General features: G+C 41.9%; 1 protein-coding gene and 1 pseudogene across 3 annotated transcripts; one reads left to right on the top strand and one right to left on the bottom strand.

Annotated features, from left to right (window-relative positions):
- Nucleotides 1-18,613: 18,613 nt before the first annotated feature.
- LOC103724105 (1-acyl-sn-glycerol-3-phosphate acyltransferase PLS1-like) lies at nucleotides 18,614-38,706 on the bottom strand. 3 transcript variants are annotated; one of them, XM_008815261.5, is made up of 11 exons: nucleotides 38,376-38,706; nucleotides 37,771-37,893; nucleotides 37,367-37,406; nucleotides 37,163-37,236; nucleotides 36,920-36,979; nucleotides 26,773-26,850; nucleotides 26,503-26,661; nucleotides 25,220-25,345; nucleotides 19,907-19,999; nucleotides 19,626-19,709; nucleotides 18,614-19,130 (listed from the first exon to the last, which is right to left on the bottom strand). In XM_008815261.5, the coding sequence occupies exons 1-11, from the start codon at nucleotides 38,454-38,456 to the stop codon at nucleotides 18,924-18,926; spliced, it is 1,125 nt and encodes a 374-aa protein (XP_008813483.1). In that variant the 5' UTR covers nucleotides 38,457-38,706; the 3' UTR covers nucleotides 18,614-18,923. The 3 variants fall into 3 exon arrangements, with proteins under 3 accessions (XP_008813483.1, XP_008813484.1, XP_088567522.1); XM_008815262.5 differs by having other exon boundaries at nucleotides 18,614-19,086; XM_088711396.1 differs by lacking the exon at nucleotides 38,376-38,706 and adding an exon at nucleotides 38,258-38,372.
- A 3,901-nt stretch (nucleotides 38,707-42,607) lies between these two features.
- LOC103724109 (uncharacterized) lies at nucleotides 42,608-46,556 on the top strand (annotated as a pseudogene).
- Nucleotides 46,557-72,089: the final 25,533 nt, after the last annotated feature.

Raw genomic sequence — 72,089 nt, 5'->3', positions numbered from 1 at the left:
GGACATGGGGAGAGGACCACTGAAATACTTACCCTAATACATACAGATGTATGTGGCCCATTCGATGTGCTAACCAGGGGACGTTATTCTTACTTCATTACCTTTACCGATGATTATTCATGGTATGGGTATGTGTATCTTATGAGACACAAGTCTGAATCCTTTGAAAAGTTCAAAGAGTTCAAGAATGAAGTAGAAAAACAAACTGGAAAACCTCTTAAGGCTCTTCGATCAGATCGAGGAGGAGAATACCTTAGTGGGGAATTCCGGGACTATCTCAAAGAAAACGGCATAGTCTCACAATGGAAACCTCCGGGTACACCTCAACTCAACGGGGTGTCAGAGAGGAGGAATCGGACCCTATTGGATATGGTCAGGTCCATGATGAGCTTCACTGATTTACCTATGTTCCTTTGGGGAGATGCCTTACTCACAGCAATTTATTTATTGAATAGAGTTCCCTCTAAATCCGTTCCTACCACACCGTATGAGATATGGCATGGTAAGAAACCAAGTCTGGGTCATCTCAGGATTTGGGGATGTCCGGCCCACGTCAAGCGATTACAGGCGGACAAGTTAGAGGCTAGGACCATAAGTGCTCGTTTTATAGGATATCCTAAAGAGTCATTAGGATACAATTTCTACATCTCAGAGGATCACAATGTGTTTGTGAGCCGTCATGCCATCTTCTTGGAAAATCAGTTTATCCTTGATAGAGGCAGTGGGAGGAAAATTGAGCTTGAAGAGAAAGTCTCTGAAAAGCAACGAGTCATGGATCCTATAGAACCCATTTATAAAGAGCCAGTACACGATGTCCCTCAACCACCTCGTAGATCTAGTAGGGTCTCCCATCCTCCCGATAGATACTTAGGTATACCAGAAGAGGATACCGAGGAAATGTTCCTAGTGGGAGATAGGGATCACATACAGGATCCCAAAACCTACAACGAGGCGATATCTGATATCGATTCCGAGAAATGGCTGGAAGCTATGAAGTCAGAGTTAGACTCCATGCATTCCAACCAAGTCTGGACCTTAGTAGATCCACCAGAAGGTATTGTACCTATTGGATGCAAATGGATCTACAAAAGGAAGATAGGTTCGGATGGAGAGGTAGAGACCTATAAGGCAAGGCTTGTGGCGAAAGGGTATAGTCAACGCGAAGGCATTGACTATCAGGAGACCTTTTCACCTGTAGCCATGCTAAAATCCATCCGAACATTGCTTGCCATTGCAGCATTTCATGATTATGAAATCTGGCAGATGGATGTGAAAATTGCTTTTCTGAATGGATATCTTGATGAAGATATCTATATGGAACAGCCTTTGGGTTTTACTTCCAGTGATGGAGATCACAAGGTCTGCAAGCTGCAAAGGTCCATCTATGGACTAAAGCAAGCATCTCGGAGTTGGAACACTCGTTTCGATGATGCAATCAAAACGTTTGATTTCATCAAAAACGAAGAGGAACTGTGTGTTTACAAAAAGGTTAGTGGGAGTGCTGTCGTTTTTCTCGTACTGTACGTAGATGACATTCTCCTGATTGGGAATGATATTCCCATGCTAACCTCGGTCAAGGTCTGGTTCTCAAAAGAATTCTCCATGAAAGACCTTGGGGAAGCATCCTATATTTTGGAAATAAAGGTCTATAGAGATAGATCTAAAAGGATGCTTGGCCTTTCACAGAAGATGTACATAGAGGAGGTGCTGAAGAGGTTCAGCATGGAAAACTCCAAGAGGGGTCTCTTACCCTAAGGCATGGAATTCATCTCTCCAAGAAGATGTGCCCCAACACATCTGAAGAGATTCAACGCATGAGCAAGATTCCTTATGCATCGGCAATAGGAAGCCTCATGTATGCCATGCTATGTACACGACCTGATATAGCTCTTGCTGGATATCAGTCGAACCCAGGTGAAGAACACTGGACAGCTGTGAAGAATATTCTTAAGTACTTGAGAAGAACTAAAGATTTATTCTTGATTTTTGGAGGATCATCAGAGTTAAAGGTAGAAGGGTACACAGATTCAGACTTCATGACTGATGTCGATGACAGGAAGTCAACATCTGGATATGTGTTCTTGTGCAATAGTGGTACGGTAAATTGGAAGAGTTCTAAACAACCGATCATTATAGATTCTACCTTAGAAGCTGAATGTTAAGCCGTATCTAAGGGTGCAGTGGAAACCTTCTGATTAAAAGTTAATTGCAGAGTTAGGTGTAATGTCATTAGATGCCATAACACTTTACTGCGATAACATTGGCACCATAGCACTAGCTATGGAGCCATGGTCTCATCAGAAGTCCAAGCACATAGAGCGGCGCTTCCATTTCATACGCGACTATGATGTAGAGGTGCAGAGAGTAGACTCCGCGGATAACGTGGCGGACCCGTTCACTAAGCAGCTGAGTCAGCAAAAGACTGAAGCCCACCTTGAGAAGATGGGCCTAAGATATATGACCAATTGGCTTTAGTGCAAGTGGGAGATTGTTAGATGTATGCCCTAGAAGCCAATTTGGCTGACACATTGTTGATTCTAGGGACATAATTTTGTACTTGACTATTTATTATTGAATAAATAAAAGGCATCTTTTCATTCATATTGTTTATGTGTCTATGAATCGTCCAAAAAATTAATAAGATGATGATACATATTCTCAAGAGTTGAGAATTTGAGCCATGTATCATTGGTGATTAATTTCTAAATGCTCCTGATCAATGGATCATCACGAGGACGGTGATCGATCCGATCAGTGCACAGATCACTTTTCTTCTGGATGGACGAGACTTGAGTCCACAGTGTAGGGACACTGAAGTGATAGTGCAGGTGCTTGTTAGAGAACAAGGGTACTGAGCGTGACCAAGACAAGAAGTCACTTGGATGTCTATCCACTCGTCAGTGACTTGCTTGATGTTGCAGTAGTGTGACTGGTCCTTTGACCTGCGGTGCTTCGGCTACTCACAGTGAGGTTATTGTAGTTTGACTGCACACATACATGGTCTCTAGCCATATGGGTCCATGCAGTGTAGATTGGCTGCAGTAGGTTCACTGTAGGAGTAGGGTATGCACCTATAAGGAATCTATCGACCTTGATAGAAGAGGAGTGATCCTATGTGATTTGTTAGACTGAGTTCTAAGACCTTGGCCAGGGCAGTAATATAAAGTGGAAAAAGAGTTTTCCACTATCGAACTCAAGTCGAATAAATCTTGACATATGACAGACGATGGGGTTTGACGAGTTGTCCATGACCTCCGTCCTGTAGGGATCCACGATAGTAGGACTGTATCACATGTTAACTGCACCTAGAGGTTCATCATTCCATTCTGCTGGGTAGCCACTACATGCTGCTAGGTGTCACTGGTGGATGGTGGGACTCACAGAGATTATCTCGATGATCGATAAACCCTAATGAGTTGAGTTGGAATCGTTCCAACCCATTGAAAGGAGTTTTCAATGATATTGAGATAGAGATCACAATATATCTCACTACCAGTCAGAATAGAACCTATGGGGTCACACACACTAGAAGTATTGACCGATCCGATGGTTGAAATCGTGATTAGGAATCACAAGAAATCAATTTGATTGATAAGAAGTTGAAGAAGGAACAAAGGGAATTAATTAATTGGACTTAAACACAAATCCTACTTCGGGTAGGATTCCTAGAGTCCTAATTGGATTAGGACTAGGAATCCTAGTTGGAGTAGGACTGGGATTCCTATTTGGAATAGGATTCCTACAATCCTAATGAGATTAGGAATTTTGAATTGGATTCCTACTTGGAGTAGGATTCCTAGAAATCCTAATTGGATTAGGACTTCGGATTCAAATGGAGTCCTAATTGGATTAGGACTAAAATTAAACAAATCCTAATTGGATTAGGATTCCTTAAGTCTAAATTAATTAATAATCTAATGAATCAACATGACTCCTAATTGGATTAGGATTGAAGAGTTCAATTGAGTCATGGTTCATTCAAGTCCTAATTGGATTAGGACTAGCGTAGATTGAACCCAATATGGTCAATCCTAATTAGATTAGGACTTAACCATAAGAGAGGCACCCAATCCTCTTTGGAAGAGGATTAGGGCAACACAAGAAGGAGGGATCACGCCCCTCCTCCTCTCCTTGTGTGCGGCATGAAGAGAGGGGCCGGCGCCCCCCTTCCCTCTTTGGAAGATTGTCTTGGAGCTCCTAATTGTTAGGAGCTCCACTCCTTATAAAAGGAGGACTAGGGCCGGCCCCAAGGTAGAAGAGCCCTCTTCCTCCAAGCCGTGGCCACCCTCTCCCTCTCCACCCTTGGTTCAGCCACCATCAGCAAAGGAAAAGAAGAGGAGGCGTCTCCCTCCTCTTGGTCTTCTTCCTTGGCTTCAGCGCGTGTGAAGAGAAGAAGGCTGCGAAGGGATTTGATCTTCTTCTTCTTCTTCAAGATCCTTCTTCTTCCTCTTCTCTAGTGCAATCAAGAGTTGATTGAAAGAGAGGACATCAGCCATCAAAGCTATCTCTGCAAGGGAGCTGGCACCCCGGTGAGATAGAAAGCTTGGATCGGATCCTGCTTCGTGTGGATACCCGTAGAGGCCGGACGTTTGAACGGCTTCAAGCGAACCCTCTTCCAAAACCACGAATTCAGATTTGCGGTGATCATCTACCCGCACAAGGTGAAGATTTGATCATCCTAATAGTTTTAAAAGTTTTAATTCTTACCTAATTACGAAAGGTCTCGAAACAACGTTCATGCGATGAACGTCGAACCCGTGCATGCCGATTCCGCTGCCATCTGAAAAATTTTTGAAATATCAGCGGCATGGGCGGGTTCCCAACACAACTAATGATGATTTTCCAAACCAATGTTCGATGGTATGCTAATATAGTCAACTACCTCGTTACTGGACAAATGCCCAGATCTTGGACCAAGCAGGAGCAATTCATTTTCTAGGTCGTGTGAAGTGGTATTTTTGGGATGAACCATACTTATTTAAATACTGTCCTGATCAGATCATCCGACGGTGTATCCTTGAATACGAACAAAGGAAAGTCCTTTCCTTTTGTCATGACCATGCTTGTGGTGGTCATTTCAGTGGTAAAAAGACGGCTGCAAAGATTTTGCAGTGCGGATTCTATTGGCTCACACTATTCCATGACTCACACGAGTATTGTAAAGCATGTGACCAATGTAAAAGACTAGGAAAAATTTCAAGGAGAATTGTTATGCCCCGAACCCAATCTTAATGGTAGAAATCTTTGATGTTTGGGGTATTAATTTTATAGGTCCTTTTTCTATGTCGTTTGGGCACTAGTACATACTCTTTGCTGTTGACATGTGTCCAAGTGGATTGAGGCTGTCGTATGTAAGACCAATGATCACAAAGTGGTGATCAAGTTTCTTAAGGAGTCTGTCTTCGCTCGCTTTGGCACCCCACGTGCTATCATTAGTGATGGGGGGAAACACTTTTGCAATAGAATTTTTAAAGCCCTTGCTAGGAAGTAAAACATCACCCACAAGGTCATACACCGTATCATCCACAAACGAGTGGACAAGTTGAGATTTCCAATAGAAAAATCAAGACCATCCTTGAGAAAACTGTCAATCCATCTCGAAAGAATTGGTCCCTTAGGTTAACAGATGCATTGTAGGCATATTGTACGGCCTATAAAACACCAATTGGAATGTCTCCATACAGGATTGTCTATGGTAAGACTTGTCATTTACCTGTTGAGTTAGAGCACAAGGCCTATTGGGCAATCAAACGCCTAAATTTTGATCTCGACAAGGCAGAAGAGCATAAAAAGCTTCAGCTCGGTAAGCTTGAAGAAATTAGGAACAATGCTTACAAGTGTGTTAAGAAGTACAAGGATCGCATGAAGGTCATACATGATAAAATGATCACTCATAAGGAGTTTCACGAAGGACAAAAACTCCTTTTATATGATTCTTGATTACATCTATTCTCTGAAAAACTTAAATCTCGCTGGACTGGCCCATACACGATAGAGAAAGTGCATCCGCATGGTGCGGTAGTAATATGCAATACAAAGGATGATAGGTCATTTTAAGTCAATGGACATCGTTTAAAACCATACCTTGAGTATATAAGTCCAGACGTCGAGGAGATACTTCTGACCGACCCTGTCTATCATGAATGAATTAGAATTGTCCGGCTGAAGACATAAAACTTAGCGCTCTTGGGAGGCAACCCAACATGTAAAAATTAAAATTATTATTATTAAGTTACTAACATACAGGTTTGGAGGTAATTTTTTCCAATCTTTAATTTATCCAGCCATATCAATGTCCAAAAATCAGGTAATGTCTCCTCTGCCCTATTACTGCTTTAATTTTCTCAACATTGAGGACAATGCTGAATTTAGGTATGGAAGTGAGAATATTTTTGATTTTTCTACCTAAAAAAGATCTTAAAAAAAAGGAATTTCAAATTTTTAACTCTAATTCTAATCTTTTTTGGCTGTATAAACTAGAAATTGCTTTGACAATAGCTTTGAGTTAAGAAATATGATAGCAGTTCTAGCTTGAGTCTTCGTCTCACCTGTCTCCTGCTAATATGATAGAAGATGATTTAGCACCTACACGTAAGCACATGAATAGTGAGGTATGTAAACTTGCAACTAATATGAATACTTTTAATTTTCTGGATAATTTAAAGTTGTGTGAGTGATGAACACCTAAAAAAAAAGAAGAAGAAGAAAAATAGAGAGAGTTTATTTTAAGTCTTCTTACTGAGTAACCGGGCCTCTTGCCTAGCAAGCAGCGAGTGTCCGCGTAAAAAGGTGAGGATGACTGGGATTAAACTCCGAGTGACTAGTTCGGCCTTGGAGCCTAGTTGACTTGAGTTATTAAGCATGTTAGGGTGTCTCTACACCTAGTGCCCTAAGCCATCCGGATCGGGAGTCATTGGCCTAACACTCGTGATGCTAAAGTAAAATTGCTCTCCCAAGTGTAGGAGAATCGCACAAGTAATATAACTCGGAAATCCGAGGTCGATTCCTCAGGGAACGATCTATAGATTATTAGCGTAATTTTTAGATGTAATTTTCAGTTGATTTTCAAAATTTAAAAGCAGAGGATTAATAGATAATTAAACAAAGTTCAAGAATATAAAGAAGGCTAGGGATTCGGAATCCTCCTTAACAATATTACTTTCAACAAATAAACTCGGTGATTCTTGATTAAAGATTAATAAGATAGAGTAGTTCAAATCATGGAGTATACAATCTGAAAACATGAATTCAACATCTAAGTATTTATCGTGCCGGTTACGTCTACGACAAATCAAAAATCGAAACAATCCATGCATCAATACCTATATAAACCATAAAAGATCTATCAAATAAATAAATATTCAAGAATTCAAAACATACCAATAGATATAAAACAATTAGAATAAAAGATTAGAGTATACTTGATGAAAGCAATATGACAAGGATTCATCCATCACCCTTTGCCTAAGAAATTAGCAACCATTACAAAAATCAGCATCTCTCCCTTTTTTACTCTTCTTTTTTTTATCTCTTTTTTTTTTCTTTTCAGAAACAGGGGATGCCCTGTTTCTTCTTTTCAATGACAGGGCTCGGCTCCCCTCGTCTTCCTTCCACTCTTTTCCTTCAACCCCAGCTGGCCGCTCTGCTCCTCTCTTCCTCCCGTCTTCTTCTTCAAATCGGAGCTCCCGCCGCCCCCTCCTCTGTTCTTTTCCCCTTTTTATACACTCAAAACCCCTCAAATAACCTTCCAAGCAAATCAAAACGGACACTGGAATCTGGGATGCGGAAATGCTCGCTAACGGCTGGGAGGAACTGATGCTTGCTCACGGCTGGGATATTGCGGAGAAATGAAGCCGCGGACGCTTGGGACGCTTCACGGCTGGCTGGGACCATTCACGGGATGCTGTGGAGAAGGCGGACGGATCTTTGGACGCTGATTGCGGATGCCATGGTTCACGCTTGGGATGAGCGGATGGCTGGGATGCGGATCCGGAAGCAAGGGAGCCAATCGCGGTTGAGGACGACGCGCGGACGCTGCTGGGAGGCGGACGGACGCTGGCGGATGACTGGGCGTTGATCACAGACGGCTTGGGATGTTTCACGGCTACCTGGGACGGATCGCAATCGCGGTAGCTGGAGCTGGAGCGTGTGAGGCACAGGGTGAGCGGACGCGGTGGAGACGGGGTGCTGGGATACGGGGTCGCAAACGGAAGGAGGAAGCTGGGAAGTGCCTTAAACGGGCGGAAGATGAGGGCCTTGATCGCGGGATCTGGATGAGGGGTTGCGGGAGATCAAATCACAGATCCGTTGCGGGCTTTTGGATCCTCCCGGATGATGGAATTAGACCCTTAGTGGATCCATCTTGTGCTGCCTCCGGATGGCTGCCATGTGTCCCTCGGGTGCAAGTGTGCTTGACCAGGTTCAATTCTATTCCAGTGTAATCAGGCTTGAAGTCAACCAAATGCACATTTAAACTCTGATTTACGATAATCTGTGCCAAATAAAATATAAAATTAATGCAGCCTTTTTATCATTATTTGTTAGCAATAAAATTAATTTAAGCAACGTGTATAACGCACTTTTGTGCTCTCATCAACTCGCTACATGGATCAGCTAGAAAGCTTAATAAGGCTAGATATTGCCCAAGTCATTCTTCTTAGCATTCAATCTGATTAAAAGTTAAATCTTGGATGTTCATTACCATTTAACTCTAAAAAGTCTTGGAAATTAGAGTGATCATGTTGGAAGTAAGTGAAAACCACTCATTTATATGATACTACCTTGCACCTCACTACATTCTTGACTTGTTAGCAGATAGATGGGGTGTAATGAAACTCGAGTTAGAGTCTGCTTAAATATGATAGCAATAAGTCTCTATTGTCCTTGCAATTCTAGGTTCATACAGTAATACTTATTCAAATTTCGAGTTAAACATTGAAAATACCTGACTGATAAAGTTTGTGGGTAACTTCACTATAAACCCTCACGAGACAACACTCGTTCACTAGGGTAACCTAGGGGTTTAAAGGCCTCTTGCACGTGCTAAGTGAAATCGTGATTCCCTACGAAAATGGGTATGTATCTCAGTTTTGTGTACTTAGCTTCAATAAAAAGTCATAAGTTAGACTACATCTTTTGTACTCTCATTTTATCGTTTGCTTGTTGATTGCTAGAGACTAGCAATAAGCTAGTTGGGGGGTGTCATGAGAGCACAAAAGTGTGATCTACATATCACTTAAATTAGTGTTATTACTGACTGATAATGATAAATTCACTGATTTAATATTATATTTTTTGTTTGGCACAGGTTATTATAAATTAAAGTTTAAATGCGCATTTGGTACAGATTAGATTTAGAGAGATGCATCATGGCCTCAAACTGCGCGGGCCCAATCCTGCCGTGATCTGATCGAGCACATTTGCAACCAAACGTCCGAGCCTACGTGCGATCTTCCAGCGATCCTCGCGTTCCATCCTTTCCGGATTGGCACCCGCACTCTTCCAGAATAGAGATCCAATTCTCCACGCCCGTCCGCCTCTTCCGCGTCAAAGGGAGGACCAATGATCCAGCCGTCCGCATCCATGTCCTTCCGAATTTTCTCCCTGCGTCCCCCTTCTGGGTTCGAGACCCCCCCTCCTCCGCCTCTGCTTCACCGTCTGCATCCATGTCCTTTCGGATTTCCTCCGCACGTCCCCCTCTTCCCGAGTCTGCCTCCTAGCAGCCCAAGATTCCATCAGCATCCCATGATCCCAGCTCCTGGATCGTCTCCTCCAGCGATCTCGTCTGCAATCACCCGTGATTCAGCCATCCGTAAATCACCTCCTCCACGAGCGTCCGTTACACCTCCATCAGGAGATCCATCGCCGGCTTGAAGGGGTGGGGAATTAGATCCATATAAAAGGGGGAGAGGCCATCGGCTGAAGGGAGGAAGGGGGGTTCTCGGTTGGGGCCAAGAAACAGGGGAGAGCTTTGTTTTTCGAGAAGAAGGAAGAAAAAAAAAGTATTTTATTTTATTTGTTTTGGGAGTTCCACTGGAGGGAGAAGCTTCTTGTTTTCTTTTCTTTATTTTATTTGCAAAAGAGAAGAAGCATTAAGCTTCCAATCTCCATTTTTATTTGTAATCAATTTTCTTTTTTATGAAATCCATCAATTTTCTTTCATGCAATCCGTGTTCTAGGTTCAGTTTAATTTCTGCTTTTTATGCAATTTATTAATTTTTCTTTTATGCAATCCGTGTCTAAGTTTTAATTTAATATTTTGCAATTTATTTTATGCATTCTAGAATTCTTATTTTATATGCAAAAACTCTTTTTCTTTTCTTTGTTTAGTTTTTTTAGAAAAATAGCACTTCTTGGTTAGAGATTAATCGAATATCCTCAATGAATTTTTTAAAAAAAAAATAAACCATAATGGAGTTTCTATTCTCTATTTGTGTACTCCAATCGCCTCCCTGTGAATCGACCTCCTACAACCACTATTCATCGAATAGAGGATGGTAAGAGTATAAAAAAAGAATATTTGTTTGTTTGTTATGATTTAGACAACGACATCCTTTTTAAGTCATCCTCGGGTCTACAAAAAGAAAGCTGACAACACTAGCCATCTACAAAATGACAGATGAGCAGAAGTTATGAACTGAAGCCTAGAAAATCTCTTGAAAAAATTTTTGGCAACCATGTACGACAATGCAATCTCTTGTTGGCACATGTTGAATTGCCTATAACAATTCAATGAGCCAAGCAACTGGAAAATATCCTTTTGAAGCTGTCTATGTGATCTGATCGAGGAGAAAGAAGATTTTTTTTAACACACTCAACTCGAATCTCTCAAAAAAAAATAGAAAAAGATGGAAGAATTTCAAAAATAGGATTTAAGTCTTCTTTTCTTTCATTGATAATCCACCCCTCTTAAATTAAGGTACATAGCCCCTATTTATAATACTAAGGAGGTCCTTCCTTTCGCAATTTAGGTTCGATTCCTCTTCTATTTCAAATAGGGCTAGATCTCCAAAAATAAATATGACTGACAAAAATAATTAAATAAAAAATTAAAATTTTATTAAATGTATATCTTGATTTTTACATCAACTCTATTTTTCGTTGCTCTACCTAATTTTTAAAGGATTGGGAGATAACGTTCAATAAAAGTCTTTCCTAAAAAGAAAAGTTTTGGTTTGACCAGCCTATTTTGAGGCATAAATGATAGAATTTTGGCCCGATTCAACCTTCTAAGTGGTTGGCCCAAAGTTATGGATCTCAAAAAGCTATCTATTTTTTTTAAAAAAAAATACCATCTCAATCGGGCATCGTAAGACCAAGTTATGGCCTTCGAAAGTTTGGCCTATGACTCAGCTTTTCAATATGGCAGATCTTGCTCTTGGACCCTACCTAGCCTTATTCGTAGTGGCCAAAGTATTCCACATTGAGTTTGGTGATCTTTTTGGATACTCGTAATAGCCAAAGTAATTTATATCGTGTCTAGTGATTCTTCTGGATATGTGTAATGGCCAATATAGTCTACATCAAATTTGGTGATTTTTCTGAATACTTGTAGTAGCTAAAGTAGTCCATATTGAGTCTGATGATCCTTTTGGATTGGAGCTTTGCTTATTTATGAGATTTAGGCCCTGCCAAAACAGAACTGAGGATGAAAAAATGTCTACTTTCCTACCTCATAGCTAAACTACTTGGTTTTGCTCAAAGATTTAGAGATACTGGTGCTTATGTCAAAGGCATCGCCAATCGAGATATGATCTTAGTGAGTTAGGCTATTTTCTCATATAGTTTCTGAGATATTCTATCATCTTATCATCCATCAAGGTAGAACTAGCAGCCAAACTTGCTTTATCCTTCAATATACTTTAAGCACCTTCTCCTGACTGCTTGTACTGCTCATGAATCTAGACCATAAACACAGGCCCCATTTTAGCAAAAAAAAAAAAAAAAACAAAGGCCCCAACAGATATAGAGGATTAGAGCTTTGATACCAACTTGATCTGATCAAATCAAATTAAAATTCCACCCATTAAGAGCAAGCTCTAATAAAACTTGAACTAATCGAAAAAAGAAAAAAAATTTAACCTGTTCAACTAGAATCTCTTAAAAAAAAACTATAGAAAGATGGAGAAATTTCAAAAGGAGGGCTCAAGTTTCCTTTTCTTTCATTGATGATCTACCCCTCTTCAACTGAGGTACATAGCTCTTATTTATAATACTAGTAAGATCCTTCCTTCTACAATTTGGGTTGGATTCCTCTTCTACTTTGAATAGGGCTAAATCTCCAAAAACAAATATAACTAACAAACAATAAGAAAGAAACTAAAATCTCATAAAAAGTATATCTCAACTTCTACATCAACTTTGCCTTCTATCGCTTCGTATATTTTTTTATGGATTGGAAAATAAAGTTCAGTCAAAGGCTTTCCCAAAAAGAAAAGTTTAAGTTTGACAGGCCAGTTTTAGAGTCTAAACGATAGAATTTTAGCCCGATTCACCCTCCTAGGCCCAAAGTTTTAGATCTCAAAAAGCTACCCAATTTTAAAACAAAAACCATTTCAATCAGACACCGTATGACGAAGTTATGACCTCTGAAAGTTTGGCCTATGACTTGACTTTTCGATGTGGCAGATCTCGATCTTGGATCCTGTCCAGCATTACTCGTAGCGGCCAAAGTATTTCATATCGAGTTTGGTAATCTTCTTAGATACTCGCAATGACAAAAGTGATCCACATCGAGTCTGGTGATCTTTCTAGATATTTGTAGTGATCAATGTGGTTCACATCGAGTCTGGTGATCCTCCTAAATACTCGTAGTGGTCAAAGTGGTCTATATCGCGTTGGTAATCCTCTTGGATCACTATAGTACTCATCCTTTAAGCCCGTTGGACCTAGTACCCCTTCCCAAAATATGCCAATTCAATGAAAATGTTGACAAATGCACTAAGGAGATAATGAAGCTACATGAAGAGGTGCAAGAGAGAGAAATAATAAAGTACCAGTATCACGTCAATAAGTATAGAAAACCAAGTCTTCAAAGAGGATGACTTAGTTTGAGTGCATTTGAGGAAAGAGTTTTTTTCTTCCAAGAATGTAAAGTTATCTCCTTGAAGATGACCCTTTCAAAGTTTTAAAACTTATCAACAATAATACTCACAAGATTGAATCTCTTGGAGATTATGATATGTTTGCAGCTTTCAATGTAGCTAAGCTCTCTCCCTACCATGAAGACCAAAACGACCAAAACTTGATGGCGAGTCTTTTCCAGCAGAGAGTATGAAGCAAACGGCATCCAAGGCTCTTAATTTATGGTCGTGGGTTCAAGTCCATGGTTGGACGCCAATTATTTAGTGATTTATATTTAGTTAGTGGTGAACTTTTCTTTGGCAAACATTCTTTTTGTTATTTTAATTAGGGTTTTTTTGTATGAATACCCTTCTAAATATCAGATTTTGCGTGAATACCCTTCTAAAATTACTATTTGTATGTATACCCTCGTAAAATTCTGTTATTGTACAAATATCCCTAATATAACGATTATTCTAACGGTGTTAAAAAAATCATATTTATATTAATTAAAAATAAAATTAAAATTTAAAATGACATTATTACCCTTGCTCTCCTTCACCTCCACCAACACCCCCCCCCCTCCCCCCCGCCCGGCTTCCCCATCCCTCGCACCCACCCCCCACCCCCGTGGCAGCTTCCCCACCCCCCGCGGGCTCCCCCCCCCCCCCCCCCCCCCCCCCCGCGCAACGGCGGCAGCGGCTTCCCCAACCCCCGCGAGCTACCCCCCCCCCGGGCGGAGGCTTCCCCACCCCCCGCGGGCCTCGCCCCCTGGCGCCCGACTTCCCCACCACCACCACCCGGCGCCAGCCTGCCCCCCGCATATCGGGATCCCGATCGCGGGCCCAAGCCCGGAGCCGAGAACTGGTTAGAGAAGAGAGGGAGAGAGAGAGAGGAGAAGAGGAAGGGATGGAGTGCTGGTGGGATCAAGTGGTGATTTCGATGAGGCGAGTCTGGATCAACGTGGCTACTTACATTGGAAATCGGAAAACCAGTATTTTTTTTTTGATGATGCTTGTCGAACGAGTCGATCAGAACCATTCCGGTGGGAGGTTAATTAGATTAGATTTATTTCATTGCTATTTTTCTCTATGAACCTATATTGAAACTCTATTTTTTTTGTTTCTAACCGCATATCATATATTTTATTTGAAGATAAGAAAGACGAAATATCATCCATTTTTGATTGATTGTTGAAACATAATATGGTTGTATATTATTTTTTTTTTATTTTGTTAGAATAGGTTTGGTTGATAAGCACTCTCTCTTACAATGTATATCGTGTATATTTATTTATTCAATGCACAGGTTCTTAAATGGAGCAACAACTATTCAAATTAAAGGTAAAATTTTGAGGATATTATAAGAAGGTTAAGAATTCTGCAAGACTTAAGTACTACTTTGGAAGACAAAAGAGCTGGTTAGTTGATGTTGACTGCTATAAAGGATTATAAAGGCTATTACATTAATTAATGTATCTAAATTCTTTCCATCTACTATGATTTTTTTTTGCGTATATACCCTTCTAAATATAGAAAATTGTATGAATATCCTTGTAAATTTACTATTTGCTTGTATACCCTTATATAAATTTCTATTTGCATGCCCACCCATTAAGGATATTTTAGTCATTTTAATTTAAAACCATTAATTTTTTAACGGTGTTAGATGGCATGGGTATATATGCAAAAATAAGAATAAAAAAGGGTAGAATAGCAAAACAAGTATTTTACGAGGGTATATATACAAATATCAATTTTGAAAGGGTATTCACGCAAAATCTGATATTTAGAAGAGTATCCATGCAAAAAACTCTTTTAGTTAAGAGTTATTAAAGTCATAATAAGGATTCTTATTGTACTACTTATAAATACCCCTCTAAGGTTCCCACATAGAACGTCTATTGAATCATTGAACTAGTGAATAATTTTCTTTAAAATATTTTCTTGTTTCTCTCTCCCATTTCTTTTGGTGGATTTCTAGGGTTGTGAGTAGGCATGTGAGAGCTTTATCCTTAGAGTGACCAGTGATTCGGCTTGGGAGAGAGAGAGAGGGAGACCCATCACTCCTCTAACAACAGTTTGTCTCTACCAGGATTCAACCAGTTTGTGGATTCATCCCTACAAGCATTTAGACTCCATCTTCTCATATCGTACGTGCCGTAATAGGATTTATGTGCCGCAACAATCGGTTCTGTCAACATCCTCTTTGTTCTTTTATATTCAAGCCAATTTAACACCTCCAAGCGCCTACAACTCCTCTTATATATTTATTTCTTATTTATTATATAGATTCATCTTAACATTCTCATTTTTTCTATATTCAACTTATTTTCATATGTTTGCTTATTGTCCAGCACTCTAAGCTATACAAGATGGTAAGCCTTACTATTATTCTATAAAATTTTCTCTTATGTCTCAAAGGTATGTGCCATCATAGATATATCTCTCTACTTCATTCAATCAGCTCTCATTCTATTATACACATTTTCATCTCTCTACTTATTATTTTATATAATAGATCCTAAGTAATGAAATTGGTTACTTTATGGTATCTCCTGTCACATCATTATTTCTATTTCATCAAATTTACATTCTATATACTCTTTTTTTATTCTACCAATCTTTAAGTATTTATCCTCTATTTTTTTTTTCTTCATAATTTAATTTAGTATTTAATCTAGTTTTCTTTTTATCAATAATGCATATCATCCATAAATAACATAAACCATGGTACATCTTCCTAAATATCCACAATACATTTATCCATAATCATATAAAAATATATGGACTTAGTGTTGATCCTTGATACATGTATAGTACCTGGTAATATACTTGCTGTACCATAGTAACTCTAACAAGGCTTTTGATAAAGCTACTTTAATAAGTTTCAAGAATTGCAATCAATACCTATTCATTCACCTCTCAATTTATTGGTACAATGTAGTAATCGGATTGGTGTGGTCAATGTGAGATCGATAGTATCAATCATAACCCCAAGTATTGCTCAGCAACTCACTAACTTCTACACGGACTGGTGAAAAGTAGCGATATGATGATGGATGACCTCTAGCATTTTTACAGGGTTTCTAAGAACAACATTTTTTGGTAACAGCGATTTATTCCCTGGCAAAGCACCCTTTGAGAACTTTTCTTTTCCATAATTAAGAGTCATTTTTTGTCTTAGTTTGCTTTGTAACAAAAAGTAACAGGCAATTAACAAAATTATCTGTTCATCAAAATTCACTGAATAAGACATTATCTCACAACCATAGGTTTAAATTAAGATATTCTTTTAATTGGATGAGCAGCGAAATGAAAAATAATATTTCTTTTTATTGTTGAATGGCCTTCTAAATAAATAACAAGGAAAAAGCAAGTGTTGTTTTAAATCCCCATATATAATGTGATAGGATTACCTCTAAAGATCATTATGACAACCACTTGACAATATGAGGTCATTCAATTTCAATTTAGATTGTATTTGGCATCACTTTTAGAACAACTTAAATTTATTATTTTTTATTTTTTAAAAAACATAAATATGTTTGCAGTATTCAATTGTTTTAAAATCTAAATATAAATTCTAAAAATAGTGATATTGTGAAGATGATGGTAATAATAGTGGCAATAGTGCTAGTAGTTGCAACTTCTAGCAATAGTGATGACACTAATAGTAAAGGTTGTGGTTGTACGACAGCAATGGCGACGATAATAGTGGAGGCAATGGCAATTGTGGTGACAATGATGAAGGTGACGATGATGGTGGTGGGGGCATGGTGATGGCAACAATAGTAATTGGGTAGCAGTGTTAGTGATGGTGGAAGCAACTAACCTTTTTAAGCCACTTGTAATAGTTTTCATCCTTTCAAAAACCAAACTACAATTTTTGGCAAATAAAAAGTAAAAATAATTCTATCAAATAGCTTCTTTGTCTTGATGTTTATATTTTAATTTTTTACACAAATTAAAAAGTATAGTAATACCAAGCAGAGCCTTGGCTATAGAAGTTATTAAATTATTTATTAGATAAAGGGCTAATTTGGATACGAGATGATACTATTTGATTAATAAGATCTTCGTGATGGTTTTTAGTTTTAAACATACAAGGAAACATGATAGTTTAAAGAGATTGAGACAGCTAGGGAGCAACTAATCCTTATTTTCAGGGCAAGCTAAGAGCAGTAGATTGTATCATCTCAACCATCTATTAATGTGGCACCAAGAATATATTGGCCGAAGAAGAAAAGATATCAAAAAGACAATAATGTTTTGCTCTTATCTTTCCTTTGGAGTAATTATCTTAAGCTTTTTCCAACATTAGGTTGGTTTTATAGATCCTCATTTACAGAGCATTCCTATTTAGGATAGTCTCTGATATTATTCCAAATTTCTTCATATTCCTCCCTCATAATTTCTAACCATAACTCTTTGGGTCTTTCCTTCATTTTCTTACCACCTTCAAAACAAACTAAAGTACCTTTCTTTGCTAGAGCCTCCTTGAATCGTCATTATATATATGTTGGCACCATCTCAATCAATATGTTATTACTACTTTTTTAATTTTTGCATATCCAATAGATCCTTTAATTATTAATTTATTATTTTATCTTTTTTAGTTTTTCTACACATCTATCTTAATATTATCAATTTTTACTCCATTCAGCTTATTGTCATGTACTTTCTTTAAATTTTTTATTATTATTTCCTATCACATAACATTCTGGATGCACCTCCACTTCACCAAACCAGCCCCAATCTTATTACCTATATATTCATTATCTTTCTATTATTTTAAATAATTCATCCAAAGTAACAAAATAGTCACATTTTATGGATCATACACCATGTAATTGCTTTAAGCGATTGTACATAAATGAAAGTCCAGCTAACCTTCAATATAAAATAAAATATTGTGTATTTGATTTTGGAACCGATCATACTTGGCTGTTGGACTGTATCGCTTCCCTCCTGCAATACTGGTGCAATACAGGTACAGATGATCTCACCCAGATTCATATGCAGGACTGTGCAGGTAACATGGTGAGAGATAAAAATGCTAAACTGGCACCAATGCAGACAAACCACCGTGGGTCAAAAACAAAAAAAAAAAAAGGCCAATGCCTGTCTAACTGCATTCATTTGTGATGATCCTCGTAAAAGGATGAATTTCGAAGCAATAAACCTGATTTTTCAGGGTCCTTTGCCTACAGTGTTACAGTTTAGCATTGCCAGTAAGTTTTAAATAGCAAGTATTCCACTGATTGTTGAACAATCCAAGGTTTTGACAGATGAAATCTTCCACAAAAATACAAGTTATGCTTCCTGGAATTTGTAGGTTGGGCAGGACTTGTCATGAACAGCTTTCATGTCGATCGTCCACCTGCTGAGACACAATTCAAGGTTTGGACAGGTGGGAATCTTCTGAAGAAACTATAAATTATCAGGTGAGCAGACCATAATTCAAAGTTTACCTCTTGCAAGACTTCGGGAAGTCTAAATGGATAGCTACAATCATGACAGTTTAAGCAGCTGTTAACCACACACAAAAATTCAAGTATAATAGATAACTGTACTAGTTCATAATACGCCATAAAAATGTCAACCAACATCCAATTCATGGAAAAGAAAGAATTGACACAAATGTGAAGCGTATCCTGCAACAAATGCTTCACCTTATACCAAGATATAGAAAATACATGAATGAATCTTGCCGATTCCCTGCAATCCAATGATAATGACATAAATGTGCACTTGATCGATAGCAGAAATATGGCTCGCATTTCGCTGATGACTAGAAGGTACATTAATTTGCAATTAGCTTTGGGGCTGGCTGAATTAAGTGTAGGCTCCTTTGATCCTCTAATCTTTCTTTGTTCGGCTGCATGCTGCTCTGGCCATGGTTGAACGTTCAGACTGAGAAAATAGAATAAAGACGTGCATGACTACTGTGACCAGTAGTAGTCCCGCTGTTGAGAATGCGACTCCTTTCCATGTTGACAACAATGCAGACCATTTGAAGAATCTGAATGCAGCATATGACAGCAGAGATGACCAAAATGCAACCACCTGTCCTAATAGAATTATTACTTACAAAAGGATGAAAGAGTATGGAATAGGATAAACAGCATATGCTGGGAAACATCAAATATATCATTTCAACTGAAAATTACATATTTGTGCACTTCGACTGCAACTGGTATTGGGAACTAGACCTTTTATTATTGATTTATATGACAAAACCTACTGATGCCTAGATTACCTTGAAATGATCAACAAATGCTTCCGCAGTCATATTTTCGCAAGTGATCATTTGCAATTGAGATTTCAGCAAGTGTTGTCATTTTTAGCTTCTCCAATATTTTCTTCTAGGTTTTTTTAGAAAAAAAATGCCGCATGTGAATCTGGTTCACACTGCAGCATGTGTGGGAAAAAATTCAGAACTACTGTACATAACAGAAACATCAAATTACATATGTTTGCTTCCTACAGTCCGGGAAAAAACAAAAAAAAAGGATCTTTACCGTAAAATACATTTTGTATGTGCTTAAAGTAATATCTTACCAGCAAAGACTTAATTGGTCGACCAAGTGGTCTTAGTTCATCGCCAAAAGTCCCCTCTGCTATATGTTCATCTAGTAAAGCATCCTGTCCAGCAGAAAAGGAAATTAAAATATGTTGATAATTGAATTTGGAAAATGAGGCAGTATAGATAAAGCAGTGACACATCTCCACATAGCAGTCAGACAGATATCTCAATAACATGGCACATTTTATTGCACAACTGAAACAGAAGCTCCTCATATACTCTAATTCAGCACTGTGGTAAGAGTACAGTAACATGCCTTGGCCACAAATTTTTCTCTACACCATTGTGCTACTCCATCATCTGTTCGAGGCAAATCATTCATAGAATGTCGTTTCATGTGGACATGCACCTGTACATAAAGTAAATCTCAGCAGAAAAAAAAAGATAAATATCAAATGTAAACTACCATAACTCTATTCTATTCATTGTGTCAATATGTTGACCAATAGTATTTCTTTTTTTCTTTTTTTTTTGGGTGGGGTAGGGGGGTATTACAGTTAGCCTTATTAGTTGCATATATGAAAATTATAGTAGAGAACATTTAGCAATGCATTGATACACATCAAGAATTACTCTGCAATCTTGCCAAGGAAGTGCTTGAGGGGTAGCAGACAAATTCACCACGGAATTAGTGGAGCCCAATGAAACTTCATCATCACAAATATATAAATATAGTTCACAGGCTTAAAAAGCAACATCATTAGGGAAATAAATTGTAGTGAATAACATAGAGAATTAAAATGTTCACCCTCGTGAGCCAATGGTCAACAAAATAAGCATCATTGAGATTTTAATTTTCCGGAATGTTAATTGTGCTATCCTTCCCAAATGCAAGCAAATGACTCAGATACGAACAGCTATATCTTATACATGTTTATTGCAGTTTTAGGCCTCGTGGAAGCCAACAACATGTTAGGCCTAGGGCTGGGATAGTTGCTGCCATGTTTTGAAGGAAGTTGGTTGAGGTACTGGTGAGGAACAGTGGAGACACTGCTTGCTGACCAGAGATGGCTAGAGATGCAGGCACCACAATGAAGGCCATAAGGAGGGGCCCGGGTTGCCAACAGTGGGGTGGACCTGGCAATAGAGAGATTGGAAGGGTAATGGGTAGCACAGGAAAGGAGGAACAATACAAAGGAGTCCAAGCAAGGGAGAGGAAAAAATGCAGGGTAGTTTGAGTCTTTTATTAGGACGGGCCAGGGCTACCGATAATGGGGTGGACCGGGCAATAGAGAGAGAGATTGGAACGGAAGGCATAGGAAAAGAAGAACAACACAAAGGAATCACCTGTTCAAGAGAGAGGAAAAAAATGCAGGTCAGTTTTAGTGTATTGTCAAAAAAATGATTGTATGCACATATCTTAAAGCCCATTCATATCACAGAAAAATTAGGAAATTGGGAAGCCAAAGTGGCAATGGGAGCTAGATACCAAAGCATATGCAACAACCTTGGTAGACATTTCAACTACTAATGCGGCAACGATAAGACCATGCTCAAAACGACTAGCTAGATGGTACTATCTAGATTCCTTGCTGTTGAGATTATAACCTTCTAGCACATAACACAATTGCATGGATCCTCACATACTTCCCCCATTTAAGTTTGGCATCTTCTCCAAACTAAGGTTATAATCTCAACAGCCAATCACATTCACCATGATACGCTCATGGTCAACCCCAAAAGGGCGCATGATGCAATGTCCCTCGAGGCTATCAGCTAGGTCCACTTTGATATCATTTTGTAATAACCTAGGACCTTAACCACAAAGGCTCACCGAAAATTATATTTAGGTTACTTGGCCCATATAAGTACCCAATATCTCTCAAGCACACAATCAGTGTGGGACCAAACACACCTGCATAAGTCCTCACAAAGGCTAGGAGTTTCATTCATGATAATTGTGCACCTTTAGTGTTGATGTAAGAAGAAAAACGTGATAAAGGCAAGGCAAGATGAAGAACATTAGTCAAACATTCATGGGTTAATCACTGGAAACATTAAAACTATCAAACATCAGATTGGGAACCTAAGTGTGAATACCAATGGAAAGATGCTACAATGGTCTAGGAGGATTTGAATCTTCAATCGAAGGATGTATTTGAACTATTGAAGTCAACAATAGGAAGATTTGACATCACCAATACTACAAATTTGCTTTTCATTATTAACATATGCTCCCTAGAAGAACATTCTGTAAGACGCCAACTTAGTCCAGTGCTTAGATCTATTAAATGAGAGTGGGGCGGTCATCCAAGAAAGTCTTTTACAGCTGCAAATATTCTATAAGAAAATGTGCGGAAAGTACAGGAGGAAAACAAAAAGAAAGGTATTTTTATTGGACAACTAAACATTTGTTACTTAACTGAAGGGGCAAAATGGTCATTTGGCACTTCGATAATTAGCCAACTCAAATCTGCTTCTCTTGTTTTAACAAACAATAATAGTTGGGTGTATGCGAACAGAAACAGAACCATGATTTTGATCGAGGTGAGCCAAAGATAGCAACTAACTTATGATCCTTTAATCTTAGTTGAAGAACCAAACAGCCACCTGGAGTAGCCAAATCATAAGATTCTACAATAAATTTAAAATGTCTTCCTGCAAAAGAGAGGGCTCTCAGACCTTGGTATACCTAGAAAGAGGTGAAACAAAACGATGAGAATCTCCTAGTTTGTATGTGTTGTGGAGAAGGGAGTCAAAAGACAGAATGCCGTATGCTTGAAAATAAAAGATGAAACAAGAAGAAAAGAAGGTAGAACTCTTAAAACTTTTAAATGATTCAAAGAAAATATTGATATTCAAAAGCTAACTCAAACAAGGTTACTTAATTTCGGATACAGGCCTACAACCACATTACATTTGGATGGGCATCCCCCATTAAGTTGTATACTAGTGGTTCATGTTAATAGCAAAAAACCCAATTTGTGTCGCTACCCAAAAAAACCCAATTTGTGGGGGACCCATTTGAATGTAAATGGCAATGCTGAACTCCATGAAAATAACTGCCCATATTTAACAATCTACAAGGATTTAAGGAACACATTAGAGGGGAGGGCTCATCGTGCTTCCTTTGGTAATCAACCTCAAAATTTTAATGGGCCAAGCCTCATCTGAATTATTTTGACAAAAACCCATACATACAAACCTTCTAATTCTATGAGGATGACTAGCGTCCCTCAACCTCTTGGTTCTGATGCTGTCAACATAGAAACATGCTCATTTCCAGGGTGATTTTTGCAATGATCCTCTTTTTAATGGTGATATTTAGTCCCACTACTTATTGTAGATAATCTCTTTTGAAATATTTAGGAGTGAGAAATTTTTCATATGCAAGGAATGGATAGCTTTAACATGTTACCATTCCCATTTCGTTCCATTCTTTTTTCTTCGAGAACCATCCATGCATCTTTAGAAAAAGCTTTACTTTGTTTAGGATTTGATGATTTTTTGGTAAACTTCTACTTTAATTTTCCTAAAACATGTTTCACTCAATATGGTTATTCTCTTCTTCTTGTTCACGGACTCAAACCCCCCCCTTCCCCCTCTCCAGGGGGCAAATCCAATGTAGTTATCTACTTGGTCATAGACTCAATCAAATCTACTATATTAAATAAAATTTCCCTTGGATATGGTGTTGTTCGAGTTTAACCAAATACTTTATTATATGATAAACATAGTGAAAAAGGTCCCATTAATGCACTTGGAACCTCCTATCTCTCGCAACATCTCATATTGCTTCCCATGATCGAACTCTTTAAAAATAAAATCAATTATAGAATTATTTAACTTCTCGAAGTTTATCTTCAGGCATTCTACCATCCTCCAAAAGTTTCATGCATGCAGATATGTCTAGTCTCTCTGTCTCTACCTCTAATTTCCCAATACATTAGAGTCTGAATATCTCTCCTGCAATCCATCTTTTCATAATTCTTTCTCCATCCTTGAGAAAATGTTCCATATAGGGAAAAGATTGCCATCTATTCTTAATTCCTACTAAGCTATGTCTTAGAACTCTTGAAAGGTCAAATTGTGAGTTACGTGTCTTTTTTTGTGGCTCTTTTGTGGGGTTTATGCAGTTTCCTTTTCCAAACATAACAATTTTTCAACATAAACTTAACTAAGAAATAGGAGATAAAAGATGCTTGGCTTCTCTCTCTCTTTCTCAATAAAGCAATATTGAATCTATTTAATTGGGGAAGAAAATTAGGACGTTGTGTCCTGTTCTTTTGCCTATCAAATATCACAAATCTTATATTAAAGGATGTAATATATAGAAATGAATGTTCCATTTTTTATGATCTATGTTTGGATTTCTAGTTTATTTCATATTTTTTGTTTAGATGAGTGGTGATGATCAATAATAAATTTTTAATCAAAACTCAGGTTACAGGGGATTGATTTCAGTATAAAATGACATTAAACTGATGCACAGATAACTCCAAGAGCTATAGTATGAGATCTTGGATTGAGTCTCCTAGAGTGAAGATAGGCTTGGGAGTCTAGTAGAGTGAAGATAGGCTTTGATGAAGGTTTATGATTAAGATTTTAATTAACGGGAGGCAGATCTATGTTTTGATTTGTTCTACATGATAAACAAACAGTAGCAAGTAAAGAATAGCAGAAAGCTTAAAAGATATAAATAATGGCATACGCTTTAAAAGACTGGAGCGAGGAGAAAAGAGATAGGAGGAAGCGCACTTAACACATAATCCTAGCGACTTGGGACTTCTCCAACAGAGTATATGCCAAGAGGATGTTGCGGACTTGTCCAACTCAAAATAGGGAACTAACATGATTACTAAATAAATAACAAAACAAAAATACAGTATAATCCAAGGTCCGCCGTACCGGTCGGTCGGCGTACCGGTGGCCGGCCGGACCGGTACGGTACCGGTCCGGTACGTACCGGCCGGTACGCGATGGTTTCAAAAACCACAGTGCGCGGCGCTGTGGTTCTACAAAAAAAAAATCGTACCGGTGCGAACCGGCCGGTTCGGATAAAAAACCGGAAATACCCGTTTTTTTGTCATTCCGGTACCGGTCTAGAAACGGACCGGTACGGGCCGGTACGGCATTCCATGGTATAATCTAAAAGTAAATAATTTCTTTTTCCTTCCCCATCAACTAGGTTTTGCCAAAAACATCATTAATAGGCATTAACAACATTGTTAGAAGATGTAGATGGCCTTAACTTTCAGTCCATACAGATTTATGTATTTCTATAGAATGTGTCTGCACGAGATGCTTCTCTCAGTCCATTTCTCTTAACAACAAAATGAAAAATTTTAAGCTCATTTCACTTCAGTGACAAACATATAAACTTGAGATATGAACATGCGTGCATCCATCACGTGCAGTTGTACAAAGCCATGTATCAAATCCCATCTTTTTGGTTTCTTTCAAATAATCTGAGACATATTAGCATGGACACCAGAGTCCAGTTACACACATCCACATCAAAATCGGTAGACAAATTGTAATGATATAAAGGATTTCCTATAAATTATGATGATCCAAATATAAGACAATAAGAGAAAAAACTTAGCAACAATGAATCGGCAACACTTACCACCGAAGACTGCCCTTTCAAAATCTTAAGCATCGTAGGTGAAGGCTGATCTTTAGGAATAGCCACCGTTACATCATATATAGCTGGGACAAAAGAATGCATGGTACTTACAGCTGAAACAAAACCCTGAAATTTACTAAGAACAAAATTGTTAATATACCACTATTTCACCTTGAATTATAAAAAATAAATCTACATGCAAAACCTCGTAACTATTAGGAAGGAAGAGATTATTGTGGAATGCTCTGCATTTCTTTGTCATGCAAACTTATAACCCTAATAATTTGACAATTGCACAAAGAGTAAAATGTATGTTTTATGTATGAGGAAGATTTAAAACCAAACTCAAAAAAGATGAAGACTTTATTGCATCTAGAGTTATAATCCAATACTTATTTTTTTGCAGAGGATGAACTCAGTTATTGCTGTATCATTTAACCCAAAAAAAAAAGTGCTTGCATGAAAATTTAAGATTTACACAATCAGGCAACTATGTCAACCAGCTGGGTCTCTACACAAAGGTGAATAGATGTTGCCGTGCCACAGTGTCGAATAACATGTGTGATGTACAATCACGTCTTATTGAGACACTAGGGCTTTCCTCTGGACAAACATGCACATTAATATGTAGTCCAAAATTGTTGTCAAGGAGAAATGACTACCAAATGGGATACTGCACAGACATAGAGATGTCAAGTAATAGTTAAAGAATTTTTTTTTTTAATGAATACAGTTAATGATGAAATGCTTGAGCCAGTGTCAATGATGCCCTACAATGTCACCTGAAAATGTTGACCTTAAAATGTTCGATTTTAGAGAAATATAATGTACCATATGTATTCACTTTATTTCAGAAAGAAGTTCTATTTTGCTGCTTTTTTTTCAAACATGGTATCAGGGCTAGTTTTATTTTCATTACTTATCATGCACATGAATGACCATATGTCAAAATTTAAGTAGAGTTGTGGACCACATTTGTCGTCATATCTACGCTTTAAAATTTTTCATGTTTGACACTGCTATCCTTATCATCATGCAACAACCATATCCATGTCAACCAAAAAATTTAGTAATGAATCATTTTGCACATGCAATTAGCTAAGCCTCTTGAGAAAGTCATTCCAACTAATTTAAGGCAAGGTATATAAAACAACCTGGGCAATCATCTAGCAAATTTCAAGTTATTCAAAAAAAACAGATGAACCTAGAAGAAGAAAACAGGAAGAAAGAAACCATATGCTTAATTAAAAATAAATAAAAATCAAAGTCGCCAAATGTTTAACCTTGGTACGGGGTATTAAAACATTTCTTGGGGTAGGCAAACCCTGTGATGCTGCATATTCTTGTGCTGCTAAAAGCTTTGTTGGGGTAAAGCGAGTCCCCTCAACAAAAAGAGCCAGCCAAAATGGCCTGGGGAAGTCCCTGAACCGTTGCAGACCTAGCTGCATGATACAATCATGTATGCAAAATCAAGAGGGGAAATAAAAAAGAAAGAAAAAGGTCACCACAGAGGCAGAGGCACAGACTTGGATTCATCAGAAAGTAAATAATACCTTTAGTGTGTTCTCATCCTTGGCCCAGTTTCTTTCCAGGAATAGATATTCAGCAAACCACATTGACCAACCAATAACCTGCATGGCAGTGATCCCATATCCAATTTGTGAAAACCATAAAACAAAGGTTTATACCTCAAACACAAAATATTAAAATAGTGGGCAATGGGCAATATAACAATGGCTGCAACAGCTTCTAAAGTGGGCAAGGTAACATGAATAAAGAGCATAACCCATATGTAACAAATCAGTAAAAATAACTGCTTTGCTCAAAATTAAACATGCTTAAATTTCAGATACCATGAAGAATGCAGAAGACCAATATGTACCAGGGAGAAATAAAGAAAGATTTCCTTAAAAGAAGATTAAGAGATGACTACAAATTGGGTGGACAAAGCAGAATCAAAGTGTTTCCTTAAAAATTATTCACCAACAACTGAACCATAATATATGGTTTTGTACAAACACAACCGTTACCAAAGAAGAATTTGTAAGACTGCATGTTGAAGTAACAAGGATTTAGTTTGATCTTGAAAATAATGTGCCACTCGTGAAGATCTGATTGTGAACTTAGAGCCCTTTTTCCCCTACCAAATATACTTTTATCTATTTAGCCATCAAACACAACAGTTGTTCTGGCATACCTAGTGAATGCTTCATTCAACACATTGTGGGGTAGGACAAATTCTTTTAATCTGCTCGAACTCAAGAAATACCTTTTCATTATCATTGCAATGAGATCCATCAACTTCTGAGAATAACCAGTCCCTTATTCATTCCTACCAATCTGAAATTGGTTGTAATTGAAAAAATGTGGACAAAACTGACATTGGTGAGATGATCATTTGATTCCATTATACAGGACCCCTTGCTCCAACAGTTCACTCCCTAATTATATTATATTTTTATAGCCACCAGTGTGGTGAATCACACATACCATAGTTCGCAAGCTTAACTTATTTAGTTTTTTAAACGGTGGTCATCTTGCTACCAAAATCCTAATTTAGCTTTTTAAAACCCATGGTCATCCTGCTTAACTTATTAAAAGACTTAGAACTTTGTTTCCTCTACTATCAAGATTCATAACATGACTCTTCAATACAAAATACTAGAAAAAACCCAAACCCCTAAAAATTGCAAAAACCATGGTGTTGAAGAGGTCCATGCAGCCCCAAAATATGTGTTTCAAATTTTTCGCATATCAATAAACTGCAGCATCAAAGACCCGATGATGTAAGAGTATGTTCTATCTTTTGGAATTATAAAAGGAAAAAAAATGCCACAATCCTCCCTAGCCACCACAAGAACATCCTTCTGCTAAACCTCCACAGCATCTACAGTGTTCCCTAATCAGTTGAAGTCTTGGGCTTGGTACCAAGGACCTGGGTTTGAGTCCCACCCTCACTTGGATTTCAGCTGAGATTTCCCTGTCCAGTTCTCCAAAAAGAAAAAAAAACAAAACAGTTGATACAAGTAGGGGTGCAAATGGATCGGGTCGGATCAGGTCCTGGGTGACCCCGATCCGACCTGGTTTTTTGTTCGGATCCTAATTTTGGACCCAGACCCGACCCGGTTGAAGATTGGGTCGGGTCCGGTCGGGTCCGAGTTGGGTCCGGGTCGGGTCCGAGTCGGGTCGGGTTCGGGTCCGAATCGGGTCCAATTTTTTTATATTTTTGGGAAAGAATTTGGGCAAATCTAATTTGGTCATATCATAATTATGAGGTGCTGGGTGACCCATGACTTGAAAGACTTGCAATTGATCTCCAGTCAGAACAGATGATCCCGACTTACTAACTAAGTCGGTCTACAAGCCAAATTTCATATCACACTATTTTTTGTCCATGTGACTGATTGGACGGAACTTGGTGTCTCCCAGCTCCCCTCTCACGAGGACAAAAAAAATCCCAGACCTTCTTCCAAAATCCAATTCCATTGCAGAAAACTGGCACATGACCCATATTCAGTTCGGTGTTCCCTCACTTCCTCCCTGTAAAAGTTAAAAAAAACAGAAACCAAAAAACCGAAGGAAAAAAGAAAAAAGAAAAGCCAGCTACCGAGACACGACCCAGAGGTATCAACAGTGTAATAGACCGAGAGAGGATCCTGACGGACCAATAGTGCCACGACCCACACAAAAAAAAGAAAAAAAAAACTCTCTTTTGCTTTTTCCCCCTCTCTCTTTCTCTATTCGGGTCCATTCGGGTCGGGTCGGGTCCGTTCAGTAAACCCAAACCCGACCCAGAAAATGATTCGGGTCCAATTTTAGGACCCGACCCAGACCCGCGGGTCCTAAAATTTGGGATCGGGTCGGGTCTACGCGGGTCTCGGGTCAACCCGACCCATTTGCAGCCTTAGATACAAGATTCTTAATTAGCAAATATTTCATATTTAAAATTTATTTGGTCTCCAGCTACTCAAAAGACCAGGATCAGTCACTTGCTCCTGAACCTTGCACAAGATTGTCCCTTTTTAATAGCCAAGGGACAAATTCCTCTAGATTTGAACAATGCACTCATCATTCCACTGTTCTTTGCAGATCCCCAACCTTGCACAACCTAACCAAGCCCTGCTTAATCAATAGAACCATCAGTCCATGGAGGCAATTAATTGACATCCATCGCACAAGATACCAAGCTCACTACCAAACGAGGCTATTTAATCATATAGGATAATCATGATGTTATTGATTTGATCATGAAACAAAAGTCCAACCACTTCGAGGCATGATCAGGATCAGAAGAAAGAGTCAACTTTCTGTATCATCAACTCCCACAGTCTCTCAAGTCACGAGAGGATTACACTGTAAAATATATAAAGATATAATGTAATGCATGAGGGCCCTTTTTATCACCAAAAAATATAAAGAAAAAGAGTCAAGTTTCTGAACCACCTCAAAGAAAGAGTTAATAAGAAAATCACTTCAAGGATTCCTCTCAGCTCCACCTCTTCTGCACTACCCAGCTTGTCATTATCAAAAACCAAGCAAAGAGCTGCACAGCAGTAAGACTTCCACAATAACTCCTCTGCAAGGTTACTATTGGCAGCATCAACACCATGGCATAGGCTACCAAACAGCTTAATAATCCCAAGATGCTATTAGTTGGGTTCAAATATGACCTCTTGTGTATGAAGATCTAGCCTTTAATTGATCACTCCAACATGCACTATGAGGGAGTTTAACTTCTGTTCTACTTAAAGGAAGCCATGGTTTAAAAATGAATAGACATATTAAGTTCGGTGAGAGGGGGGCACGATTATTGAAAACATCCCCTAGAAGGTCAATGAATGTTACTACTGGATCTATTAAGACAAGTAACTTACATTACCTCTTCTAAAAATGCCTCACTCGTTGTCTCCATCTTAAGAGGCACCTTATTCATTGGTTCAGATGTAAATGTCTTATTCAATAGTTTTATAACACAAAATTTTACCTACAGCTTCAAATATAAATCTGGCATTTGTCCTTTTATCATCATAATCTAGGCTCCCCTCAATGCACATTACTTCTCCCTAAACTCAGTGAAGGGCCGTTAACTTTCATGATAATAATCTTCATCTCAAACAAATCAAATGTTTTGTTTGACTTCAAAAATGGGCATTCTTGACCATAATTAAGTAACAGTACTATTCGCAATCCCTACCAAGTAAATACAATTTTCATGCTCCTAGAAAACCTTTTCAATTCTAAAAGGATGCAAGTGAACAAGAAGTCTCAGCTATCATGCTTGTCATGAAAACAAGATTATCCTTCCTAATTTATGGATATAAGAAATATATTCAATGTGGACATATGCTCAGGTCCCATGCTATCTATTCTATTACATAACTCAAAAGTCCAGAAACGAAGCATTGGTGAAGTTCCACATTTTCATGCATCTCCACAGGGTGAATCAATGGATCTCCACATTTTCATGACTTTCTCATCACATGTGTAATACGTGCCACACTCTACCTCCAGTATGCTTTTATTAGAATAGATAGAAATCAAAGAATGTATAAGCTTGAAATCTCGAATGACATTATAATAGTATGATCCAACTATTTTCCGTCTCAAAAAATACATGATTATTTTGGGGTGCCCACATGCACCAAGAATTTGCACCAATTATCTACATGCAATACTCTTCAATATGTCAATTTTCTCCAAGCATCTTCCTTTCTTCTCTTTGGTTGTTGCAGCATCAAACCTCAATAAGCAAACTTTTGGATATCATCATCGTATCTCATGTTTACCTATGAATTCATTTAACTGATGAGGGGAATGGAAAAGATAAAGTTTAAAAAAAAAATTGTTTTATAAATTTTTGATTTTTGATCGCATTTCTGTGTATGCGTGCATAAAGAACACATTGTTTAGAAATCTCGTCTGAAAAAAAACACATCTCAACTAACATTTTTTTTTAACCTTTTAGCTGTTTCATCTAGTGAACAAATATGAGGGTGTATTACAGATGTTAATCAAGCCAACACAACTTCATCCAGAAGATACAGACATACCCTATGGATGGTCTCACTCAAGCCTTGACATGTTATCATATACTATGCGGTAACACTTAGTTCATCTATGCTTAATCAACTGTAGTATTTTTGGCGTATCAGTTTTTACTACTTCATGAAAATGTTGATTTCCCAATCTAGAATACATTAACATGTGAAGTTCAAAAAATTACACAAAATTTGCTAAAGAAAATGCCTTATTCTTTTCCTAATTTTTCCTTTTTTGTATATCTTTTACTATTTTAATCTTTTATCTAATGATTTTTTCCTAATGATTTGGCTTGTTTGGATGAAACAAACCCAAAAATTGAAAATCATCCAAAATAAATTTGTATCATAATCGGGCCAACATCAAAGAAAATACGAAAATCTAAATCTTAGTGATGAATGTGACAGCAACTCGGGTCTGACCATTTGGTCTAGTAGTAGAGAGACATTGCTCTCCTATCAACACTGTTTCTAAATCTCACAGTGCACAGTTCAAGCTTTTTGTGTTGAATAAGTTGCTTTTTTTGGTAAGAAAACAGTCGTAGAAACCCGACCAATTATCCATGCTTTTGACACTTTCCATTAGGAAACATTTACTTTTATTACATTGTGAACAATTTGACTCAAATATAGACATGTTAAAAGAGTGTTGACCCTCTAATGGATTTTGATGAATACAAAACACTAGAGCATAATTCCCTTTATCTTAACAAGTTATTTGAGGATTTTAGTTGGTTAATTAAGAATATTGTTAAGAAATGTCTAGGCAAGTTCCCATGATTTTTAAGAACTTATTGAAGAATTTTTGAGATGAAAGAAAAAGTTCAGGGACAGCCGAGACGTCTCCGGGTTGTCTCCGAGACGTCTCTGGCACAAACAGGAAGAACTGGCACGTCTGGAGACGTCCCCGGTACCTGCGGAGTCGTCCCCGCAAGTAAAAAGCAGACCAGCGGAGTCGTCCCCTAGATAGCGGAGACGGCTCTCTCAGAGAATTCCAGAAGACTTGTTTTTCGGAGATATAACGGCGGAGACGTCCCCGTAAAGCGCGAAGACGTCCCCGGAGCGCGGAGACGTCCCCTGAAAAAGCGGAGTCGACTCTCTCAGAGAATTCCAGAAGACTTATTTTTCGGAGATATAACGGCGGAGACGTCCCCGTAAAGCGCGGAGACGTCCCCGGAGCGCGGAGTCGTCCCCGAAGAAGCGGAGTCGTCCCCATGCAAAAAGCGCAAACAAGCGGAGACGTCCCCGTAAAGCGTGGAGACGTCCCCGGAGCGCCTGGGACGCGACTAACAACTTTTTCAGGTTTGATTTGAATTTCAAACGTCTCTTTTTTTGTGTCTAACGGCTATATTTGCTTTTTGGGCTATAAAAGGGACCTCTTAAGTGCTTCTCAACAACTTCTCACCAACCCAACACAAGATCATTCAAGAGAGAAGAAAGAAAAAGAGGTTCAAGGGAGTTAGAGCTTTCAAGAGGAGAAATCAAGTGCATTCAAGCTTTCCCATCTGATTTCGAGCTCATCTACTCACTCCCACTTGGCAATCAAAGCTCGCATTCAAGCCAACGTGATCCACATCAGAAGAACCACCATCATCCACGCTTCCAACGGCAAAAAGGGTTCTTCCGATTTTATTGTTTCTCATTGTTATATTTGCTTCTTAAGAGCTTTCAAATCTTTTGTAAAACGTTTGAATATTGAGCTTGTTTCAGTCAAGGGACTTGGAACAAGGGATAGGCGTCCCAAGCCTAAGTTAAAATTGGGGGATTGTAGGGTTCGTTGTTAGCCCGGGGTAAAACAACGAGTTGGGTAGTTCACTCGAAAAACTACCGGATTGTAGGGTTCGTTGTTAGCCCGGTGTAAAACAACGAGTTGGGTAGTGCACTCGCAAAACTACCGGACTGTAATCTGGAGGATTGTAGTGAAATTCCCAAGAGGTCTTGGGGAGTGGATGTAGGTGCTGGGGTGCACTGAACCACTATATGTCTGTTGTGTTTGTGATGCTTTTTGTCATTGTCTAACTTGCTCACTTACTTACTTAGATAAATTGGTTGCTTAACTCTTATCCGCGCATCCTTTAGTTGCAAGCATATTCAATTTACTTAATCAAGTCTCATTCAATAAATCAAACTGTTGCTAAGTTTAAATTCCACTGTGCATCTATACAACTTAGCATAATTAATTGAAAAGTGTTAGAAGTAGCCTAAAAGTTTTAAAAGACCCAATTCACCCCCCCTCTTGGGTTGTATCTACTGGGCAACAAAGAGAATCCCAAAGAATAAGCATTGTGGATCCACATAATTGACAATATTGAAATTTCCTTTGTTGCCCTAAACTTTCCATTTTGACATCAGAACAAGATTAGGAAACCAAACTAACAACATAACATCCCTAACCAAAATAGATCTATGATATTATATCATCTCAGAAGGACCACTTGAGAATTGTTAAACATCCCCCCCTTGGCCCACTCCACAGGACAAGCCAAAAGCAAATTTAGGTTAAACAAACAAAGAGGGATCAAAACGGGCCACTCTACAGGCCTTTTTTTTTTACATTGATCAGGCCAGGTATTTGGGCAGGCACTATGTAAATTTTTATAATATTCCGCACAAGCCGAGCTCATTTTGCCTTAAAAAACCAGTAACGAACAATATATACCTACACGCACATACACACACATACACGCATATACTAGCATGCCTCCCAATGCAATTCAAATCAAGATCTAAAAAAAGAAACCACATAAATGAATCAATAAAATTAATGATTTTATTTTTGTATGTCAAAAATATGTAGTTTTAAAATTACATTTTATTATACTAATATACAAATATTTTAAGAAACTTATTATCTTATACTTCTTTGGCTCCTTAAGGGTTCATTCCAAATGAATCCTTGATGTAAACAATAGGCAATCATAAGTTGATCATGTTTATTGAAAGCAAAATGGAAGCAATATTAATCACATCGACAAATCTTAAGATATTCAATGACTTTAAACCAATACTCCAGCATGTGTTGATGCATGTTTGGGGCAAAAAAAGTCATTTAAGAAAATTTGATTTGGTCTGGAGGGATAATATTTGAACTGATGTAATATAAGAAGAGGGCTAGGTTAGCATGAAGAAGGCTACTTGGAGAAGCATTAAGACAGAGGAAATGAGACATACAACCTAAACTGTCCCCTTTTTTAAATCAATGTGATTCTTATTTAATGGGAAATGTACGTATTGTCCCCAATTTACCCATGGACATAATCTACATAATATAAATTTTTAACAATGAATTAGTAATTTTCCGATTTGTAAAATATGACAAATCTCTAATCACTCTTTATGGCATAGTATAGATTAAAAGTTGTTGAAGAATTGTGCTTAAAATATAAATATGCCAAACTAAAGTTAAGCTTAGAGTCACAAATTAAATTCAAAAGGAAAGCACGTTGTTGCATTGTTTTTAGATACATTTTCCAAACCCCACACATACCTTGATTCTATTTTGATATTAAAAGATGCTCATAGAAGTTATGCAATGACCAACCTAAGTGACTAGTCTGCCGCATAGCTTGCTATGTCAACCCGTACCACCCGGCAACAAGCGTAACAGCGATGCACTTATGGTACTGAGGTTCAAAAAAGTGCAGGGATCAGGCTGGCCTATACCAGTTGGATCAAACTGTTTCTCCCCAGATTCATGTTATACCAACCCATGCCACCCAATTTTGGGTGGTTTTGTGGCTGGACATGAGGAAAGGGTCTCCCAACCCTGTGCCCATATGGAAGCTATATCATACGATACCCACAAGGTACGAGTATGGCACCAATACAAATATAGCGAACATTGATCTACAGGAAGAAGACACTAGAGATGGAAAGAGAGGCATGAGCACTCAGGACACAATCTAGAGAAAGAGTTGAAGAAAGAGGGGGAAGATGTAACATAGTCAGTTAGAGTTTCTTTTCTTTAATAGTTACTTGGGGTGAGGAGGGCTCCAATGAGAGAAACAGAAAAGGTGGTGGGACATTGTCAAGATAGAAGAGATTGAGGAGTTAAATTAGCTAAGATTTCTGGATTAGAAACAAAGAGTCTATGGGGCACAATTATAAGAGAGAGTAGCAACATAAGCTACCAAATCTCATGAGTATGTAAGGAGACCAAAATTTAAACATTATAACAAGGAAAAGAAGACAAGGGATTAAAAAATTATTATATGGCGGTCCATAAAAGATATTTTTTACATGCTACCATATGATGAATTCGCATTCAATGATTGGAAGGGTGCCATCATGGGCACCACATGCACATGTAAAGCAACCATGTAAATATGTACAATGCATGTATATATGCAAGGCAAAAGAGACAAGAAAAGATTGTTATAGAAGGAAGGAAAAAATGAAGGCATGAGAAAGATATATGACTAATTTAATACAGATTTTGGATGTATTTGGTAGCTTGTGGTTGGTAGACTAGGATGCATGAAATATAGACAATGAATAGTTAGAAAATTATTAAATAAAATAAAAATAAAGAAGAATCAAAGTATAACACAGAATAATAGAATAAAATAGAAAACTAAGGAACAATACAAAATTCTAGCATAAAAAAAATAAAAAAAAATGAGAGAAAATTCAATGGGACATTATCGTGCCATCTGAGTGTACAATCAAAATCATTAATTTATTTCTTAAAAAAGAATGTGAATTGCTAATATACTTCAATTTTTTGTTTAGTTACCCTGCTTTTTTCTCTAACAAAAGAGAATCAAAAGGGAGTAACATATGAATGAAAGAACAAGAGTGGATAAAACATTTAAGGATGGTGAAACAACAATTAAGGAAAGGAAAGGAAATAGATGTCCACCAAAATGGAAATAAAAATTCAAAGCCAAATCTATTAGAAAAGTGAGATGTTAAACATATTAAAAGAAGTATTTGATTGAAAAATTAATAAATAAGACATGGTTTGCAAGGATGCATTAGGAAGACACATCTCTGTGTGTAGTGTGAGAGAAAGAAAGAGAGGGAGAGAGATTCTCGATGGGAATCATTCAAAATCCCCTTTTAGAAAAGAAATCAATTAGATGCTCAATTGGTTAGGATATATATGAAGGAGATGTGAGACACGAAAAGGATCACAAGTACAAAACATTCAGAGTCCATTTTTTAAAGAAAAAGTCAAATCTGTCAGCAGAATTTCCTTTATTAGTCTGATAATATTCACGAGAGCATGAGGTGGGCAGTTAATTGAGTCCAGGCGAAAGAGACTATTCATAGAAAAAAAAAAAGATTATAGAAGATTTCTTATTCTTTCATATGAAGTATTCCATGAAATTGAGGCTACAGTATTTTAGAACAAGAATTGACTAATTGAATATATATAAAATATTTCTAATTTTCACAATCTTCTCTTCTAATATGGTATAGATCATAGATAGATGCATTGCATACACATAAATGTTTAACTGCAGGATACAAAAGAGCTCTCCACTCCTAAGCAATTGGTCCACTGGAGAAAATATAGAAACTAGAATACTAAATGACAGAAACTATATGATTATTGATATAACTTATCTTTTCCAATCTATGACCCTTCAATTTTAAAGTAAAAAACAGTGGATGTATCAGAAGAAGCACAATAATGGTATGTACCATAAAGACTTACTGGCAAAAATTTTGATGATTTCTTCATGACAGCTATCGTGCTACCGAGGCAACCCGAGCGCTGGGGTAGGCAAATAGAAATATCAGGTAAATAAAGAAAAATAAGAATGCGTCCTCTACATTTGAGAACACAAACTTATGCATGTTTCCAGCATGCAAGTTTACAACTGGTAAACATACCAAGATACATGATATAGCCAAATTAAGATTCTCATGCGACATGCATATTAAATTTGTTATGCACCTGAGCTAAAATCCATCCAACAAGCCAGTCAATGTCACTTCTGTGATTACAAATGACCAATGCATGCTCTTTACCTATAAAAGTTTTCCATGTCAGCTCAAATTTCAATCTGAATAAGTTCTAAGTTTAATGTGGTTAACAATATCACTCCACACCAAATCATATACATTTCTCAGGATCAAAGTTGAAAATTTCAGTCCTCACCCAGTGATTTGTATGTTTCAGAATCAGCGTATAAGTGTACCTGTAACCAGGAACAAAGCCATATTAATCTTCATACTCTGGGAGCAAAAGATGGTATCAGCAAAAATTCCTACATCTTTCAAAACATCTTCTAAGTTGATCAATCAACTAGACGCAATATGGAGGATGTAATTCCAGTGAAGGATACAAGTACCACAAATACTAATAACACAACTGCCCGTGTCAGACACAACATATCAACATAATCAAGGTTTGGCTGTAAATTGGTGGTCTGTAGTGGTAATTTACGAAGTCATAAAGAAAGCTTTACAAACTATGGAGTTTAAAAAGGAAACAATGAACAAGTTCTACAATAGCCAAGAAGGAATTAGTAAATTGTTACTTCTTTTAACTAAAAGATTTACCTTAACACCTGCCCACCAATCAACGAGCCAAACAAGCTGGAGCCACAACAATTCGGCCACTACTCTGTTGATCTTCCTATAGAGATTCTTCGAGAAAGGCCTTATCATAACGAAACAAGTAGCCTGCAGCAAAACCCAAAAAAAAAGTCATCATGCCTGGAAAATGCTGAGAAACCACAAATCAGATCTTTCCTAAGACTACAGAAGGGTGAATCAATTTCAGGCTATGAGACAAAAAGATAAAAATCAATATCATACTTTAGTACATTACTGCTTCCAGAACGAAAAAAGGGAAACAAAAAAGCGAATGAACCAGAAAACGGACAAATCTTAGCACGAATATTAGACATACCAAATGCTAATAAACACCCATCAAAGAAATCAGCTAACAATCAAAAACTAACAACAGGAACAGTTAATATCGAGAAAATCATCGCAAATTCAAAATATCCAACGATCAAAATAAAACCACCAAACTCCCCAAAACCTCTCGTAGCAAGCATCACGGACTATTAGAGCCCATATAACGAGATCAGACAATCAAAAATTCACGATCCAGAACAAAAGAGCCCTTCTTTTCCCTCTAAACTTGCTCCATCTCCGACCTGAATTAGGTTTACGACCAAACCCGAGAGAAGGAAGAGAAGGCCGAGAGGAACCACCACCAACGCCGCCACGATCGCCATGGCCGAGAGAAAGAGACGAAAACGAGAAGAAAGAGAGATTTTCTTCCGAGAAATTGGAGGGAAACGGATAAAAATTTGGCGGTTTTTTTTTTCCTATTTCGAGAAAGGGTTTTTTATCGAGCTTCCGGTCGAGATTCGAAAGCCAAAAAGTGTCATTTTTTGCATTCGAATGGGTCGCAGGAGATGTACGGGACCACGGAAAAGGAGGCGAGCCTTTTTTGGATGGAGTTTCCACCAGAACAGAGGCCGTGATTTCGACCGTCGTATCCGCGGGTTAGTCCTTCAATCGGGACTTGGGATCCTCTCACCTCCTACTCATGTGCCCGCTTTTGAGGGCTAGCCTAGTTTGCGGATCGTGTTACCGGTGGTGGGTGAGCGGCACGATGATTCAGGAAAAGGGGGCCAGGGGAGGAAGCTGGAGTTCCGGACGATGCAACCCTGATGGGCATTAATCTTCTTGTCCCCTGGCACCTGCAATGCCGGTTTGGTTGGTATGGACTACGGAGGATGGACGATTAATTGATGGATATTTTCATCCCAACTCAAAATTTCGGTCGGATGGAAGGAAAAAGCATCGATGGTGATGCTAAAAAAAATAATTTTTATTTAAAAAATATTTTGATTTTGATAAATTTTAATAAATATTTATTTTTATTATCTTAAATAATTAGAATGGACTTCTATTTGGAAATAATAATAATAATAATAGTACATATAAGGGCTTTTTTGGGTAATTCAGTAAACTTGGATTAAATTTCGTGCTAGGTCTGTGACTTGGATAGCCCATTTGGACATAATTCATATCAACGCTTAGTCCCAATGCTGTGGGAGATACAAAGATCTTTATGAATTTTTTTTTCTTCTGATGGACCAACGCGCACAAGCTAGAACTTAGGCTAAGACCTTTTTTTTTAGGTACATTAGAACTTAGGCTAAGAGTTGAACAAAACCCTAGAAGGCTATAGATTAGGTAGGCCAACAATTCCAATTTCCATAATATATTCCTATAGGAATATCTAAACAAGTCTTAAAGGGCCTTCATGACAAGTTTTTCATGTAGATTTTTCTTTTTTTGGGAAAGAATTAGGGCAAACTTTGTATAGGGTTGAAAGCGGGTCAGATGTGATCCAATCATATCCATTTCTACGATTAATTAGGGTTGGATTAAGTACAAAAATTTGCCAGATTTGAATATGGATTCGAGTATTGCTTGATTTGTCTAGATTCATATTCAAATATCCAAGGTGCCACTAAACCTTCTAAACCGGATCCCAAGCAATCAAACATGTACCCGATTCAAAGTCCTTTCCTCCGAACTCACCCCTCACTTCCTCTAGTTTTGTCCCTTCTTAAGCGGCTAGGGTTTTGACTTTGCTATCCAATCCCTCATTTCTGCTAGGCAACTAGCAACCGGCGACGGTCATGAGGCTCCTTGGAGGCATTATAGGTCTCATCCACGTTGGCAATGAACGGCCATAACTGGCTGTAACAACTCAGGACCTCACCCAAAATGGCTAGCCGGAATGTATTATTTGGGTTTCTTGATCCTGTATAAATACCCAAGATCTACCCAGCGAATAACCGATGTGGGACTAAACACACGCCCGCACGGGTCCTCACATACTCCCCCCGTTCAAGCCCTAATGTCCTCGTCAGGCTAAGGGTTCAAATCCATTCAAATCTAATCACAAACACCACGATCGGTCCGTGGTCAACCCTAATGGATCCGTGCTACAGTGTCCCCTAGTCCACATAAGTTATGGGCCGGGTTCGCTCTGATACCATTTGTAACAATCCAGGACCTCATCCAAAATGGCTAGCCGGAAGTTATTGTTTGGGTTCCTTATTCCTGTATAAATACCCAAGATCTACCCAGCGAATAACTGATGTGGGACTAAACACACGCCCGCACGGGTCCTCACACTGGCAATATGAGGCGGTCCGCAGCATTGACCGATCCCATCCACTTCAAGATTTAAGTAAGAAATCATAGATCATTGGTTTATTCTTCTAGGATTTGCCTCCACCACATTCTTGATCTTGACATTTGATTTGGGAAGCAAGATTATTTGCTTCAATCTAAGAAAAACCATAGGTTTGCATCTTCTTATTCAGGCTGATAGTCTTAACAACCAACAGTCTTGGCAGCTTGTAGTTGTGGCAACACCACATCCTATACTAGACTTGTGCGCATACCGCCCATGCAAACTAGCACCCATGCCTCAATTGTGCGACCGGTCGTTGCCTGGCCATCATTGCACGCTGCGTTGTCTCAAGTAACGATAAAGCTAGCTCCCCAATATAAGGAAAATAACCCGGAGGACTTGAAGTACGCAATATACACACAACCTTTCTCATAGAGCCCTCATCCTGCTGAAATTCTCTTCTTCCACACTGTTGTCTCTCAATTCTGACTCAAGCATTAGTAAGGCTGCAAATTGGTCGGCTTGACCCATGACCCGACCCGGTCCGACCCAAATGACCCGTTGGGTCAAAAATTGTAGCCGTGAATCCTATCCGATCTTCTATTGGGTTGGATTTGAGTCCAAAATTAGGATCCGAATAAGGAACTAGGTTGTCGGGGTCACTCATGACTCAGTCCGATCCAACCCATTTGCACCTCTAGGCATCGAAGGGTCTTCTGCCGAAAATTCTCTAGCAAGCGGGCTGGTCACACACGGAGGAGATCCATCCCCTGTACTTTGTTCAGCTTACTCAACTCATCTCAGCCGATCCTCAGGTCATCTGAGTTGCGCTCTGATCTTAGCCCAATTTTGGTGGCAATGGAACCTTTTTCTTTGTGCCAACAAGGCAAGTGTCATCACATCACTTTTCTCCTCATTCACTCGGAGATTATGACTCTGACTCAAGTTAGAGCTCAGGCCTACCAAACCAAAAATCCTCCTCAACATCATCTCAAAAGGAGAGCGATGTGTCCAATACAGGCCTACTCTGTTTTATATATGGTAGACCTAGCATATGCCCAAAAGAAGTGCCACTGACCCTTTCCTTCTATTCACGTGACATAGATGGAATGAGGGTGACCATAAAATTGACAAAGTGGCTAAAGTAACACCTTTTGTTGACCATATTAGTAGGGCCAACAGCAGGTGCTTTGCCTCTACTTTGCTTTGGGGCCATCTAAGCTATCTACATCACAAAAATATTCAAAAAAAAAATTGAATAATATCAACTCAAAATGCATGATCCTAAAAACTATGTTTGGGAATACAATTAGCACGGAATAGTCATATTTTATTCATAACAAATATCTCAAATATGCTAGTACAATCTCTCTATCCATTAATTGGGCAAATTCTAACCATTCCCACAATTTAAAAACTAATGCCCTACAATACTACTAACATGTTGGTATTCAAAAAAATAATTGGAGAAAGTATGCGGCAACGGTTGACAAACCTGTTGAAGAAATGCAGAGACGCCTTAGGAAAGAATGGAGAGAGCAATGTTGACCAAAGCTTCCGCTACAAACGAATAGGGCGAAGTCGGTTCGAAAGTCGACTCCGAGGCTAGACGGAAAATATCTGCTTGCTCTGAAAAATTGGGTCAGAAGGGTTCTCTTTTTCGATGAGGGGAACGGCTTAACAGGGAAAGAGAGGAAGATCGAATACCGGTGGGATACGGTTTGCAGTTGTAGGGTTTGAAACAGGGTAGTAAAAATCAAGCGGAATTGGGTGAGAAAAAAGAGGATTTTTTTGGTTCCAAGAGAGGATTACAAAAAGAACGAAGGCCAGAATCGGTGAAGAAAAATAAGGCTTTTTTTCAAATGAACAGAGTAAGCGAAATCCTAAAACTGGAAGAGCTGAGGGTCAAAGGTATTTTGGTTTCATAATGGCATTTCGAAATGTCACTAGACCGCTTGTTATTAAAAAAGTTAATGGGGACTAAACGTTACAGTCGGGTCTAAGTTTGAACCGCCAAGTAATTTCTCTTATAATCTAAGCAGAAAAACAAGTACAAATAAACTAAACACCAAATCTACAAGTAAATACAAGACCAAGTAATCTCGAAGAAAACCCAGAAAAGAATCAAGTAAAAGCTAATAGAACCTCAAAGGAAAGAAAAGATTCAAGATTATTAGTGATAAAGAGAGTGAAGAAAAAAAGTTACTCTCCTCGTCCCTTCTCCATCTCCGCTATTTGGTCTCTTTCTATTATCCTTCTTCTTCTTTTACGGTTCAGATAGATCTCTAACTTCCTTTTCCACCACCCTCCTGAAACTACAACACATGCAGCTGGCCGACGTCGACTGGAAAAACATCAAATCCAAGTATGTGAGAGACGAAGTTTACGAGCACATCAATGCTCCCAAATGGATCAACCTTGCCGCCCCCGATGCTTCGCCGGTCGATGACGAAGCTTGGTTCTTCCGCCCTGGTGCAACACAATTCTCTGGAATTCCTCATTCTTCCATTTGAAGAATTCAATCTTTCCTCACTTGTTACTATCCTTTCTTTTCCCAGATTGCAGGTATCCAAAGACTGCAGAAGATTTCCAGAGATAGACTCCTAGTCCCAAGGTTCTAGGCTTTCGTAATCTCCCTCTTTTTTGGCCATCTTTTCCAATTTCTTCCTTAGTTTTGTTTCCAAACTTTTCTAGAAAAATAGGTGAAACACGTGAGATCGAGCTCGGAGATCCTGCCACTAGAAGAAAGTAATGGCAATCAGAGGTGTAAGACCCCTTAAAGAGAGAGAGAGAGAGAGAGAGAGAGAAAAGATAAGATCTTGTTATGGAATTTGTTTTCCTCTTTTAAGCTTATAAAGTAATGGGCTGAAGCCAGCAGACCCAGCCAATTTTAGCACAAGGCCCCTTTTGAAAGAAGACAGAATCACGATGGCGATCCTCTTCGGCTTCTTCGGGCACGACGAGAGCGGAGGCACCGCAAGCTTTTCGCAGCCACCCCATTATTGTTTTGCGGCAATCTCGCAGCCGCTTGAGCGGCTGCTGATCACGCTCAGCTACCGCAGAAATCGCAGCAGTGAGCCGTTCAAATTTATGTTATAAAGCCTATCCTCCCCAGCAATCAACCCACCTCTAATCCACCTCTGAGCCTTCTCCTCGTTCACCTCCTTCTCCAGTGGCTGGCATGGCACCTCGGCCAAGCACCACCACTTGAGATCTCTTTCCTATTTTCCTCTATTCTGAGGCCCACTTCATTGCCGGAAGCGCCGCCGCCTCTTGACTGCTGGACCGAGCCACCCTTGGCCGAGATCCTCTCCTCCGTTGACGCACCGGTGAGTCACCTCTCTCTTTGTTCTTCCATTTCTAGTTAAATCGAAGCAACTCTTCCCCCTGTTCCGGACCCAAACTAAGATCTCTCTCGATCTTCCTCCCCACCGGCCGCCATAGTTGCCACTTGTTGCTGACGGCTGGCCGACGACCACCCAGGCTTGGCCACCCCGTCGGCTTCTCCTCCTTTCTTCCCTCTTCCTTCTCCTTGTTCTTGAGCATCGAGAAGAACAACAGTTAGGCCGAACTAGGCCGAGTTTGGGCCCAGTTCAAATTTGGGCCCAATTTAGTGATTTTGGGCCCTGTCGGGCTATGCCCATTGTGAGCTAAATTTAGGCCCAGTTCAATTATTTTGGGCTCTATTGGGTCGTGCCTATTATGGACCAAATTTGGGCTCTCTTGAGCTGCCCATTGTAAGCCAAATTTGAGCCCACTCAATCATTTTGGACTCTATTGGGTCATGCCCATTGTGGGCCAAATTCGAGCCCAATTCAATTATTTTGGGCTATATTGGGCCATCCCCATTGTGCGCCAAATTTGGGCCAAGTTCAGTCATTTTTAGCCATGTTGGGGCCATGCCCATTGGGGACCAAATTTGGGCTCAGTTTAGTTATTTTGGGCCCTATCAGGCCGTGTCCATTGTGGGCCGAATTTGGCCCCTGCTCATCTTATGGGGCCCTACTCATCGATATGGGCTAAGCTTGTTTAATGATATTAAACAGATGCACCTGATCCGTTTGCCTGAAGTGGAATTTAAAGCGAAAAGAGGTAAATAACATAATGCTTCAAAGTATGTTTTTTGATTTTTTTGTAAAATATTAACTATTTGATTAAATTAATTATAAAATATGTTTTATACTTAGTTAGGGCCGAACATGTTAATATTATGATTATTTTAAAATATGTTATGTGCTATGTTATTAAATATGAAAAATATGATTGGGCAATTTATAAAATTTATTTTATATGTATGGTATTTGTAGCATAACTATGATCTGGCCCCGCCAATGAAAATTTATCCTTAGCCCTATCAACTTGTAATTTGTGAGAAACTGGTTTCCACACCATACTACCGGTGATTAGAATAGTGGTATTTGGACACTTTACCATCAGTGGTTAATAATAGTGGTGTTTGACACTTTGTGTGATTCATGCCACTAGGTTACATGGCCATAACCCATTAATGTTGGGATCTTAGTATCAGTTTTTATGAAAATGCTTAATAATTTTCAAAAAAAATATTTATTTGCGATTTATTTTTTTGGTCATTATTTTACATTTTAATTAAATATTTGGCATGCTTTGACCTTATTGTGGGGCATTATATTGCTTACTGGCTAGTGTAACTTATTATTATATTTTCTCTATTATTAAGATCTAGAGATATGATTGCACGGAACTAGGGAGTGCGCTAGATTTCGAATTTTTTTTAGTTATTGACATTTTAATTAGATTAATTAATATTATTTGATTTATATTAGCACACGTTAGATTGAAATTTTTGTGAGAATTATTTGAATAAATTAATAATTAAATAAATTTTAAAATTTTGTTATTGCTTTAATATAATCTATTATTTTGCATGTCTCTATATTCTGCGGTACGTGCATGCCGCGTCTGTGGTGCTCCGGGCTAGGGCGTGACACCGTGGGCCTTTAAAGACCAAAGCAGCTGCTCCCAAGAAGTTCGGAGATCATCTTGAGAACCAGAATCCCAATCTTTCTACACCTCCTCCAGCTAGCCGGTCATTTGGTGCTCCCAGAAGGACCAAGACTGCTAAGGAGATGATCCAGTCAAGCGCAGAAAAGGTGGAGGAGGAGAGGGAAGAGTGGCAGCAGCAGAAGAAGTCTCAGCCGCGGCACAAGAACACTCTCTCGGCGAGGAATCTGTTCTCAGGGAAGGACATCTTGTGCCAGATCTCCGAATTCTGCCAAGAGCTCAAGAAGTTGACAGTCGGAAGTGAGAGACCTGCTGCCCAAGAGGGGAGGCTAAGGAGGAGGTGGTGAAGAACGTTTTAGAGGCAGCTCCAGAAGAGGTGGAGAAAAGGGAGCAAGGAAAGAGAGATCTGGATTCAAATTCCAAGTTAACACATAAAAATATCAATTCTGATGACAGGATTGATGCAATTCAAATGTGCTATTGGTAAAATGGCTTGCAGGAGAGATGGTGGGTCGGGGAAGAAGAGTGGCAAAATGGCAACGAAGGTTGAGGTAGAGGAGGAGAAATATAAGAAGGGCTTTTATGAGAATTCATCCATACTGAGGGAGGTGAGAGCTTGTCCTCCCACTCCTCAGCACATTCCTTCGCCCTCAAATCGTCGCCTCAGAAACCCCAAGGCCACCGCAACCACATGCTCTCCTCTTAATTAGCCTCCAAGATCTACAGCTCTAGTTAAGTCATGAAATGTACCTGCTAAGTTTATGTTAATATATGAGCATTTTACCAATAAAATAGTGTTTCTGCAATTAGAAAGTATGCTGAATTGAATTTGATAATTACGTGCTTATGTTGAACCGTGTAATATTTTCGATATTTCTACTAATTCTATATGCTACATGGTGAGTTACATCTTTATGGCTAATTATGCTCGACTTAGTCTAGTACATATACAAGCATATAAATTTTCTTAATGGCAAGAGAAATGTTACTGATTCATGTTTTTGGTGATGATGCAATTAGAACATGGGGATACTTCAGGATTTGGAGCGGAGTAGAGAGGAGAAAAGAGAACTGGCTTCAAACGATGAAGACTAGCAACAAGGCTTCTGTTGCTTCCGATAATGAAAGAAGTTCAATGGATATGTTTTGGTTCTTGAAGCCCTGCGCGGGCTGCACTTACCTGGTAAAGTAGGTTACAGCGTTAGAGATACCACCAAGTCACTGATCGTTGTTTCATAAGATCTTATTTGATTCATTTGTTCAAAGGATGGGGGAAATTGTATCCATCCGATGAGAACATAAGCATGTGCATGTGTAATTGTATGTATTTATGTTTTGTTTTATACAAAAATATTTTTTCAGTTATATCTACATCAGATGGTCTCACTGTTCACCATCATTCTGCTTGTGCTTCAGCATACTAAGAAAGCTTCATGTAAACACTCCCTGGTAAGGTAAGCTGACATGCATAGCTCTTGGCTCTTATCCTTGGGGAAGATGGAGCAAGAATAAGGGCCATATATTAGCTATGCATCCAATGATGAAATAAGCATGTGCAAGTGTCACTGGGTGTATTTGTGTTTTGTTTTATACAGAAATATTTGTTCAGTAATATCTATGTTGGATTGTCATATTGTTCAGTAAGAAAGTTTCAGATAAACACTCCATCGATATAAGCTGACATGCATAGCTTTTAGCTCTCATTCACAGGGAAAGAATAACCTACAATATTTGTTGACTATTATTGATAATGGGCTGCATATTTGAAAAATATATATATATAGGAGGTTTCATGTTACAACTTGATCATGAACATGAGCTAACACCAGCTTAATTACTATTATCACAGGAGCTACAATATTTATATGTAGTTCACCTTCAAATCCTGTGAATTTGCACTAGTTAGTACTAATGGCACAAGACTGGAGGGATGTCAAATACATAGACTTGCTGGTTTGCTACTATCATAAAAATCCGCCAGTAAAATAAAGGTACTCTCTCCTTTTGATGAACCTCAAGCTAATATACACGACATTGGTTTTCCTGTTTGTGTTCTTTTCTCAGTGGCAATCTAGTTGGCCTAGAAGCATGACATGACATTCTTATGATCTGCTTCATTTTGATCCCACCAAGAAAAGAGAGAGATATATCCTTGCATATGTTATGCAGTATCAAGAATTCCTTGCTCCTAATACAAGAAAATTAGCCTCTTCTATCAGCTTACTGTAAGTTACGTAACAGTTGGCATTGAGTAACTAAAACATTTGATTTACTCCAGGGAATTTCTATTTCAGCTAAGCACTAACAAGACAACCATAATTTATATCAGCTGATGAGAACCATGCAGTTGAAATCTTTAAGAAGGAAAATTTCAATATTCATCCAATAACACCATGCCTATGCTGCATCTAATGTAAAAACTTATTTGAAGATGTGGCATTTACAAACAAAACACAGAATTCTAATTATTTATTGAAACTAGTCTGATTGAAGAGAAGGAAGATTTTCTTCAACCCGCTCAACTTGAATATCTCGGAAGATAACTAGAAAAAAATAGAAGAATTTCGAAAGTAGGGCTTTCAAGTTGCATTTTCTTTCATTGATCCTTAAAAAAATGAAGTACATAGCCTCTATTTATAATGTGAGGTCTGTACTAATATAATTTGGCCCGAATTATCTTTCCAACCTTAGTAAGACTCTTTTTCCTAAAATAAACATATGTAATAAAAATTTTTTAGAAAAAGCAAATAATCTAGAGGAGATAGATTTTGATTGACATCAACTTTGTTTTCTGTTGCTCCACCAGATTCTTCATAGATAGAGAGCTACATTTGATCAAAGTCTAACCTGAAAAGAAAACTTTCAGTTCGACTAGCCCGTTTTGGGGCCTAAAGATAGAATTTCGGCCCGATCGCTAGGAGAACCGCCCTCCTAAAGGGTGGGGTGTCATATTGTAGATCTCAAAAAATTGGCCGACTTGAAAAGAAAAAAAAGATCATCTCAATCGAACATCGTATGACCAAGTTATGGCCTCCAGAAGTTCGGCTTGCCACTCGGCTTCTCGATGTGGTGGATCTTGCTCCTAATCCCTATCCAGCGCTGCTTATAGTGGCCAAAGTGGTCCACATTAAGACTGATGATCCTTCTGGATTAGGAATTGAAGTGAAAATAATAGCAGAAATCAATTTAGGGACTAAACAAAACAACGATACCATAGATTTAGGGTAATCAATGTAATCAGCTAGATATTTTATTTGAGCTTGTGTTGAAGAAGTGACAAATTGGTTTGCATGATTAAGGCTTGCGATAAATAAGTGGTTCCATGATTCTAAAACATCTTGCATAGGCCTATTGTGTAATATGGAATAAAGGCCTCTGTTTCATGTCCAAGCAGCCAGCTTATCCGGATTTTTCTCTCATTATTGCTATTGAAGGGTTGTTAGACATACAGGTTCGGAAGGTAACTAGTCCTTTCAGTTGGATGCACTTTGTTTTTAAGGGCCAAATTGATGATTATGAAAAAGGAGGAGATGGCCGTTAAACTAAGTTTAGCTTGGTTTAAACATCGTATATGCTTTAAGGTAATACATATGATTTAAGGTGCATTCTTTTTGATAGAAATGCATTAAGGTGCATTGGAAAAGGTTTTATCAATATACATTTGATGAAATGGTACCACCATTCAATAGGAATAGGCAGAAGTTTTGCAAGTTCTGCTCTTGTTTATTTTATTAATGACATCCAGTGGATCACCATTTGTGCTTTAACCAGGAGAAAACAATGCCATGTAGTTCATAAATTAGGTAAAGCTTTAAAACTATTAGGAACAAAGGCAAAGGAAAATTCCTAAAACCCAAACTAATAGGTAGAGTGCTGTTGGTTATTGTGATGGAGTTTCTTGCTTATGCCTAATACCTTGTTATGTGGAATTCAAATTGCATTCTTAAACCTACGGGGATCATTAACTTCCTATCCTTCAAAGTAATATAGACAATGCCATGACGTTCAGAATTCATTCATTGATTAAGTTGAAGTAGTTAACATGATTAATATCAAAGTTTGCCAGCTTGGTACCAGACACTGTATCGATACCATCTTGGTATGGTGTTGATACTCCCAATATAGGGGTAGGTTCAATATACTAATACTTAGTACACCCCCATACCATATACCTGTTTGGTATCGGTATGGTTTGCTACGCCTAGTATGCATATGTATAGACCAATATGGTGTACTAGGAAAAATATTAATTGGCCTATTATCTATTTTCAAACTACCATTGTCAATCAATTTTCACCATGGTAGATACTTAACTCTTGTATAAAAAAATTCAAGAGATAAAAAACAAGCAACATGGAAGGTTTAGAATTTGAATGATTTGATAGAGTAAAAGAAGCAAACAGAAATTAAGATTGCAAGTTAAAAAAAGGCAAATTAGAATTTGCTTTTGGATATGCTTAAGCCCTTGAGCCACTTCTTTCATTGTCAACCTTCCCTCACCCTCTCTAATGCATTTTTACGGCAAGTTCTACGCATGCCATTTGCTGATTTGTCCTTGCCTTCTCTAAAAGTCAAGCCTCTATGACAAGGCCAGGAGAATTCACTTCCATAGAGGAAATAAAAAACCCAAGATTTTCTTGCTATTAGGACAATTGGTCAAAATTAGCCCTAAATATGAGAAACGCACAGAAAATTGTTTAAAAAGTTAATATAAAATCTTTTGAAATTCTTCAAATAAAAATTAAAAAAAATAAGGGTAAACTATACTTTTAGTCCTCCAAGTTTAGGTCAGATTTTATTAAATCCTTGAACTCCAAAAAACTCAAATTTAGTCTTTATCATTTTGCCACTATTTTAATGTCATCCTTCCAGCCAATTTCGTCCACTTTCTCTCACTAGAAATCTTAGTTGGCATTAATCGGTGATTATGTGGCCGAATATACGGCATAAACCACTTAGATAGGTGATTAGATGGCTGATTAGTGATCATGAGGTATTCTTTTTCTTGCTAGTACCACTGTCAACATATGGGTGATTGTTAACCTTAAAGGATGAATTTTGATGGTCACGAAACAATTGAGTTAAATATGTACTCTAATGATGTTGGCTTGTGAAGGTTTTAAATTTCAAGAAGAAAAGAGCACTTACAACCTCTAAAGAATTAAGAAAAATAAAATCAAAGGTCTCTGAAAATTCTGTCCATTATTTGAATAAGTCGACCCCTGCAATAAATGAGTCGACCCCTACAATAAATGAAAGACAGAGAAGAATCGCCGCCTGAGACAAGTTAGATGAGCCGACCCTTATATTTAAAGAGTCGACCCATTATTTGAATGAGTCGACCCCTGTAGAAAATGAGTCGACCTCTGCACAGTTCAAGAAAGACAGAGAAGAATCACCACCTGAGACAAATTAGATGAGCCGACCCTTGTACTTAAAGAGTCGACCCATTATCTACATGAGTCGACCCCCGATATTGAAGAGTCGACCCTTTGAGGCCAGCGTAGGAATCTTGTATGAATTGAAGGAATGAGCCGACCTATTTGCTTAGTGAGCCATCCCCTTCAGTACATGGGACGACCCTTAAATTTGAAGGGACGACCCCTGTCATCCTAACTGTTCCAACAGCTATTTTCGACGAAATTTGCTTGGGTCTCAACGGCTAGTTTTTTGGTCTAATGGCTAGTTGATGCTTTCCGGACAGTATGAAGCCTATTAATTCAAAGGAGCGCCAAAGGAAGAAAAAAGGAACAAGAGAGAAAATCCAAAAATCCAAATCCAAGCTTCCAAAGATCAAATCCTTACAAGAAAGCTTTCAAAGAGAAAAACCATTTTGTGAGAAAATTCGTGGGAGATATTCAACAAGAGTTGCTGCCGTACAATTAACATTCAGCTGCAGCCAATAACCATCTTCAAAGCTTCACATCCACATTGTTATAGCATTTATTACCTAGCTATTCACTCTACCGTAACAGTTTCAGTTGTTCTGAAACTGATAAAGGTTCTTCCAAACCTGAATTAGAAATTGTTGAATTAGGAGATTCAACAAAGGTAAAGGTTTTGGTTGGTGACCCAGTGAAAACCGAGTGGGTTATTTGTGATTCCAGAAAACAAACGGATATAGGTTTTGGTTGGTGATCCTGTGAAAACCAATTGGGTTCGTTGTGATCCCGGAAAAATAACGAGTTGGGTTGTGAACTCGAAAAACAACCACATTGTAATCAAGGAGATTATAGTAAAATTTTCAAGAGTTTTGGAGAGTGGACGTAGGTGTGAGTTACACCGAACCACTATAAATTCTTTGTATTTGTGTGTGCTTGTCTTTTTATACTCCTGCCTTTTAAATTTTGCCATCATTCATTCATTGATTCAGCACTTGTATCTTTCAAATTGAAATTATCATTTATCCGCTGCATTTAGTTAAAAAGTTTTTATAACCCAATTCACCCCCTTCTCTTGGGCTGCATATCTGGGCAACAGTGATGACGTGGAATAACAGATGAAAATTTTACTTTTGATAACATGGCATATAGGTGATGATGTGTCATATAGGTAATGATGTAGCACATAGCATATGCCATAATGTATTTTATGTCCGGAAGTATCTAGTCGGTGAGTGCCACATCATCATCCATATACCATAAATTATGTTTTTAGTCCTCTAAGTTTCATAAATATTTTTATATGATTCTTATAGTTTAAAAATCTCTAATTAGATCCCTCGATTTTTAGGCATGATTTAATGTAGCCTTTCCGACCAATTTCGTCCATAGTTTCTAACAGTGGGAATGCCCAGGAACCTTCAATTAGGACCCCATATGCCCCCTTCCTCTGCCTTTGGGCCTCTTCCTTGTCTTTGGCACCAAGCCCCCTCATCCTCCCCCTCCTCCTCCTCCATTCTTGGGATGACTCACCCCCTCCTCCTTTGCCCTCAGCAACAATCGAGCCCCTTGCCCTCATGATGACCCAGCCCCCTGCCTCCTCCTCGTACGACAGTCCTCCTTTTGCAACGCCCTCGCCTTGGAGTTGCACCTGCTCTGCCTCGACCTCCTCCGCAAGATCCTTGCCCTTCCTCCATCATTGAGCTTGCTGCTTGAGCCCACCATTGCCTCCCCCCACTCAAGCTTGCAATCATGTGGCCTTCCTCCTCCTCCTAATTAGAGATTTTTAAACTATAAAGATTATGTAAAAATATTGGTGAAACTTCTTGGACCAAAAATATAATTTATGACATATGGGTGATGATGTGGCACTCAGCAAGTGTACACTTTTGGCAGAAAATTCTATTGTGGCATGTGCTATATGCCATATCATCACTTATATGATGCATCATCAAAACAAAAATTTTCATATGTTATGCTACATCATCATTCATATGCTGACAGTAGTGCCGGTAAAGAAAAGAATGCTACATCATTAGCAATCAACCACGTAATTGTTGGGAATTATGTCCTAAATCCAATCAATTGTTGATTGTAATTGTATTTGAATCAATTATAAAAAATATGGTATTTATTCATCACCAGAACATCTTCACAAACTCCGATGTGATGAAGTCCTTAGGACTGCTTTGTGTAATGAAATATAATTTTGTCACATAGGTCTTTAAATGTTCATTGTTGCTGGTGGTCCAAACCAAGAACGATTGACACAGCGGTGTGAACGGGGTTCCGTCTGAGTTGTCTTGGTTGGTGTTGGTTACGCTCCACCTTCCACCGGGAAACCTGCAAGCAAGCCTCGCACCACCACTGGGGTAGTGGGGGCCCTCCGACGATCAAGTCAGAGGAGATTGGAGGAGGAGGAGAGATGATAATCGCAAGCAAGAGAGTGCTCTGGAAGATATTGCTTACCCCCCCTTCTCCCCCCAGCCGCATATATACCTGGCTGGGGGGTCTCTCAGGGGGGTTTGTCATCGTGGGGCGCGATGGAGTGGCCACTGACATGGCCGTTACTGGGCGTCGTGGAGCAGCGCTGGGTACGGCCATGACAGGGCGTAGTGGAGTTCCGCTTTGTACGGTTGATACAGGAGATTGTGGAACAGCATCGGATACAGCCGTTGCAGGGAGTAGTGGAGCAGGAGGCCTCGGCGTGCCTCTGGGAAGCAGCCTGTCGTTATTAAGAGATCTCCGACTCGGGGTCGGAGTGCTGGATCAGGGGGGCAGCCGACTCGGGGTCGGGCTGCGTTGCTGAGGACATCCGACTTGGGGTCGGATTGCTAGATTAAGGGGCAGCCGACTCGGGGTCGGGCTGCGAAGCCGAAGATGTCCGACTCGGGGTCGGATTGCTGGATCAAAGGGCAGCCGACTCGAGGTCGGGCTGTGGAGCCGAAGATGTCCGACTCGGGGTCGGATTGCTGGATCAAAGGACAGCCGTAGTCTTCATGGGCGCGCGTGCCGGTCACGTGGAGCATGGCGGCTTAGTTCCCCCGTAACAGTAGCCCCCCACTTCCGAGCCTGGAACCAGAAGGGGAACGGGTGAAGGGAGTGATGCTTCGAGATTGCCGCCATCCCTCGGAGAGGCGCGCGCGCTTCGAGCTCCCCGCCTTCTTTATGGCGTATGGCGGTTGTTGCTGATCTGGCAGTCTGAGGATTTCGGCGGACATCCTTCCTTAATGGTGTCGATTCGCCTTTGGGGCGCGAGCGACCCTTCGGCGGCCAGGCGTCCTCTGGCGTCATCGAGGCATCACCCGCCTTTCCGCCTATTTAACCGGGGACCCTCCCCCGTCCGTCTTCCTCTTTACAGACATTTTCGAGTTTCCCCTTTGCGCTGCCGTTGTTGCCGTCGGACTGTTCGCTTGCTTCTCCTTTGACGCTCTCGGAGCCGTTCTTCCTTCTCTTCCGGTGAGTTACCCCATTCTTCTACTTAGGGCTCTTCATACTTTCTCCTTTTGTACTAGTGTACCCCAGTCATCCCGGTCTTTCCCCCCTTCTTGTCCCCGTCCTGACCGTAGGTTTATTGGCCATTAGGAATGGGCGAAGTGAGAGCAGACCACATTAAGTCGGAGCTGGTCGCCGAGGACTTAGACAAACTCGTGGCTCGGTACCACCTTCCCGAGGCCTGCAACGTTACGCTCCCGGGGCCTGAGGAGAGGATGTCACATCCTCCTCCAGGGAAGATCGCCATCAATGAGGGCATTCTCCAGGCTGGGTTCCGCTTTCCCCCTTCGGACTTAGTCGTGCAGGTACTCCGGGGTTTAAGAGTTGTGCCGACGCAACTGGTGCCGAACTCGTGGCGTGCCCTGACGGTCTTCCAGGTTCTTTGCCGCATGCACGAGATTCCCGCCACTCTGAATGTTTTTTGGGAGTTCTACAGCCTGAGTGGCCACCCCCAGGACAAAGGGTGGTGGTGCTTTGCGGCGCGGCGAGGGTGCGGCCTCGTCAAAGAGGCTCCTTCCTCCATTCACGGCTGGAAGGAGCGTTTCTTCTTCATCGATGTAGATCCCTCTTGGGAAATCAGGGCGACCTGGGAGACGCCGATGAAGTCCCCGATCGGCCTATCGAGACTGTCGAGGGAGGAATCCGATGGCTTGGCCGCCTTGAAGGGGTTGGTTGCCGAGGGCCAGCTCCCCCCGGTGGCCCGCCTTATTTCCGAGGATACCTTGGTGAATGTCGGTCTGAGCTCGGTCCCCACTGACCGTGAGCCCGCCACCATTTCTTTTTTGACTCTTTTCTCCTCTTTCGTCTCGTTCTTTCCTTCGGTTTCTCAGCCCTCGACCATCTCGTTCTTGTTGCAGAGATTGACGACGTCATGCGGTCGGACAAGGGACCGGCTGTTGGTAGGTCGTCCCTACTGGAAGCGGTCCGGAGGAGGAAACGAGCTCCTCCGAGCGGGGCCCCGCCGGCGAAGAAGTCCCGCAAGGAGGTGCCTCCGACGCCGACCGACGAGTCCGGGCCCACCGATCAGGGAGACGCCGTGGGCACGGACCGGCAGCTGACGCTGTATCAGCCCTCCGGTGGTGAGACTGCCGCTATTCCGGAGGTATCATCCGAGCCCGCTCGAGACGGACGGGTCGGACGTGATCGGTCTCCGGCCCGGCCTTCGACTCAGCCGGCTCCTGATGATCCGAGGAGGGACGCGCCGAGGCCCCGGCCGAGCGGGGCCCTATCAATTCCTGGAGTGACCCCCGCCCCGAGCACAATCAGCAGGACTCTTCCCCAGGCGATGGATAAGGGTAAGGCTGCAGAACCACCATCCGGCTCCGGGGAGAAATCGGGGTCGGCCTTCACTACCGATGGCGCCCGAAACCTCATCGAAACAGTGCTGCTGGAGAAGGACCGTCGGCGGGTCCGGGAGTTGGGGGTCTCTGACGTCGGGGCTGCCAGCTGTGTCTGTCTCATGTCGGTGAGTGTTCTTCTGGCCGCTTTTCACCATTTATTAGCTCTGTTGTTCTCCGCCTGACGCCCTCACTTTTCCTATCTCTTAGCTCGCCCAGTACATGATCCGTCTAGAGGAGTGCTACAAGGAACAGGCGGGGCTTCTGGCGAAGGCCGAGGACCGACTGAAAGCAGTGGAAGAGGGAGGCCAGGCTGTGGCGGGCAGGACGACCGGGGACCTCGAGGCGAGGCTCCGGAAGGCCGAAGAGCAGGCACTCGGCTTCGCCGCCCTCGAGAAGCAACTGTTGGAAGCTCGGGAGCAACTCAAAGTCGCCTCGGGCCTCGAAAGCAGGGTTAAGAAGGCGGAGGAACGAGCTGAAAAGCAGTCCCGGAAGGTCGCGGGCTATCGAGAGAGGTGGGAGAAGGCTCAGCGGTCTGCCGACAGCGCCCGCAACCGAACCCGGTCTCTTGAAGCCAAACTGGGCGAATTGGAGTCAGCCTTGGAGAGGTCCCGCGCGAACGACCAAGAGCTCCGTTCGCGCCTGGAGGAAGCTGAGGCCGCTCGCACTGCTGCCGAGGCGGAGCGTAAGGAGGCTCAGGCTAATCTGCTGAGGGTCTCCTCCGAGGCTGAGGACCGGATTGTGGCGAAGGTCTTGGAGGCTAAGGCTCAGATTACGGAGCGAGCAGAGGCGGCGCTGACCGAGAAGAGTGCGGAGATCGGGCGCCAGGCGGTACAGGCTTATCGTCAGTCCGCCGAGTTCACCCGTGATATGTCGGAGGCGGTACGGGCCTATCGTCAGTCTGACGAGTTCGTCCGTGATGCGTCGGACGCGGGGTCCGAATCCTTCATCTTAGGCTTCGAGGAGGGCCTGGCAAGGGTGTCGGCTAAGTACCCCGAAGTTGACCTGAGTGGAATTTCCCTTCTCGACTCCTCTCCGGCGCCATCGCCTGCTGATTCTCCTACCGCCTCCCTACCCCCTGCGGACGAGCCCGACGCTCCCGACCCGGGGGTTCCTCCAAGCTGACCTCTTGTACCTTTCGTTGTCCTCTTTTTTTGTATGTCGGCATTTTGCCAAATTGTATGGGCCTTGGCCCTGAAACAATGAAAATTAATACAAGTCGAATGTTTCTTCATCTCGCTTTCGTCCTCCTCTTCTTTTTTTTTCTTTTTAACCCTTGGCAGCGTCTTGCCGACTCCTGACTCTCGAAGTTCTTCCGGCCCTAAGCCAGGCATCCGAAGGTTAGGCCTCAGGAAATTCTTCCGGCGCTAAGCCAGGCATCCGAGGGTTAGGCCTCAGGAAATTCTTCCGGCACTAAGCCAGGCATCCGAGGGTTAGGCCTCAGGAAATTCTTCCGGCGCTAAGCCAGGCATCCGAGGGTTAGGCCTCAGGAAATTCTTCCGGCGCTAAGGAAATTCTTGGCCTCAGAAAATTCCGCTCGTTGGTCGGCCAAGGCTGGCGCAAGCCAAGGCGACCGGTCGGGGCTTCAGGCTAGTCTGCTCCCGGGATGATCATCGGGTTAGCCTGGCATCCGAGGGCCGAGCCTCGGGAGATTCCGCTCGTTGGTCGGCCAAGGCTGGCGCAAGCCAAGGCGACCGGTCGGGGCTTCAGGCTAGTCTGCTCCCGGGATGATCATCGGGTTAGCCTGGCATCCGAGGGCCGTGCCTCGGGAAATTCCGCTCGTTGGTCGGCCAAGGCTGGCGCAAGCCGAGGCGACCGGTCGGGGCTTCAGGCTAGTCTGCTCCCGGGATGGTCATCGGGTTAGCCTGGCATCCGAGGGCCGAGCCTCGGGAGATTCCGCTCGTTGGTCGGCCAAGGCTGGCGCAAGCCGAGGCGACCGGTCGGGGCTTCAGGCTAGTCTGGTCCCGGGATGGTCATCGGGTTAGCCTGGCATCCGAGGGCCGAGCCTCGGGAGATTTCGCTCGTTGGTCGGCTAAGGCTGGCGCAAGCCGAGGCGACCGGTCGGGGCTTCAGGCTAGTCTGCTCCCGGGATGGTCATCGGGTTAGCCTGGCATCCGAGGGCCGAGCCTCGGGAGATTCCGCTCGTTGGTCGGCCAAGGCTGGCGCAAGCCAAGGCGACCGGTCGGGGCTTCAGGCTAGTCTGCTCCCGGGATGATCATCGGGTTAGCCTGGCATCCGAGGGCCGTGCCTCGGAAAATTCCGCTCGTTGGTCGGCCAAGGCTGGCGCAAGCCGAGGCGACCGGTCGGGGCTTCAGGCTAGTCTGCTCCCGGGATGGTCATCGGGTTAGCCTGGCATCCGAGGGCCGTGCTTCGGGAAATTCCGCTCGTTGGCCATGCGCCTGTCGCTTGCAGCCCGACGGGGTTTCTCCGTGGCCAGCTGCGATCGTGTTTCTCCTCTTCTCCAAGCGTTGCCTGGGGAACACCAGAAGGGCATTAAACGCTAATTGATGCGTTACCTGAGAAATCGGATCGCCAGTTGCTGCTTGCGAGGAGTGTCAGTTAAGCAGCCGCGATGCGCGCGTTCTTCGAAGCGGATGCGGCCTGGGCGCGAGCGGAGATACGTGGACCTAGGGGTACAGGCCACCCGGAGTGTCCTGCACAAAAAATGCGATTAAGGAGAATGACGCTTAGGAAATCGCGGGAAGATACGCCTTGAGAGCCGGATCGGCTCCGGATTCAATGCGCCCGCATTTATTGGAGCCACCCGTATCGGAACGACCGGGGGGCCGCAGTTTGGCTATAAATATAGGTGCAGGTGCGATGGAGCCTGCCAAGCCGGAGCTGTTCAAGTTGCCATGGATCGTGGACCTTCTCTCTGGCGCATGGCTGAGAGACTCCTGCCGAAGGAACGGGAGGCGCGCCCCTCGCGACTTCAGCCAACTAGCCGTTTCATCTGGGATCAGCAAGGAGGGTCTCCCCGGCGGAACTCCGCTCTAGGCGTTTCATCCGGGATCACATCTCCCCTCCTTGAAGTTCAGCCTCCCGATTGAGCTCTGCACCAGACGCCTGATCCGGGACCGCGCCTCCATATGCTCTTCCCCCTCGTATTCCTTCTCTCCCCTAACACTGGAGAGGTCCGGAATATCCCTTGGAGGTGGCGTTCCTCTGGAGGCAGCGGGAGCTTCGTCGGCGGCGGCTCCTCACCAGCATATCGTCCACGTACACCTCCATGTTCCGGCCGATTTGCCCTTTGAAGATTTTGTTGACGAGGCGCTGGTAAGTGGCGCCAGCATTCTTCAGACCAAAGGGCATTACCTTGTAACAGTACAGCCCCCGGTCTGTTATAAAGGCAGTTTTCTCCTCGTCCTGTGGAGCCATCATTATTTGGTTGTAGCCGGAGAAGGCGTCCATGAAAGACAGCAGCTGATATCCGGAAGTCGCGTCGACCAGTTGGTCTATCCGTGGAAGCGGAAAGCTATCCTTGGGGCACGCCTTGTTCAGGTCGGTGTAGTCGACGCACATCCTCCACTTCCCGCTCGCCTTCCGGACAAGTACGACATTTGCCAGCCATTCGGGGTAGCTGACCTCCCTTATGAATCCTGCCTCCAAGAGCTTGTCTACCTCCTGGTTGACCACTCGGATCTGATCCGGGGCACAGTGTCTCTTCTTCTGCTTTACTGGTCGGTGGGTTGGGTCGACGTTGAGGGCGTGAGAAATGACCTCCGGGTCGATCCCAGGTACATCGGCCGCCGACCAGGCAAATACATCAGCATTGGCTCGGAGGAATTCCACTAACCTGAGCCGAGCTTCCGAGTCGAGGTTGGCACCGACCCGGACCGTACGGTCCGGGCGACCCTCTTCAAGGGGAACTTCGATCACACCCTCGGCCGGCTCCCCGTGCCGCAAAGCCACCTCGTCTCTGGCGTCAAGGGACTCGACGCTTAGGGCCTCCACGGGCTTCTTCCCTTTGAGAGTTGCTAGGAAACATTGCCGTGCGGTCGGTTGGTCACCTCGGACCTCTCCAATCCCGGCCGCCGTGGGGAACCGCATTAGCAAATGGTATGTAGAGACTACCGCGCGAAGGGCGTTCAGTCCGGGTCGTCCGAGGATAGCGTTGTAGGCCGAGGGAACACGGACGACCAAGAACCCGAGCCGCACCGTGGCTTCTGCGGGTGCAACGCCCGCAGTCACAGGCAGCTCAACGACACCTTCGGCCGAGATAGCGTCTCCAGTGAATCCTATGAGGGGGGTGGATGTTTTGTGCAACACTTGTCGGGACAAGCTCATCTTTTGGAAGGCCTCGTAAAACAAAATATCAGCTGAGCTTCCACTATCCACAAGAACAGGCCTTACATCATAGTTCGCCATAGTGAGGGAGATCACCATGGCATCATCATGGGGGGTCTGAACCCCCTTTACATCCTCATCACAAAAAGTGATTACATTTCCGACCCGCTGCCTCTTCGCGACGGCCACCCCTGATGCTTCCACCGAGCCCCCTGCGTTCCTCACGGGCCGAGAGCAGCCCCCAGTGATGGTGTGGATCACGCCCGCGACGGGTCGATTCTGCTCCCGAGGCTCCTGAGGGGCCGGGTCGGCCGGACGCGGGTCTGCGGGGGGACGTCGGTCGTTTACATATCGACCGAGACGCCCTCGGCGGATGAGAGCCTCGATCTCGTCCCGAAGCTGGAAGCAGTCTTCGGTGTCGTGGCCGTGGTCTCGGTGGTACTCACAGTACGCTCGAGAGGGCCTCCTCCCAGGGATTTTCTTCATCTGCCTCGGGACCGGGAGGTTCTCCCGCCCCTTGACCTCCATAAGGATCTGGGCCCGGGGGGCCAGGAGTGGGGTGTACCGGTTGAAGCGTCAGTGCGGAGAACGAGGGCGTGGGGCGCCGTGGTTCCTCGCCGGTGACGGGCTTCTGCGCCGATGTTGAGGCGTCGGGCTCCTCCTCTGGGGTGCCTCTTTTCGCCTTTTCTTCTCGAGCTTTAGAGGGGCCTCGGCGGCCTCCTTGTTCCGGTGGGCGGCTGCCTCCTCGGCGTCTGCATACTGGTTCGCCCGAGATAACAGCTCCGGGAAGCTCCGCGGCAGGCGTTTGTCCAGGAAGAAGGTGAGTCTGCCCTTCCGGAAGCCACGCTTCAGGGCTAAGAGAGCCACCTCCTGGCTCAGGTTCCGGACCTCCAATGTAGCCTTGTTGAAGCGGGTAAGGTAATCCCGCAGGCTTTCTCCCTCGTTTTGCCGGACATCAAAGAGGGAGTCGGAAACCAATCGCCGCCGGCTACTGACGGCGAAATGGCTGATGAAGAGGCGAGTGAACTGGTCAAAGGACCGGATAGAGTCAGCCTCCAGGCCGGCGAACCACGCCCTGGCTGGGCCACGGAGGGTCGCCGGGAAGGCCTTGCAGAGGAGAGGATCTGATGCTCCATGGAGGAGCATAAGAGTCCTGAAACTCTCCACGTGATCCCGCGGGTCCGCCGCCCCGTCATAGGGCTCGATCGCCGGCATTTTGAATCCCGGCGGATTTGGGGTCCGCAGGATCCTCGAGGCAAGCGCCGGTTGGGAGGAGATCTCCAAGTCGGCGAAGGGATCTTTAGAGTGGCCCTTCAGGACCTGGAGTTGTCGGTGGAGATCGTCCACCCGCCGGTCCAGGGAGCGCGACCGATGAGTGGGGGACAAGGAGCACCGAGAGGGGGACCGACTGGAGCGCGGGTTCCTTGAGGACTGGGGGGTCTGGGAACGCGCCCGGGCCCGCCTCTTGTACCCCGCGCAGCTTCGATGGGACGGTCCCGGCAGAATGGACCGTGCTCGAGAATCTCCCTCGCGCCGGCGCTCCTCCCCATGGGAGAGGAAGGAGCGCGGGTTAAGGAGGACAGGTGAGCGCTCAGGGAGCAGCGGCTCTTGGGCCCGCTGCGGCGCCCGAGACATCACACCCTGCAGGTTCTGCACCGCCTCCGCGAGGGTGCGGACCTGCTGGGCTAACTGGTCGAACTGAGCGGCTTCGACCATTTGAATCGGGGGTGGAACGGTGGAGTGTTGCTGAGAATGTGTTGGAGACGCAGCGGCCTCCCGGCCGGAGGCGCGAGAGGCCCCGCGGCCGGAGGCATTGGAAGCTCCACGACCACCTCGCCGTGCCATTACGATCGCTCTGAGATCAGTCCCTTCCTCTAGCGCCAACTGTTGCTGGTGGTCCAAACCGAGAACGATTGACACAGCGGTGTGAACGGGGTTCCGTCTGAGTTGTCTTGGTTGGTGTTGGTTACGCTCCACCTTCCACCGGGAAACCTGCAAGCAAGCCTCGCACCACCACTGGGGTAGTGGGGGCCCTCCGACGATCAAGTCAGAGGAGATTGGAGGAGGAGGAGAGATGATAATCGCAAGCAAGAGAGTGCTCTGGAAGATATTGCTTACCCCCCCTTCTCCCCCCAGCCGCATATATACCTGGCTGGGGGGTCTCTCAGGGGAGTTTGTCATCGTGGGGCGCGATGGAGTGGCCACTGACATGGCCGTTACTGGGCGTCGTGGAGCAGCGCTGGGTACGGCCATGACAGGGCGTAGTGGAGTTCCGCTTTGTACGGTTGATACAGGAGATCGTGGAACAGCATCGGATACAGCCGTTGCAGGGAGTAGTGGAGCAGGAGGCCTCGGCGTGCCTCTGGGAAGCAGCCTGTCGTTATCAAGAGATCTCCGACTCGGGGTCGGAGTGCTGGATCAGGGGGGCAGCCGACTCGGGGTCGGGCTGCGTTGCTGAGGACATCCGACTTGGGGTCGGATTGCTAGATTAAGGGGCAGCCGACTCGGGGTCGGGCTGCGAAGCCGAAGATGTCCGACTCGGGGTCGGATTGCTGGATCAAAGGGCAGCCGACTCGAGGTCGGGCTGTGGAGTCGAAGATGTCCGACTCAGGGTCGGATTGCTGGATCAAAGGACAGCCGTAGTCTTCATGGGCGCGCGTGCCGGTCACGTGGAGCATGGCGGCTTAGTTCCCCCGTAACATTCATGACCGTATGATATACTATTAATAGGACGATAGTATTATCGGGCGTAGGTCATTGTTTATAATATTTGTTGGTTATCTTCCAAACCAAAGAGTATAGAGATACTAGTATGGTATACAGGTGAATGGTAGTGTACGTTCACCGAACGTGACCAATTGACAGACTCTCTCTTGTCAAGAGTTGTTCCGAGTGGATATGGGTATATGTATCCTTTAGACCTGAGATTGCAACCGGTGGCTTGCAAGCAACTCACTGTACTTTGGTGCCGGACTACTTGAATTTTTAATTCAGCGACGAAAGATTTTTGGGTCCAGTCAAGTATTTGTGGTAGTCAGTTGCAGATCAAGATGGGATTGACCTTCCTTAGAAAAAAGGATGAATGCCTTGTGTTTTCAATTAAGTAGTACCCTGGCCAGAAAAAGTCAAATCTCTATCACTTGACTTATTGAATTGAAACATATTTCTAGATGGATCGTTTCAGGGTAGACAGACTCTGAACACACCCTGGGCATTTTATGGTCAAGAGGATGAATTATGCGGTAACCATAGTCCATAGGTTCTAGAATGTTGTTTTGTGTCTATTCGGCCTATCCGGTCGTCGGGTCCCATTGCTAGATGGTTACTTCGATTAGTGCAGAAAGTGTTCTTGTACTACCGGCTTAGGTTCGAACCTGTGAGGTCACACACTTTGAAGTTTCTGGATTGATCAAATAGCTGATTGACGATGGAGAATCGTCTAGAGATAAAATAGTCAATGTAATTGACTGATTGCCCTAAGCAATTGTTGCTTGAAGAAGTCAATTGGTGATTGGATCACTGATTAAACTCAATTTGATTGAGTAATAGAGATTGGGCTTGACCAAATTCAAATATGATTTGAAATTGGTAAAACCGTAATTGACACCAAAATTGGTTTGGTCAAAATATCTAATTTGCCCTCAACCAAATCAGATTTGGCTTGAGTCAAATTGGATTAAAATTAATTATGATCCTAGTATGACTAGGACTTCCTTCCCTATGTGGGACCCACATACTGTATGTGGGACCCATGTCCTGCTTAGGTGGGATCCACATTCTGTATGTGGGACCCACATCCCGATCGCCCTCCAGGCCATCTCATCCCTTTGCATGCGTGACACGTGGCGGAGCAGGACACCTCTTTTGCTTGCATGCGTGACACGTGGCGGAGCAGGACACCTCTTTTGTTTGCATGCGTGACATGTGGCGGGCCTGGACACCTCACACTCCTCCTGATGTCATCCATGACCTCATCTGCCTCATGAGGTCATCCATGACATCACCCTCCAGGCCACCTCACCCCTTTGCATGCGTGACATGTGGCGGAGCAGGACACCTATTTTTCTTGCATGTGTGACATGTGTCCTGGCAGGACACCTCATAGGGACACCTCACCTTCTTCTTGGCCTATAAATAGGCCACCCCTCTTCCTTCTTCTTGACATCAAGAGCACCAGAGAAAGAGAGTGAGAGGAGAGAGTAGCTCTGAAGGTGAAAGCCCAAGAAGGAGTTCTTGAGCTGTGAAGGTCCATTTTCTTCCTTCTTCTCCATTTCAGCCAACCTTCTGCCTCCCTGCGAGCTAGCACTCCCCGGAAAGCTGATCATTCTGGAGCTTAGTGTAGACGAGTCATCGAGGCCGGACGCTTGTGCGGCTGCAAAGCATCCTTGAAGGAATCTCCTTCTAAAGGTAAGAGATCTGATCTCTTTTATGATTGGGATATGACCTCAATCTTCAAATCACAAGAAGTTGTGATTTATGCATATTTATTTGAATCACACAATCCTCGGGATCTGAGGGCTTTGTGATATTTGGTGTCAAAGCAAAGGATTAGTGGAGACTATCCGATTCCCGAGAACTCTCATGCGTGATCGTGTGACGAAGCGTGGCTCTCCACCCGGGAGCTCATATGATGAGTGCTTTGATAGGCACGCACGGGTGTCATCCTATGTATTGGGATTGAGCCTGCACCACATGTGATGTGCAGTTGAAGACTGTCTTCGACTGGTACTAGAGTCAAAATATCTAAAAATATCAAACATGTTTTGGATTAAAATATTTAACCCGTTCTTTCCGCATAAAATTTTTAAAATTCATGCTTAGCCCTCTGCACACACACCATCAGTGGTATCAGAGCCTGTCCAGGTTCTTTGTGATATCAAATATCTACGCAAGATGTGATCTTTTACATATGATGTAAACTGATTATATTATTTCATTATGTTATTCATATGATGAATGAACATGTTTGTTTGTATGATTAACTTGAATCTTAAAAGTGTTTTAAGGATTTAAAGTTATGGAGCATGCAAAACAAAGATAAGACATGAATAATGCAATATACTTAATTATGAATTGAGTAATGATATAGATCCTAGACTTTAAATGTGATTTGAACGTCTAAGACATTGCATAATTTATGGGGTAATGGGTTAGCTAAAACAAATCCAATTGAGTTGGACTCAATGGTTGAAATCAAACTTGGTAGAGTAGTTGATCTAATCTAATTAAAGTTGTTTCTTAGATTGGGTCAAGATTACTCTTGATCTTTGCAATAGTTGTACTTGATCAAGTCCATGTCTTTGATTAGACCAAATGGATGTTGATTTAGGCTTCGTGGTTGAGCTTGAGTTATGATATTGATCGAATTGAAATTAATAAACCAGTTGGTGTCAAAGGCAACTGTAATCAGTAAGTTTTTAATTGGGAGCTACTTGCTGGGTTTCGGTCCAGTCAAGTTAATGGCATACCCTTCCGCTGATCTCACTTACCTGGCCATCTTGGTGAATCTCTTTTGATCAAATCTCTGATTGACTCTAATTAACCTATGCCTGTAAGAAAATCAATTGGACTGATTTAGGTGCACTGTCTTGAATCTATTTCCTATGATACCTGACTTATGAAGTCAGTGGGAGGATTTGGATTGAGTTAGTTTTTTATTAAAAAAATTCTCTAAATTATTAGGTCCATAAAATGATATGGTTAATGGAGATGACAATGTCATAGCCTCCCATTAGTTGTGTGATAATGAGTCCAATGCGTCTATATACATTAAAGGCGCATGCGCGCACTGGTGCGTATCGGCCATTGGAATTATCATACAATAATGATGAATCAGTTGCAACTATTGGAATGGGTGGTCCGGTTGGATACCGGCCAAAGTCGGACTTGACCATCTATTAGATAGTTTGCATTGATTGCAACATGTTAATGATTGGACCTAACCGGGACTTTCAGTAATGTCGATATACGCCTGCTGAAGTGATTCCTAGGGCAAAATGATCACTAGAAGTTGTTTAGTTGAAATAATTTGTTATGAACCTACCTTCTGGTGTATTTGGGTTGATACCGACCAAAGCCGGGCCTAGGTGCAGCCTATTGGATTCTAGTGCCCACTAAAGAATTAAGAGTAATTCTTTGGAGTAGAGGTAGAGGCTCCTGATTTGTATAAAATAGTTGGAGGATCTTTAGACTAAAATCCATGTCTTTAGATTAAATTGATTCATTTACTAATAAGGCCTTGGTTTTGTCCTTTATGCAGAGATGTCATGTTAGAAGTTCCCCCTATCACTATTGGATAGTGATGAGCTGACTAGACCTTTAATTAAGAATCAGGCTAACTCGAGTGCTAATGAGAGAAGTCAGCAAAGAGTTGCTGGTCAAGGTGGTTATATGATAACACCTTATAATTTCTTTGTCTGTGATATTATGACTTGGGTATTGGATACCGGGAGTCCTTTTAATATCTGTAATACGTTGAAAGGACTGCAAGTCATTAAAAATTTCGGTAACAATGAGAAATTTCTAAATGTTGGAGATGGAAGAACTGTTCCAGTTCTAGCATTAGGTAATATTCAAATTGTTTCAAATTCTTATATAATTGCCCTTGGTGAATGTCACTATTGTCCTAGTTTCTTAATAAATGTCATTTCCATTGGTCATTTGGCCTTAAACGGTTATGAAATTTGTATAAAGAAGGATTATTGTAATATCATTATGAATGGTGTTACAGTAATCAATGGACGATTAAACAATAGCATTTATGTATTGTCACAACCTGTTAGTGTAATGTACACTACAAGTAAATGCCCTAGATTTGATGATGTCTCTGATATCTATCTTTGGCATTGTAGGCTAGGTCATATTAACAAGAATAGGATCAACAGGTTGGCCTCACTGAATATTTTAAATATTAATGATTGTGAATCATTACCTACCTGTGAGTCTTGTCTTCTTGGAAAGATGACCAAGTCGTCTTTTACTGGAAAAGGTATACGAGCCGGTGCTGTATTAGGCCTTGTACATTCAGATGTATGTGGACCTATGAGCACTAGTGTAAGAGGTGGATACAGCTATTTCATTACATTTACCGACGACCTATCTCGGTATGGGTATGTGTTTCTTATGAAACATAAGTATGAATCATTTGAAATGTTCAAATTATACCGTAATGAAGTAGAGAAACAAACTGGACAGTGTATTAAGATACTTCGATCTGATCGAGGTGGTGAATACCTCTCCAGTGATTTCTTGATATATCTAGAGAAGAATGGGATTCTCTCTCAGTAGACCCCTTTCGGAACACCGCAGCATAATGGTGTGTCTGAAAGGAGGAATCAGACTCTGTTGGACATGGTCCGGTCCATGATGGGGTTTACAGTTTTGCCCTTATCATTTTGGGGTTATGCACTTGAGACCGCTTGTTATATTCTTAATAGAGTTCCCAGTAAATCTGTGACTAAAACTCCATATAAGATATGGACCGGTCAAAAGCCTATACTCTCTCACCTTAAAGTTTGGAGGTCTCCAGCCTACGTCCGTCGTTTGAAAGCAGACAAACTGGAAGTTAGGTCGGAAGAATGTCTTTTTGTCGGCTACCCAAAAGAAACCAAAGGGTATTATTTCTACCAGGTTGATGAACAAAGGTTGTTCGTCAGTAATAGAGCTGTCTTCTTGGAGAAGAAATTCCTTGGTGAAAGAACGAACAGCTCTAAGGTTGAGCTTGATGAAGTTCAACAGGTAGAGGATTAGACAACTAGAACTGAATCGTTAGAGTCTGATTTGATTGGATCAAACTCAGAACCCATTAAGGTTGCACCCGTTAGACGATCCGGTAGAGTACCGCATTGACCGGCTAGATACTATGGTTTTCTTGTCCGGGACGATGATCCCATTGCTCTCGATGAGAACAATGAGGATCCCGTCACCTATATGGATGCTATGCAAAGCTCTGACTCTGATAAATGGCTTGGAGCCATGGAATCTGAAATGAAGTCCAAGAAAGTCAATGATGTATGGACATTGGTTGACCCACCCGAAGGATTTATACCCATAGGGTGTAAGTGGATTTTCAAACGGAAAAGAGGCGCAGACGGTAAAGTAGAAACCTATAAAGCCCGTCTTGTTGCCCAGGAATTTCGTCAGCGTTATGGTATTGACTATGACGAAACGTTTTCGCCTGTGGCAATGCTGAAATTCATTCAGATCATGCTTGCGATTGCGGCCCATCTGGACTTTGAGATCTGGCAGATGGATGTTAAAACCGCTTTTCTAAATGGAGATTTAGAGGAACAGGTGTATATGATACAGCCTGAAAGTTTTATTTCTGCAGATGAGTCTAAGGTGTGTAGGCTGCAAAAGTCCATATATGGACTAAAGCAGGCATCTCGGAGTTGGAACATTCATTTTGACAGGGTTATCAAAACTTATGGCTTCGTTAAGAACGAAGAGGAACCTTGCATATACAAATAGACTAATGGTACGGTAGTTTTATTTCTTGTACTGTATGTGGATGATATTCTCCTAATAGGGAATGACATCGCTGCACTACAGGAAGTAAAAATATGGCTTTCATCACAATTCTCCATGAAGGATTTGGGAGAAGCATCCTACATCCTTTGGATGAAGATCTATAGAGATAGATCTAGTAGGTTGCTCGGTCTGTCCCAATCCACGTATATAAATACTGTGTCGAAACGATTCAGAATGGAAAATTCCAAGAAAGGCTATCTTCCGATAGGTTATGGAATCACTCTTTCTAAAGGAGATTGCCCGACAACTCCCAAAGAAAGAGAGCGTATGAGTAGAATTCTATATGCCTCTGCTGTGGGATCTATTATGTATGCTATGACATGTACTAGACCAGACGTGGCACACTCGCTAGGAGTAGTGAGTAGGTACCAGTCTGACCCAGGAGAGAGCCACTGGAAAGTTGTAAAGACTATCCTCAAGTATTTGAGAAATACTAAGGATAAGTGGCTTGTTTATGGAGATACTGAGTTGAGACTTGTCGGTTATACCGATTCAAGTTTTCAATTAGACCATGATGATAGCAAGTCTGTGTCTGGTTATGTTTTTACCTTATATGGTGGGGCTGTCTGTTGGAAGAGTTCCAAGCAGACTACTATAGCAGACTCTGTGTGCGAGGCGGAGTATATTGCGGCATCGGATGCGGCGAAGGAAGCTGTGTGGCTGCGGAAGTTTATTACTGAGCTTGGAGTTGCACCCTCCGCTGATGGACCAGTCCCACTATACTGTGATAGCACTGGGGCCATCGCTCAAGCTAAGGAACCAAAGGCACACTAGCGCACCAAGCACATTCTGCGCCGGTATCACCTTGTTTGTGAGATAGTAGAATGAGGTGACGTTGATCTTCAAAAGATTGATGGAAACGATAACTTAGCCGACCCCTTCACTAAGGCCCTCATGTTAGAAACCCGCCCATGCCGCAGAAAAATTTCAAAAATTTCAGTGCAGCGGAAAAGGCATGCGCGGGATCAACCGTTCATCGCATGAACGTTGTTTAAAACCGTTCGTAGATAGATAAGGATTAAAAACTTTTAAACTATTAGGAAGATCAGATTTTCACCTTATGCGGGTAGATGATCACCGCAAACTGATGATCGTGGTTTAGGATGAAGGTTCGCTTGAAGCCGTTCACGTGTCCGGCCTCTACGGGTATCCACACGAAGCAAAAACCGATCCAAGCTTCTTTGTCTCCCCGGGGTGCTAGCTCCCTTGCAGAGACTTCTTTTAATGGCTGATGTCCTCCCTTTGAATCAACCTTTGATTATGCTTGGGAGGATGTAGGGTGCTAGCTCCTTTGCAGGGGCTTTGGGTCCTAGTAGGAATCCTAGTCCTACTCCAAGCCCTCTTCCTAAGAGGATTGGGTCCTAACTCTAGGTGATTCAATCCTCTTCCAAAGAGGATTGGGTGCATTTGTTTCCCTTCAAATCCTAATCCAATTAGGATTCGTTTGAATCATGACTTAATTGAACCATTCAATCCCAATCAAATTAGGAGTCATCATAATTCATTAGATTAATAATTAATTAGGACTTAAGAAGTCCTAATCCAATTAGGACTTATTTAATTTTAGTCCTAATCCAATTAGGACTCTAATTTGAATTCGAAGTCCTAATCCGATTAGGAGTCTAGGAATCCTATTCCAAGTAGAAATCCAAATTTAATTCAAAACTCCTAATCCAATTATGTGGAGTGATCGATTAAAACCCCGTTTGATTTTGATGAGCTCAAAGCATTTGAGTATATCTTGTGATTACTAATGAATTCAATTGAGTGTTTCAGTGAAAATCCTGTCCAAGTGTCTCTAGACTTGGTTCATAGCATTTTGGACAAGTTAAGAAGTCTGCATGAACCAATGTCTGAGATACGAGTCGACTCCCGAGTTTCACGAGTCGACTCCAAGCGTATCAAGGTCACTGGCACGAGCTCGAGTCGACTCCTGATCAGTACGAGTCGACTCCGACTGAAAACAGACAGAAGGACAGAAGAGCAGTTTTTCAGGTCTGAGATTCGAGTCGACTCCAGTGGAATGCGAGTCGACTCCCAGCGGTACACACAGAAAAAGTCAGAGAGCGTTTTATGGACTCTGAGATTCGAGTCGACTCCAGTGGAACGCGAGTCGACTCCCAGCGGTACACAAAGAAAAAGTCAGAGAGCGTTTTATGGACTCTGAGATTCGAGTCGACTCCCGCAGTACGCGAGTCGACTCCGAGACTGTGCGACCATCGACAGACAGAAGACCATATTACTGCCTCTGAGATTCGAGTCGACTCCCAGACAGCTCGAGTCGACTCCAAGACAAGCTTCACGTCAAAAGGCAGAAGACCAACTTTCGAAAACTGAGAGCCGAGTCGACTCCAAGGAAGTTCGAGTCGACTCCAAGACTGGATGAGCCAAAAGATAGAGAATCGGGAGTTCGGGCTCTGAGATTCGAGTCGACTCCCAGGACAGTCGAGTCGACTCGAGTGGACAAAATTCAAATTTGGATCCACGGACTACAGAGGATGAGCCGACTCCAAAATTGCCAGGTCAGCGCCAGAAGTTGGCGAGTCGACTCCGGGTCAAGACGAGTCGACTCCCAGTCAAGACGGCAACTTTAATTCAAACTGGGAACAGTTGCCGAGTCGACTCCGGAGAAGCTCGAGTCGACTCCTGCTACAGCCGAGTCGACTCCTGATCGCGCGAGTCGACTCCAACCCACCAACGGTCACATTGTCAGGCTGCGCAGAGTGTGTAGAACGGCCAGAAAAAGCAGAGTAACGGCTAGTTTCCGTGGGGGTTGACTTAAATAGCCACAGAAGACTGTAGCAAGGTAGAGAACACATATTCCACTCCTAGCATTCAAGTCTTCAAGCTCTCTAAGTGCTCTTCAACGAGAAAAAGGGAAGATCTGCATTTACTGCTCCACCAACATCTTCCCAGCATTCAAAGCTTCCTCCTCCTGCTTTCAAGTCGATCACTCTTTCAAGAGGAGACCGGAGTTCCAGAAGCCACACCTCTTCACCATCTTAAAAGCGTTTGAGGGCTTCTAACTCCTTTACGATTATATTGTTTTAAATCTGCTTTTTGAGAAGCTATTTTCTGTTTTCTTCTATCTCGTGTATTTACTTGATTCAATCGGGGGATTGAATCAAGGGGATTAAGGTTGGTTGGTGAGCCGGTTTAAAACCAACGAGTGTAAGGGTTTGATTGTGAGCCTGGGAAAACAATCGGGGTTGGTTCTAGTCGGTGAGCCTGGAAAAACCGACCGAGTTCGTTGTGAGCTCGTAAAACAACAAGTTCGGTTGTGAGCTTGCAAAACAACCGGCTGTAATCCAAGGGGGTTATAGTGAAATTCCCAAGTGAGACTTGGGGAGTGGACGTAGGAGCAAGGGTTAGCTCCGAACCACTATAAAACTTTGTGTTTGTAGTGCATTGTCTCTCATCTTCTTCCCCACACATTACTCACAGCACTTAGCTTTAATTAAATAACTGGCTATAGTATTTCGTTAATCATCCACAAAGTTTTAATTAGCTAAGTTAATTTAAAAACCCAATTCACCCCCCCCCCCTCTTGGGTTGTCTATCTGGGCAACAAGTGGTATCAGAGCCAAAAACTCTTCCACTCAAGAGTTAAAAGATCAAAATGACAACCCCATTTGGATCTTCTCACGTTGAGGGTCAGTCCACCCAAAGACCTCCTTTCTTCAATGGATCCGACTA

This window comes from Phoenix dactylifera, chromosome 15 (assembly GCF_051530095.1).
Source record: "Phoenix dactylifera cultivar Ajwa chromosome 15, Ajwa_hap1_PhDact_Kaust_v1.1, whole genome shotgun sequence".
NCBI classification, from domain to species: domain Eukaryota; kingdom Viridiplantae; phylum Streptophyta; class Magnoliopsida; order Arecales; family Arecaceae; genus Phoenix; species Phoenix dactylifera.
Note: the sequence above shows the minus strand (reverse complement) of the source record. Positions and strands in the feature narration are given on the sequence as shown.

What these genes read in the sequence shown, in the direction of transcription:
- LOC103724105 (XM_008815261.5), bottom strand. Translation starts at nt 38,456, where the DNA reads ATGGCGATCGTGGCGGCGTTGGTGGTGGTTCCTCTCGGCCTTCTCTTC. An exon ending in ATTGGTGGGCAGGTGTTAAG is followed by an intron (nt 37,407 to 37,770) that starts GTAAATCTTTTA and finishes TCCTGGTTACAG; the next exon opens with GTACACTTATACGCTGATTC. An exon ending in TGAAAGGGCAGTCTTCGGTG is followed by an intron (nt 20,000 to 25,219) that starts GTAAGTGTTGCC and finishes CTTTATGTACAG; the next exon opens with GTGCATGTCCACATGAAACG.